General features: G+C 36.9%; 1 protein-coding gene across 1 annotated transcript; it reads left to right on the top strand.

Moving 5' to 3' along the window:
• Positions 1-15,274: 15,274 nt before the first annotated feature.
• Positions 15,275-66,073, top strand: LCA5 (lebercilin LCA5). The gene is made up of 8 exons (XM_036249481.1): positions 15,275-15,315; positions 32,213-32,599; positions 39,399-39,928; positions 54,479-54,616; positions 58,538-58,634; positions 59,305-59,444; positions 61,845-61,977; positions 63,862-66,073. Exons 2-8 carry the CDS (start codon positions 32,401-32,403, stop codon positions 64,704-64,706), a joined length of 2,082 nt encoding a protein of 693 aa, XP_036105374.1. The 5' UTR covers positions 15,275-15,315; positions 32,213-32,400; the 3' UTR covers positions 64,707-66,073.
• The last annotated feature ends 6,016 nt before the right edge of the window (positions 66,074-72,089 follow it).

The raw sequence follows: 72,089 nt of genomic DNA, 5'->3' as shown, positions 1-72,089 counted from the left end.
CACTGAATATTTTTAAGGGATTTTGTTTGATTGTTTATCGTGGTTACTCTCTAGCCTCCAATAATATGTTTTACTGCTATTTCTTGACTTATTAATTTAGACAGTATTCATCAACTTATGAAAGATGAGGAAATTAGGACACAGATATTCCTCCACCTTCCTGATTTTTGTTATATTTGTTTTATTGTTGAAGTTTATAATGTTGATATTGTCACGTGGCTTTAAGTTGCTATTGTGTGCTGTGTTTGTAGACTGAGTTTGGAAATGTAAACTCAGGGGAAAGAGGGGGAAAGGGAAGCAGGAGGACCCGTTGCCTCAGCACTTAGTTGGTTACCCGGTGTTCCGAACTGACTTTTGCTAATGTTGTCTCTGAACTTGGAATATCTCTGCGAATTCTTTGGAAAGGAGTCCTCTTACCTATGAAGTTTTATGCTGTAGTTTTTCATTCCTTTATTTGCTCCTTCAGTCTGATACTATTTAGTTTCTATCTTCCAGAATTTTCCTCAACTGCTATATCCATTCCATAATTCTATCCCATAACGGTATGTTTTTAATCTTTAAACATTTTTTCCATTTAATTTATGGCTTTTCGGTCATTTCATTGGGACTTCAGGAGGCAAGTTAGATACGTGTGTTCAGTTCACCACTTCACAACACTAGGAATACTTTCCCCTATATAGCCATTGTTTGGTTTCAGCCATCTTATTATGAACCTGATATCTTACTGATTGGATTGATTTATTTAGATCTTAATAAAAACAAAGCTATAAGATCACATCAGTATTTATTCAGATGCCAGGAACCTGAAGCTCCTTCTGCTTTGTCTCTGCCTTTGGCTATTGGCCCTTTGTTTCTTCTGTGAGATCAGTGATTTTCAACCGGTGGGCCACAAAAAATGAGAAAACATGCAATACCTGAACACTTAGTCAGGGGCTCTGAGTTCCCATCCTGTGGTGCTTACATCCTAGAAGGCAGGGATACGTCATATCCTGTAGGACTATAGCTGTCAGCTCCACACAACTGGCAACACTTGAAGGACAGAATGAGTAATGCTGCCGGCTTAGTGGACACATCATTAAAGCTCCTGGCTGGCCTGTCAACACCCCACGCTATCTCGTAGTGAACCATGGGACATCAGAATCTCTTTGTCCATAGATCTGTGACTATGTAATAATACTAATACTAATAATCACATTAAAAGAAAAAATTAATATTATAATTCAATTCTTAAAATTTGAGAATACCAGTGTCCTACAATAGAGTAATGGTTAAATAAATTATGACATCTGTAAAATGGAAATATGAGACTATTATAAACGCTATTTATGAAAATGTTTAAGAGAAAATTGTTATTAAGTGAAAACTACAATATAAAATTATATATATAGTTTGGCTCTGTGTAATAAGTGAGCTATTTCAGCTAAGTAGAATATTACTTAAATAGTTTTTTGGTTTTTTACCAATTATTATTTTCCACTGTGCTCTGTTGAATTCCAGATTATCTTGTTTTTGTTTTTTTATCCTCACCGGAGGATATTTTTCCATTTTTTGTACAGATAGAGTGGGAGGGAGAGAGAGGAAGAGAGAGAGAGTGAGAGAAACATCGACGTGAAGGGACACATCGAGTGGCTGCCACCCGCACGACCAACCAGGGCCGGGGACAAACTACAACCGAAGTACATGCCCTTAGCGGGAACCGAACCCGGGTCTCTCCAGACCGCAGGCCGACGCTCTAACCACTGAGCCAAACCAGCCAGGGCCAGATTATCTTGAACAGATTCCATAACACTCTGGTTACTTTCAGGTTTTAAAGTATAGTCTAGTTTTAAAACGTTAATCTCATTTCTGATTCATTGTTTATCCTTCCTCCATGCAGTAGAAGTAGGAGGCAGTGCAGCTGGCCGTGGTGGAGGGGTCAGAGGTGAGGAGGCCTCCCTGGCCTCCCTCTGGTTTAGCATGTTCATGTCTGATGCCAGTGCCCTAGAGGAGGACATGGTCTCCAAGCAGGTGGAGTGTGGTTCCCTTGGGACAGTGCTCAGATTTACTCCTCTGTTGCTGTGAGGAAGAGAGCAGCCTTCCCTCACGTCGACCATCAGTTTATCCTCCCAGCTTCTTCTTTGAGTTGTGGATCTACCACCCAGCAGCCTCCTGGACAGCCCCATCCTCATCTGCTTCTCCTCCAACTCCCCACTCTTCATACAGAATCAGAAAGCCTCAGATGGCCTTGCCATATCCTTTTATGGTCATGGTGAACCAGACTGGGGACAGGAACCTGCATCTTCTTGTAGGTATATTATATCTTTAAGCCTTATTGGAAGTGTCTACTCTCACCTTCAAACATTTTTTGACTAGAAGTGGGCATTTGTCTCTATGGATGCCCCATGAACAGTGGGAAACTCTCCTAAGAACTGTTTCAAATGCTCTTATTCCAACGGCACAAAGTTACAAAGGGGCTGCAGCCCAGCAGGCATCAGTCAAGGAGTGAGATGCCGGTCTCCCCTTCTTCAAGGGACCTTATGAATCTCTCTGAATTATTCTCCCGGATTTCCTCTCCTCACTCTCACTCACTAAGTCTTTCCTTTGTGAGGTGAAGGCAGAGAGAGGCATTTCCTAGGGTGTGGCTGGTAGTGGTAAGGTTGGCTGTATACTTTTTAATAAGCCCTGGTAGAAGGTTTTGAGTACTAATTATTTATGGCCCCTTAGAGAATGATCTCAACTTTGGGCAGTGGCCACAATTCTGGGGCAATAGGAATGATCCCACACCACATTCCACTTAGCAAAAATGGAAAGGGGAAAAGCTAGAGACATTTCAAGTTTAATAATTTTTATCCCACTATTTGTATTGTTTAATTTATATTACCTGGAAAAAATGTCTTCTTAAGTCATCCGACTATTATGGTTTTCCTAAATGTCTTGCATATGCCATGGTGTTAGAGTCTACCTAGATTTTGTTCCCAGTTATAATTTTGCTTGTTACAGACTGGACCGAGACACATGACATTACTGCCCTGTTCTTCCTACCCTGCTACCTGGTCCAGATGCCATGGCCTCAGGCTCACTCTTGTTCTGTCACTAAGAGCAGGCAACGGGCCAGTATGCTCAAGAGAATAAGAAAGAGAGTTCAGTGAGGCCAAACAAGACAAGTGAGCTCATGCTTCCTGCATTTGGACTTCTTCTCTGAGCCAATACAGCCAGATCCCTCCTTGCTGTTTCAGGATCCAACAGTGAGTTGCAGGATTCCTGGTACTCGCCGTTGGCCTGGACTTGCCACAGGTCCTGCTTTGCCTGTCAGTTTTCAGAAAGGACACCGTGTGCATGTCGGCTTCACCAAACTGGAATGCCAGATTCTGACGCATCACTAACTTCTGCCCAGGTCAAGCCACTAAAACTTCTTTCACCAAAGCTCACAACAGCCATAAATAGCAGTATTTTTAAAATCTTGGTAAAATATACATCAGTATACATAAAATTTACCATTTTAACCATCTTAAGTGTAAAACTCAGTGGCATTAAGTACAATCAAAATGTACTTTTTGTCACGTTTTCCCTTGTGCGAAGTGGGTCCTCCTCTTGCTTTACTTAGCCGAATACAAGTTACCTAGATAGCAGCAGTGAGAAGAAAATTTAAATATCTTTTATAATTTCTTTTCCTTGGGAATCATATTTCTAAAATTAGTTTTCCTATTGATTTAACTATCAAGAAAAAAAATTTCAGATGCTGAAATCAAAGAAGATTATTTGAATTTACCAAGGCATTAAAGATTTTTTTTAAAAAGAAAAACCATTTTACTTTCTTTTTAAGAATTCAGTATTTCACTGAACTGAAAGTATTGGGGAGAAAAGTCACCTGAGTAATAAAGCATGCATCATTTGAATAGATTAAAGTTCAAATCACTGCAAAGCAGCTTATTTTTCATCCATCACCATGGATACAGAAGGACAGCTGAAGTGCAAGCATCTGACATCACAAGCATGCCCAAGCAGGCCTGGGAGGAGGGCGCCGCAGCAGCACCACAAAGGACAAGAAGAACAGCAGCGAGGGGCGGGGGAGGGAGCGGCAGAGGGAAAGGGTCATTGTTAAGATGATGAATCAGAAGTTCAGTTGGGAGGATTAAATAGAAGGAGGCACGAGGCCAGTTGAGAAGCTTGGAGACCAGCGGTTGTTTACATCGGCCTTTTAATACCTTCTTAGACAGAAATAGAACCAGAGGGAGACGGAGAGAGAAGGTATACCATCAGATCATTCACTACTCAAATGGCCGTTTTGATAGTTTCTTTTATGTCCTCCTTATTTTATGTTTAGGTTTTTATTTTAACTAATGTCCTAAAGCTTTGACCTGCCTGGCTCACCTAACATTAAAAATCAATTCCCGGAGTAGGTACAGCTTGAAAGAATCAAAGGAACCAGTATCCACAGGACAAAAGAAAGTGGTAAATATTGAGAAAAATTTGCTATTTTAGGTAGTAAGTTCTTCATAAACAGATACAATCTTTAGTTTATTTTAAATTTTGTATTAACTTAAATTTTTGTGTCCTATCAAAGGGCAGTGCATTTATTTTCAGGCTGCTGCATAGTGTAAAAGGCCTGGACTCAGGAACCCTGGGTTCAGAGGTGGCCTGGCCAAGGATTACCAACAGCTCTACAGAGAAAGCCCTGATTTGTAGCATTTGCTGATTTCTGTGATATAACCATTTTCACCATGCCTGATTTCCAGCTGCCAGTGTGATGTCATCTGGCTCGCAGAATTTTTGAAAGTGTAACAATTGACCCTTGTGAGCCAGTACCAGTGAGCTCTTGAATATGAGTGACTGGGTTCTGTGCCAGCTCTGACACCAACTAGTGGTGGGATCTTGAGCACCTCACTGGGCCTCTGTTTCCTCATCAGATTAAGGGTTGGTGCTGGGCTCAATCTTTTGTTGTTAAAATTGTGCATTGGTCTGTCTTAGTGGTTTGAGAGAGGATTCTTCGGGGGCTGATCTGGAAAGGGGTATTTAAGAGATTCTCAGTTCTGAGGGTTCTATCTCCTCACATCCACTTTAACTTTGCAGGGCCATCCTGACTCTTTCAAGAAGTATTTTAGATTTCTATGAAACTAAAAATGTGAGTCAAACACCATTATACTGATGTCCGTGGACAGTACTGGACTTACAATGGTACTTTCTCATTCTTGGTTAAAGCTTAAACTAAACATTGGCTGAGAGAGTCAACCATGCTTGAGTGGAATTGGATCCACAGAGTCCAAGACATTTTTTAAATGAGGAAGATCTTCGAGACAATTTCTTCAAGAGTTTTCAAATATGCCCAAAGGGTGCATCAGAGTCCCCTTAGAATGTGTGTGTGTGCGTGCGCGTATACGCACATGTGCACGCATAAACACATGTGCACACTAAATAGGTTGTAAGCCACTGTATCCCTCCCCTCCCCACTGCCATGCCCCCTTCAACAGAGAAGTAGCTCTTATGTTTTAAACATTGAGCTTCCCTATAAGATTGCATTTGTGAGAAGGCTTTGCTGGGGTCAGGTGGGGAAGTAAGCAAAGACATCTGATTGGTGCCATTTGCTTTGGTAACCAACCAGAAACCAAGCTTGAACCAAGTACACTGCCTTGTCTCACAACCAGTAAGGGGCAGAGTCATATCTGGAATTCAGGTCTCCAGGTTTCCAGACCATTATTTCCCTTTTCAGAAGCTTGGCTACCAGGGGCCACTGCTTCCTCGAATATGCCTCTGGATACACAATCTAACCCCAGATTGTCCAATAGGGTAGCCAAAACTCACACGTGACTACTGAGTACTTGAAATGTGGTTGGTCTGAACTGAGATGTGTTGTAGCTATAAAATGTACACCGAGTTCAAAGTGTTAGTACCAAAAAAAGTGAAATACCTGTATCTCAGTGATAATGTTTAAATATTGGTTACATGTAGAAATAATACTTAAGATATACTATGTTAAACAAAATATATTGTAAAAGTTCACTTTACATTTTAAATCTGTTTAAATATGACTACTAGACAATTTAAAATTAAATATGTGGTTGATAGAATGTTCTCATTAGACAAATCTGATTTAACCTCAGAGTCCGTCTCCTCTCCTATTAAAAGTGGAAAATACCTGTTTTTCCTATTTCTCAGCGTTGTTTCAAAATCCAGTGAGGTAATCTTGTGAAAGTGCTGTGGAAAGTGCTACACAAATATAAGATCACACTCCAGGATGTTTTAATACTTGTCTGGTCGCCTATTGTGTTACTTGCTCCCTGGAAGATGCTAAAATTATTGTGGAGTTTTTCTTTTGCTGATGTTTATATGGTTTCTGTGTATGTGTATTGGGAGGGGTGTAAAATAATAATGTAGGCTACAAACCTAATAATGAGCACATTTATTCAGTCTTCTCATTTATATTCTGTGTGTGCACTGAGTCCATCAACTCATTAGCCTCAGTACTGAGCCATATAGATTGCAGATGCTGCTTACATACAGTAAGGATCTCAGCTTGAGTTATAGACCTCAGGATCCTCCTGGGAAAGAACTTTTCCAAGGGGAAAAGAGTCAAGCACAGCTATCTCAATCGAGAGCTGTCAGAGAAGATAATGTCTGACTGCATGGTGACCATTATTCAAATCCATCCGAGGCCAGCTCCCTCCTGTGTTTGTGTTATAAGGCAAGAGAAGTAAGGACTGCTATAACAAAAAATGTTATAGGGTGTATGTACAAGGGTGGCTTAAACAACAGAAACTTATTTCTCACAGTTCTGGAGGCTGGCAAGTCCGAAATCAAAATGCTGGTAGATCTAGTGTCTGGTAAGAGGGCCCACTTCAGGTTTGCAGATGACTTCTTACTCTATCCTCACATAGCACAGATCAGAGAGCTACCTTTCTGGTGTCTTCTTATAAAGACACTAACCCCATTCATGAGGGCTTTCCCTTCATGACCTAATTACCCTCCAAAAGGCCCCATCTCCTAATTCTGTCACATTAGGCATTAGATTTCAGCATATGAATCTGGGGAGACACAAACATTCAGTCTATAACAGCAAGTAACAGTTCACTGGGACCCATCTAAAGGCGTAATGCACAGGGTGGAGCACAAGTAGGTTTACAGTAGTGAGTACATGAAACACAGAGTTTATTCTTATATTATTATTTATTAATTATTGTATTCTTTTCCATATGCACAACCGTAAACCTACTTTGCCCCACCCTGTATAGAGAAGGGGGTATTTTATCTTCACCTCCAAAATTTGGTTTTAAGATGTTAGTTGAGTCAGGATGCTGCTGGGAAAGCAAAAACAACACTAGGTTTAAGCAGAGGGTATTTAATATAGAGAATTGGTACATAAGTGTTAAAAGGCTGAAAGATCACAAAGGGAACACTGAGATAACCCAGATATTTGTAACTGCAACAAGCAGTTACCCTGCATAGTTCAGTGAACAAAAGAATAAAGGTGGGGTCACAGGAACCTAGGAACTCAGAGAAAAGGCCCCACAGGGCTGGTGTCTACACCTTTAGGGGATAGCTTGAGGAATCGAGTCCTAGGAGCAGCAAAAGACAAGTTGGACTAGAGCCGACTGCTGCTGCTGGAGTGATACTGATAGGAACCAAGGACATTTTTTTCTCACCAACTGCCCCCTTCCAACTTTCCCCTAATAATGTCTCCTTTAGGCAGCACCAAACAGTGAGCCAAATGAGACTTTGGAAAATATAATTTGCCAAGTACTAACCCAGTATCATGTAAAAGCAGCTAGGATCTGAGAAGCAACAGGCATATAATTGGCACTATCCAGTTCAACTTTGGCCCTGATGTAAGTGGTGGTACTAAGTGAATCAGTGACAGCACCAGTGGGAACTGCTGAGAGAAATGGGATAGACTGTTGAGTGTACTGAAGGGAGATGTGTTTGTAAGTATAAGACATTCTCTGGGGAGTCCCAGAAATTATTGCTGGGGAAGTCTTTTGATGGTGGAGGTACTATAAAGCAGAAGGGGTCGGATAACAACATTTGGTTGACGTTACCTGTATTTACAGACTGGGAAACTTAGACTTAAATATATGTGTTTTTCTTTTTTTTTTATCCTCACCCGAGGACATTTTTTTTTTCTTCTATTTTTTTGTTCAGATAGAGTGTGGGAGGGAGAGAGAGAGAGAGAAACATCGACGTGAAAAGGACACGTCGAGTGGTTGCCACCCACACGACCCAACCAGGGCCCGGGACAAACTGCAACCGAGGTACGTGCCCTTAGCGGGAACCGAACCCGGGTCTCTCAGGACCGCAGGCCGACGCTCTAACCGCTGAGCCAAACCGGCCAGGGCAATATATGTGTTTTTCTTAGATGAATTTAAAAAACAAGCATACCAGACTGGTCTATGAACTTACTTGAGTAAAATAACCATTATTATCTATTGGTTTTGTCCAGTATTCCTTCTTCTTAGTAATTTCATTCCAGTTTTTCTTTGGAAAACCACTTCTCTCAGCTCTTCTGGGAGAACATGAAAATTCAGCTGACTTGATCATACCCTTTCCCCCTCCCCACTCCAGGCAAACAGTTGGCCACAGTTCATGTTCAGGTATGAGCAATCCGAGTTAATGCCAGGATTTCTGCTGGACCAATCAGAAAAGAGATCTTTTTCTGATGGGGTTGCTAGGTGAATAGAATATAAGTTTGGAAAGTACATGCAGGAGATAAAGAAAAAACAAAATTCTGATAACATTGAGCACTTGGATCCAACCATATTTGGAACCAGGTCTACTTCTAGATTTTTCTGTTAGACAATATATGTTTTGTTTTTAAAGAAACGAAGCCATTTTTAAAAATTGAGGTGCCGTTCATATACAGAGAAAAAAATACCTTAAGTATAAATTTTTTAGTTATGATAAAGGAAACACTTCTTTTAACTCCTGGATCAGTCAAGATATAGTATATTTACATCACTCTAACAATCCCTTTGATTCCCTTCCAGTCAATTTCTTCTCCTGTCTCCATAGTAGACAGATCTGATTTTCACCAGTAAAGATTGCTTGCCTGTTCTTGAACTAATTACTAATGGAAATATACAGAATATATCCTTTCATGTCTGATTTTATTTTTCCTCAACATCTTGTCTTTGAAATTCTTCCATGTTGATCAGTAGTTAATTCTGTTGATGACCAGCATTGCAATTTAAAGATATATAGTAGTCTCTCCTTATCCCTGGGGGATCTGTTCCAAGACCCCATCCTTAGTGATGGATAGTGCAACACCCTATATATTCTATGTTTTTCCTATACATACTATGAGAAAGTTTAGTTTATAAATTAGGCACAGTAAGAGATTAAGTTATTGTTAATTAACTTAAATTAACAATAATAATAAAATAGAATAATTATAACAATATACTGTAAGAACAATGTGAATGCAGTCTCTCTCAAAATCTTATTATTGTATTCACCCTTCTTCTTGTGGTATGTGTGATGATACAATGCTTACATGATGCGATAAAGTGAGGTGAATGATGTAGGTAGGCATTGGGACCTAATATCGGGCTACTATAAGGGTTACTTGAACAAAAACACTGTGATACCTCAACATTTGATCTAATAACCTAGATGGCTACTAAGTGACTTAATGGGGGTGGGGGGGACGTAGAGGATGCAGTGTCAATATACTGGACAAAGCGATGATAGACGTCCAGGGTGGGTCAGCTTGAGAATTTATCATGCTACTCAGTACGGCACATGATTTAAAATGTATGAATTGTTTATTTCTGGAATTTTGTATCTAATTTGTTTGGACGGTGGACAGCAAAGCTGCAGGTAAGGTGGGAGTACTGTAGTATGTTTTAAGAATTTATTTTCATGTTTATGAAAATATTTGGGTTGTTTTCATATTTGGGTTGTTTCCTACTGTGCCTAGTATGAATAAAGCTGATATAAACACTGTTGATAAAGTATTTTACAAATATATGCTTTAATTTCTCCTGTGTAAATACCTTGGTGTGAGATTGCTAGGTCATATTAGAAATGTATGTTTAACTTCCTCAGATATGCCATCTGCCTTTTCACTGGGATGCCCCATAGATATCTCAAACATAGTCCCCAAACTACTTCTGTCCTTTACGACACAGTTGGCGGTTCTGTACTCACTGTCTTGGTGAAGGATGCCAGGTGTTTCAGCCAGGAATTTGGGGTCAACCTAGGCTCCTTCTTTCTTTCCCTTATTACTCTCCAACACACAGTCCACATACAATCAGCCACGCAGTCCTGAAATGCAAGTAGTACATATCCTTTTTTTTTTTCTCTCCTCACTAAGTTTGCAGTATAACATAGTACGGTCATTTTCAATTTTTTTTTTTTACTTTGAGCCAGAGTAAAAAATAAACATTACATGTATATAAAGATAACTAAAACAAAAGTTTCATAAAATGACACTTATTCTTCCTGTATACAATGTACTCGATATTTTCTGTTCTACTCTATATCCGTCAAAAAAAAAGTGGTCAAAACCATAAATTGATTGTATGATTCATTAATGAGTTATAACCACAGTTTGAAAAACAGGTGGTTGAAAGCTTGTGTCCTGGAGTCAGACAAGGGTTTAAATCCCTACTCTTCTATTTTCTGTCACCTTGGGCAAAGCACGTAGCCTCTTTCAGCTGCAGGCTTTACCTGTGACAAAGAAATAATAATAAAAATAGTACTATATCATAGAGTTATAGCAAGGATTAAAATGAGTATGTAAATCTATAACCCCGGGGCTCAGCTGATATATTAGTTGACGCAGGCCTTCCTCATTTCTTGCTACTGGTCCCCTTCCTGAAAAGGTGTTAGCTGACCTTTCTGCTTCTAATCTCACCCTGCATAATGTCTCTGGGATAATCTTTCTGAAATGCAGATCAAATCATACCAGTCCTCTGTTCAATTCGCCACTACCTATGGCAGTGGGGATTAAATATAAGCTTCTTAAAAAGGCATTTAAACATCTAGCCTTTTGCCTCTTCTCCAGCCACATCTCTGGCCCCCCCTCTCCTAGTGCATCCCACACCTTTCCCCATCACGTGTTCTCTTATGTTTACTAAACCATTGGCCTGCCTCAATAATGCCTGGTTATACAATGATTTGTTTCTATCTTATATATCTTTCTACTTCTGGTTATCTTTCATGTAACATGAATTCTAATTCAAGAGTTACTTTCTCTGGAAAGCATATTTGGGCCACCCAGCTGAGTTGAGTCCTTCCTCCAAGTTCCCTTAGCACCCTCAGAATACCTTTATAGTCACCCTTTTTACACAGTACATGCAATCAGAGAAACTCATCTTTCTTGTTCATTAGACAGTGAGCAGCTGGAAGACAAGAACTTCATTTTTTATCTTTGTGTTCCCCGAGGGCATCTATTAAGTGCTCAATATGGATTTAATGAAAACAAAGGTTTCTAACTTAGACATTTTCCATTGCAATTCTGCTATGCCATTTTCTTGTTTTCACTGGAGAAATAGATGGCTTTTTATTATGCTAGGGCTCCAAAGTAGTAAAAACACTTTTTTCTCTACCTAGCATATTTATTGTTAGTTAAAAATATAGTGACTAATCTTAACAAAATCTCCTGTGAACTATTTTAGCTTGAGAACAGGCAGTTGTCTACTAAGAAAATTGTATTGACATTCTCCCTTTCAAAACTAACAATGTGAATACAAATAGAATTATGGTTTCCTTCAATGCTTTCCTATTGAGATAACATTTGATCGGTAGGTCAACTTACTTAAAGATGTAATTGTGGAGTAACAAAATCTGAAAACGTGTATTAAAAATGTGCTCAAACCAACTTTGGGTTTAGTTCTTTTTATGCAAAAAAAAAAAGCAAAAGTCCTGAAAATTCAAATAAACTCCATGAAATTGAGATACTATTAATGACTTACTAATTGTTAAAGAAGAAAAATATTATTATACATCTCAATAGCTTTATTTCTTTCTCCACTAACATAATAATTAACTTATACATTTCATCAAATTACCAAAAGATTTATCCTTTAAACAGAACAATAATCAAAAGGTATTAGCTTTCTGTACTGCAAAGGCAAATAATAACAATTGGACTAAATTTGTTTTTATAAGAGCAGACCACTTTCTGTGTCTCCAATTCTATTGTTCTTTATATCCAACTCAAGTTTTCCTAAGCCATTCAGTTTCTTTTAAACACACCACATATTAGATACTGTTTAAAAGTTATTATATGCTGACAACATACTATTTACCTGGAATTTACTATTAAATTAAAATTTTTCTAACAATATGGACACCAAGAAGTTAGATTTAAATTTTTGAATTTTGTAATACTTATCACATATCTAGGTAAAATATATAAAATTGTGACATTACTGTTCTTTTATGTTTGGTTGTTTTTTTATTTTTAAGAATGGTATTAAACATCTGAACGTTAGCTAAGGATTATTCTATTGGTAAATTTTTCAAGATATGGTTATTTATAGTATGTTCCTATTCAATTCTAACCATTGTAATCTCTGGATTTTCTACAGTTGGAAAGTCTACTTATTACTTTGCCTATTAATTTTATGAAACTTATAACAAATTGTTCAAACTCTCTAGTTTTCCTATATGGAAAACAGGAATAATTCTATTGGTAAGCATTTCTAGAAAAAGTTTAATGTTATCTATGTCATTGCCAAAAAGCATAAATAAAGGCAATCAAAACTCTGTAGAAAATAATTAGTTAGCAATAAAACAAACCTGGTGATATTACAATATCAATGTAAGTCCAGGGATATTAAAAATAAAACTCCAAAGTGCTTAATGATTATTAGTATGATTTCTGTCATAAATATAATCTTTAAAAACAACAAGGAACCTGATTCCTGTTGAATATAATTTTAAGTGACAGTAATATAAAAATGTGGTTTTATTGGTTTTCCTTTTTTTTTAAAAAAAAAAAAAAGCTGAATCCTATTTAGTATCTAGTGAAATGAAATGGCAAATACTATAATCTTAGAAAATTCTAATTCTACGAAAATAACTATATTAAAAAACTATGCCCTGGCTGGTTGCTCAGTGGTTAGAGTGTCAGCCTGGGGACCAATGAGTCTTGGGTTTGTTCTGGTCATGGGCGGGTACCTTGGTTGCATTCTGGTCCCGGCCCTGGTAGGGGTTATGTGGGAGGCAGCCAGTCGATGTGTCTCTCTCACATTGATGTTTCTCTCTCTCTCTCTCTCTCTTCCTTTCTTTCTCTACTCTAAAATCAATAAAAAAATATTACAAAAAACAAAACAAAACATGTAAAATCATATAAAAACTTGAAACTGTTATCTCATACTTTGCATCACTTTTTAAAAATAGTTTAGTAAACTGGTTTTTACTTCTGTAGGTTTGTAATTCTTTTGGTCTTTGTTTAAGGTCAAATAAGTTGATAATCACTGTTATTCCAAATATGAGAGAGTGAATAAAACATTGAAATATCTTGAAAATGTGTTACATACAATTAGACAGTGTTTTGGAGACTCCATACCTTTTAAATACTTTTCTTGCCTTCCAGCAACTCTATTAACCTGTAGGTGAAACACATTAAAGGCATTAAATTTGAAACCTGGAATTGAGCCGATGTAGGCTTGAATCTTGGCCCTACTACTTACTACTTTAGTATCTTGTGGTAGATTCTTTAACCTCTCTAAAGCTGTTTACTTCGGTATAGTGATGAGTAACAGTATCTGTCATGAGTAAAGACAGAATAAGATTATACTACCTAGCGCATTGTGAGTGAATAAATTAGTTTAATTCTCAACAGTCCTTGAGTATTAACAACCCCCATTTGACTCTGGGGAGACACGTTGTTTGTTCACCTAAATACAGCACATTTCTTGACTCTTTATAGCTACTTCTTTCAAAGTAATCCACTGATGCATTTGTTTAGCTAATTCTAACGGAGTCAATAACCTGTGAGCTATTTTGATGAAGAGCATTAGCAGATTTAAACGAACTGTTGAAAAGTATTTCAGTGCAGTTTTAGGGATGATTTATTTATTTTTCACTAACAAATAATGCTATCTCCTACCGAAACTTGCATTTTAAACGGTGTTATGTAGGTAGACTCATCTGAAAGTTGAAGTAAACTATATTGACAAGATAAAGTAAAAGCTCTGAAATAGTGCAAAGTTGGGAAAACGAGGTCAAGCAAGAAAGGGAATTACCATAATTCATGGTCAGAAGACTGATTAGAACGCATTTATTTGCCTTGATGAATTAGATTTTCTGCAGATGGAGGTAAAAAAAAAAAAAAAACAATTCTGGAGAAATTAAGGATGGCAAGAAAGAGGAATACTGTGTTAATCTTGATAATCAGAAGGTTCAGAAAGGCTTAACGTAATGGTCGCCTTCGCCAAATAGGTGATTTTATCTTCCCTACCTCCTGCAATCAATCAATGCCGTTTATGCACTGTCCTGTTTAAAGGGGAAAAATATGTCATACATCAGCCCTTAATAGGTACTAACACGCACTACAGACGTTTTCTTTAAAAAAAAAAAAAAATGAGTGCAAATGTTTCTAATGTCATTCCACCTCAAACCGGTTCCAAAACCTAAAAATCACTTTCAAGCCAAATTCCCGTGATCTCGAGACAAGAGAATTAATGCACTAACTCCACATCCTCCTGAAAATCGCAATTTCAGGGCGAAGACAGAGAACTAGCCAGGTACATATTTGTTTATCATTTCTTCCGAATTTAAAACTAGTCTATTTCCAAAAGGGATTCGAGACGATTGTTAATGTTTTCAATTGTGCAGTCTCCAATTTCTACAATTCATGAACCCATCCCGTCCCCTCCGCGCGCGTCTTCCTGCTCCCGCCGTCCAAGGCCCAGGACACACTCGCCCTAGCCTCTCACTCAGCACAGTTTAAAGGGCCGCAGGCGCGCTACGCTGAGCTTCAGCGTTAAAGACGCCCCACTCTCGGTCGCCGCTATAGCTAGAGCGGTCAACCAATGGCCGCCTTCTCCTGTACTCATAGTCCCGCCTTCCAGTTCCACCGGAGCCAGCAGAAAGGGCCATCTGGAAACAAAAGCCAATGGGAGAGCAGGGCACACATCATTGGCTGCGGCCCTCCCGCAGTGGAGTCTGGGCCTCCGCCTCCGTTACCCTGGAGCCGAAGTCGCCACGCCGCTGCCACCCAGGAGCTGCGGTCCCCGCCCCTACCCAACCTTGTGTTCAAACTTCCCGCAAGTCGCAACCTCGGCGCCCGCCCTGCTGCCTCCGCAGCTTCCGCAGGGGCCCGGAGCCCACTCTCCGGAGGCCAGACGCCGAGGCCCGAGCGGGGAGTTTGGTCCACAGAGAGAAGACAAGGAGGTGGGACGCCGCGTGGGCTCTGAGGACGGGCCTGGGTGGGAGGAGGGTGGGCTTTGGCGTGGGCGGGGAGACTGAGAGTTGCGGGGTACCAGGTGAGACTGGAGCGTTGCGGCGCTGGCGATGCGGCGTTCGCGAATGGAGCGAGCGAGTGGAGTTGCTGAAGCGGGAAGGATTAGGGATGCGGGAGGATTTGGGGACGCGGGTTGAAGAGACTCCTGGGAAAATAAACGAAGTGCCTGCAGCTGGGAGCGCGCCGGGAGGAGCGGAGGTTGACCGACAGGTGCGGGATTGGGAAATTAGAAGTTGGGGAAGGGTTGGTTTACTTTTTAGGAGATGGAAGAGACGGAAAGAATTGCAGGGGGCTGTAGAGAAGGGGTTTGTGTGTTAACTGAACATCTCCAGAGGCCTGTGGAGACTGAAGATGGGAAGGGAGGGCCAGGGCCAAGAAGGGGAAGGAGGCTGAGAGGCATTTGGTAACTCTGGGATAATAAATAAATGAGAGAATAAGACTGTGCTTACAGTGCAGAGATTCTTCAGAGTTGAAAAGACATTTTTACACTTCTTTCAGGGATGGGATAAGAGGTGGAAAGAGGGTTGACAAAAAGGGTGCCTTGGCTTAGGTGAGTTGGCGTGGGTGCCTACATAGTTGGTGTTTTACGTTGGCGGGACCAGGGGACAGTGTTTAAGAGTGATGAAGAGCACGGGTCTAATTTACTCGTGTATAAACCCCTCCCATTCACTTTGTAGTCTTGGATAAATTACTGACATCAATTAGTAACAAATTACTGGCTAGTAACAAACTGCTAGCATCATTTTTTTTACCCCATTTGGTAATGGAAATAGTAGATATTGTGAAGATTAATTGTATTGAGATGTCCGTACCTATACTCGGGTAAATGAAAAAAAAATTGGGTGGTAATTAATAATACTCTGTTAAATTGTTTTGTTGCTGGAATTTGGTTTGTGTGAGCTACTTGGTGGAGAGCTGCATTGACTGGCGATTTTCTTAATCGTTTTCGTCTTGGACCACCCCTTTGAAAGTCTGAAGAAAGTTTTGGTTCCTATTCCCAGGAAAATAGAGTTGGGTATATTATATATGCTTGTGGCTATCCTTTACCTTCAGATTCCAGTTTAAAACAGATTAGATAGCTCTCTGGGATCAAAAGTCATTTAAATGTTTTTGGAGGGGGGCGGAAGGGGCTACATATATTTGGAAAACAAAACTGAAAAGAGTTATGGTTCTAAAGATCCTTTATTTTCTCTCTTAAGCATGATTAGTGTGTGTGTGTGTGTGTGTGTATATATATAAAATTATTATTATTTTTTTTATCCTCAACCCGAGGACATTTTTGCATTCATCTTCAGATAGAGAGGGAAGAAGAGAGAGAGAGAAACATCGCTGCCTACCACCCACACGACCCCAACCAAGGCCAGGGACAAACTGCAACCAAGGTACATGCCTTTAGTGGGAACCGAACACGAGACTCTCTGGTCTGCGGACCAACGCTACCCTTTCTCCTGGTTCTGCCTATCATTCATCTCCTTAGTGGGATCCTCCTCCCCTACCCATTGTTTAATTATTGTGTTTCCTCATAATCTAGTCATCTGCCTTCTTTTCACTCTGTGTTCTTTTCTTGGCTGAGTTCAACGACAGGCTTTTGGTAGTGTTGGCTCCCACCATCTATATTTTATTATTATTTTGTTAATGGCACTCTCAACTTTTTTTCTCTCTCTGGGAACTCTTGCATTAGATCCAAATGTATGCAGCTAACTTTTGGTATTTCCACATAGCTTTGTCACAGGCATTCTAAACTCAGTCCCTGATAGTGAACCCATCACCTTGACCGAGCCTGTCCTATTGAATGGCACCATAGTTACCCAACTTTGGAAGCCTAAAATTTTGGAGTTTATTTTAGGTTCTGCTGTCTTCTTATACTGCACATATAATCCATGAACATGTCCAGTTTATTTTACTTGATAAACATTTCTGAATCGGTTTTTCACTCTGTCTCTAGTTACCCTGCCTTAGTTCATACCGCTATTGCTTGCCGCTTAATTTCAAGACTGGTCTTCTTTCAGCCCATTTGCCCTCTAATTTTGGGGTTGGAGATGTAGTTTCGTAAATGTCAGATCTGACCATTTCCTTCCTACGGAAAATCCTTTGTTTCCAACCAACTTCTTAGTATGACATAAAGATCCTTCTTGTAATAGTTTCTTCCACTTGTTATTACTTTACCACAATTTCTCAGCAGTAATTCTAAACCAGCACTGTCCAATAGAAATATAATATGAACCATGTACATACTTTAACAATTTTTTTAGTTGCCACTCAAGAAGATATGAACAGGTAAAATTAATTTAATATATTTTATCTAACCCAAAATATCCAAAGTGGTATTTCAACATATAACAAATATAAAAGAGATTATTAGAGTGATATTTTATGTTCTTATTTATGTACTGAGTTTTCAATATCCCAGGTGTATTTTACATTTACAGCATTTCTCAATTCTGACTAGCTACATTTCAAGTGCTCAGTAGCCACTATATTGGACAGCACAGTTATAAACTATTTGCAGCTTAGTTATGTACCATGGCATGTGTCTGGAAGGAAACTAATGCCTTTTCTCACATGACTTGGCAAACAGCTAGTCATCCACCATTTGCAAGTACTATCAGAAGGGCTACTGTGCCTATGGAACTTGTTGCAGATACAGGAGGCCCTCTGCTGCAGCTGGTGGTGCTGTGGGCTCCATGCCCCTCAGTGTGCCTCCCGGGGCTTCCATAATCCTCACCCTCCTTCAGACCTCACTGCATCTATTGCGAAAACTAACCTAACTTACATGAGCCTGGGAAATGTGAGAAGAGAACATTGGTACTTAGAGACCGAAATCTCTCTGGCATGGCTGAAGAAAAGGCTTGCCCAGGTGTGGTGAGTAATCAAGGAGGCAATGACCCCCAGAGTAGCCCAGAAATGAAGCCAAATTTCCATCTAGATGTAATCAGGAGTGGCCTTGATCACTTAGAAGCCAGCAGCCTTATGCCTTTTACTTTTACACATGCTGAAATAAGGTCTTCCCTCACCAACTAACCTCACCTACCATCCCAGCTCCCTAAAACACAAACATACTACCCGAATCATACTTGTACGTAATCTCTGCTAGTACCTAAAGATTCAATTTAGACATTATTGCCTCTGGAAACCTTTCCGAACTCCCTTCTGTCCTCTAACCTTAATTATGAGTTTATTTAGCTTCCTTTACTTCCTTTTATCATTAGTACTTAAACTCTTTTGTTACCTTTTGCTTCTTGGCTGGGAGTTTCTTAATGGTAGGGGATCACTTGTGTCTTACTTAATTTTGTATCTCCAGCTCTATCCATAGTTCATTGCCTGACACTTAGTAGGTGTTCAGTAAACACCTTATGAATGAATATTCTGTGATGTTTTCATTTGACTGACTAAACTTTAGGAATAGGTACTATAGTTAAGGTGCTTTAATTTTACCCATTGTTTAAGAGAAGCTGATTATGCCTTAAATTTTACGTCTCACATTTACTGTTATCTGATTGAGAGTCTAGGAAACCATACTTAAAATCTAAGCATAGTTTGACTTTTAAGCAAGAGCAGGTGTTATGTAAATAAATGTAGGATAAGGAAATGCTTTAGGAATATCCTGGGACATATAAGTAGAGGAATGGAAAATTTTAGTTGGTTTTATTTGTTTATAATTATTTTTCTCCTTTGTAGGAGGAAAGGAATTGCAGTTTTAATGCAGCAATATTGTTTTTACCTTTATCTTCTCTTTGGTTATTTTTCTTTGGGGGGGGTCTCCTTATTTATATTTTTCTCTTTTACTTTTATTTTTATTATACTCATCTAGTTGCCTGTTGTGTGAGCTCTTTTGCTGGCAGCAGAGGTAGCCCGGCAGCAATGTTATATCTAAAAAAACTGAACACAGGGAAATGACAGGAATAGTTACAGTATTTGATTTTATACAGTTTTCCCCCCTCAAAACTAACAACGTTTCTCTCTTTTTTTTTATTGTTGACTCTATTAAAAATGTCCCCCATTTCCCCCCTTTACCCCTTTCTACCCTGTCCTCCCTAGACCTTCACCATTTCATTGTCTGTGTCCATGGGTTATGCATATATATTCTTTAGTTCTCGTCCCATCCTCCCTACCCTACTCCCCTCTGAGATCTGTTTGTTCTATTTATCCATGTCTCTGGTCCTATTTTGTTCATCAATTTATTTTGTTCTTTAGATTCCATATATAAGTGAGATCATGTGATATTTGACTTTCTCTGACTGCCTTATTTTACTTAGCATAATCTCTAGGTCCATCCATGCTGTCAAAAAGGGTAAGAGTTCCTTATTTTTTACAGCCCTTTATATGTACCACAGTTTTTTTATCCACTCATCTACTGATGGGCACTTGGCCTGTTTCCAGATCTTGGCTATTGTAAATAATGCTGCTATGAACATTGGGGTGCATATATTCTTTTTGATTGATATTTTGGAATTCTTAGGATATATTCCCAGAAATGGGATCACTGGGTCAAAGGCAGTTCCATTTTTAATTTTTTAAGGAAACTTCATATTGTTTTTTACAATGGCTGCACCTGTCTGCATTCCCACCAAGTAAATCAACAAGCAACAGTGCTGGAGAGCATGTAGAGAAAATGGGAACCCCAACAACTTTTCTTAAAGTCACATAAATCAGAGGATCATTGTGATATTCCAAATATACTGGACTCTAAAATAGTTTAGATTTACATTCTGAGTCATTTGAAACTATATAAAGAAGGCGTTCTGGTACTGAAGGACCTTAATCTTTTTTCTGACCTGTTTTGTGTGACCTATACTATTTGAGACCTTTTTTTAGGAAGAAAGTTTTGGAATGAAAATTGTCAAGTGCTAGATTTGATAAGTTTTCTAGCATTGCCATGATAGCACTCTTGGCCATATTTAGAAAATAAACAATTCTTAGAAATTGAAATTGGGCAATACTTACAGTTTCTTTCTTTTTCTTTTTTCTTTTTTGCTTTTATCTAGTTACCCCTGTACAGGTAGGGGAAACAGATGAACTACTGTTAACTGATTCATTTCCATTCACAAAGAATTAGTTTAGATTAGTTGGAGAACTATACATGGACTATAAATCTTCAATATTTTATTAATCTACATAACGTTTAAGAAAAAAATTTTATTTAGTTAACATATTGTGATTAGTTTATATTAGTCAAATAGAGATTATTGTTGTAACTACAAGTGAACGTTATTTTGTCTGAAGCCCTGTTAGGTCATCTCGGTTATTTAAAATTAACCCAGTAATAATATTCCAACTTTACTATAGTAATGGTTCTGAGCAAAACTTCTTGATTTGCTAACTTTTCTCTTAGGAATTTTAGAGACTTAAGTAAGCCCTATTCAATTATTTGAAAGAGGAAAGATTAAACATTTCCTTTAAAATGGAAAGGCAAATTTTATACAATGAAACTATTAATATTCTATTTGAAATAGCATTACAGAATAATCATTTATTCCTCAAAAAATTAATACATGGTGTTGTGGTTACCATGGTGAACTAGACAGAAAAGATTTCTGTTCTCATGGGTCTTATATTTAATGGGAGAGACAATAAATGTAAGATTATTTCCAATAGTAAGGTCTATGAACAAAAGAGAAAGACCCATCTTTGTGAAATTCTAAGGAAAGGTCTTTCTAGGCAGAGTGTGCAGCAAGTACAAAGTCTGTGAGTTGGCAATAAGTCTGGCATCTTTGAAGCACACACACATAAAACGACCACTTTGTCTGAAAATGCAGATGAAGGGAAGAGTTGCATGAGATAAGGATGTAGTAGTAGGCAAGAATGGCTAGATCTTATATGAGTTATCAGGTTTTGTTAAGGAATGTGATGGCTGTAGGAAGCCATTGAAGGGTATTAAACAGGAGAGCAATGCCAGTTGATCTTTGTGTCAAATAGCTTTTTCTGACTGGGGAAGCAAAGATGAAAGCATAATATCAATTTGGAGACTATTGCAGAAGTTCAAGTGAGAAAAAAATGGTGACTTGGACTAGGTTAGTAGCAGTGGAGATGGTAAGTAAAAATAAAATTTGGAATATTTTTGGAGGTAAAACCATCTGGTTTTACAAATGTTTGGATGTGGGATGTGAACTTAAGAAGGAATCCAGAATGATACTTAGATTTGTGACACCAGTAATTTAGTAGATGGAGGTGCCATTTAATAAGATCAGAAAAATAGGAAAGAGTGGGGATAGAAGGGAGATAGATCATGATTTTGGTTTTGGACATGTGAGTCCAAATGAAATGATTTTTAGATGGAGTTGTCAGATAGGAAGGTGGGGATATATATATCTGGATGTCAGGGTAAAAGAAGTCTGAACAACATAACCTAAGGAGAGAATATAGATAAAGAATACCACTGAGTGGAGCCTTGTGTTTTCCAACATTTAGAGATCAGGAATAGGAGGCAGATTTAACAAAGATTGAGAGGAGACAGCCATTGAGGTAGTAAACGAGGAAAGCAGATGGCCATGGGAGCTGCTAAGAAAAGAGTGTTTTAGGAAGGGAGGAATGATGAGTTTTGTGAAATGCTATAAGGTCAGGTACGAATAAGACAGAAAAGTAGCTATTGGTTTGAGTGAAGATGAACATCATGGTCTATTTTGACCAAAGCTATTTCAGTGGGGATGAACATTTGAATAGTGTGGATTCAGAAGAAAATAAATAGAGATATTCTAAATTATAAATTATTCTTAAAATTTTTTATTGGAAAATTAGAATAGAGAAATTGGGACATGAAGTCAAGCAGCAGCTTTACTGATGGAAATGATCCTGTAGAGAGGACACAATTGCAGGAGCACAATTTTTGAGATGGAGGAAAGGTGTGGGCAAGAAGACAGGTGAAATGTTTATCTTTATAAAGGAGCAGAAATGCTTCTTCAGTTTTAGCAAGGAGAGGGCAGTAGGATGGGATAGATGCAGATGGAGGTGGCTTCGCAACTGAGATAGTTCTCATCTGATTGTTGATAATGAAATATTGAATAGGTCACTCAGTTAAGATTCGGAAAACTTGTAGTCCATTTCAAGTTTTACTAACTTAGCTCTGAGACCTTAGATAAATTGTGATCTTTGGTAAGTCACTTTGTTTTTGTGGGCCTTCATCTATGTAAAGAAAGGAGTGATTCCCCAGGGTTCCTTCCAGTGCTAAGTTGTTATATAATCTCATTAAGCTACTGTGCTTTGTTTTTGTTTATACTTTGTAAGAAGAATTAATAGTTACTGTTCGAATAGTTGCCTTACCTCATCCTTATTTCTTTCTTCTTTTGGTCTAATATTTCATGTCTTTTTTTTTAAACTTACTTTTGTTTGCTTATTTATTTGTTTAAACTGTTTTTCTGACATCATTGTCAGCCAGGCAACAATGTTTTTATAAAGACTAAGAACCAAGTTTTTAAAAGTGACTTTTCACAAGTGTCTAAGTTTCTATTCTCTAGTAAGGCTTAGGTCTTTAGGTTGCTATATTTTCTAAAGAATACTTGTTTGTTGTCATTTAGAATTGTAACAGAGTAAGAGATGATACAAGTGTATGTAAGTTAGAAATACCTGCCTTATTTTTAAATAAATCCTAAATAATCAGAAATTTGGCAAAGGCAAGAAAGTATTCTCTAACGTTCATGGAGTTATTCTTTTTTTTTTTTTAATCCTCACCTGAGGACATTTTTCCATTTTTTGTTCAGATAGAGTCGGGGGCGGGGGGGGGAGGGGAGAGAAACATCGACATGAAAGGGACACATCGAGTGGCTGCCACCCGCATGACCAACCAGGGCCGGGGACAAACTGCAACATAGGTACGTGCCCTTAGCAGGAACCGAACCCGGGTCTCTCTGGACCGCAGGTCGACGCTCTAACCACTGAGCCAAACCGGCCAGGGCAAGGAGTTATTCTTGAATGTGTTATCACTATTAAGAACGTGTTCTCATGTAATTAGCATGTAATATTTTTAGAAAATGTATAATGGATACATATATCATTATTGTGACTATTGTTCTTAATTGTTTCTCTTTAATGGAAGAGCTAAACCCTGCCCTAAAAGAACTCATAGTGTATTCTTGCTCATCTCAGTTTCCTCATTGTCTAAAATGGCATCTGTATCACCAGTAATTTTTTGTTGAACTAATAGGTACATAAATAGTAGTTTCATGGACTTTGGAAAAGTGATTGCTGATATCATGTTGTCAGTAAAAGGGTGACAATAATTTTTAGAAGTAATTGGCTTTAAAATGACATATTTGCTGTTAATGTTGTAGATCTGACCATATGCATTTGTTTCCTCTCTTTGGCAACAACGTTAAAATAATTTTAAAGGAAAACAGAACAAACCTATAGCATTGAAGGAATGATAGAGTACTCTCAGTAGATGAGCAATTGCAACACATTTCTAAAAGAGATGAAGAGTAATGATAGATGAAACAGATTAGAACAGAGAAAACTGACCTAAAATATTAAAGAGGGAACTGCAGCAAAAAGAGATTCTGATATATCCAACAGAATATCAAACAGAATCTCAGAGAATCTTGGGATTTAAAGTCTGAGAAAAAAGATGACTGAAAATGGGAAGGAAGAATAATTGAAATGTCTACTGGTTAAATAAGACACACTCTCTTTTTCTTTTTGCACTATTTTCAAAGAGAGTTACTCAATTTATCTTCTAAACCAAGTTTCTGTTTTTTTTTGTTTTGTTTTGTTTTCTAATTTGTGCAAACATCTTAATTTCTAAGAACTCTTTCTTGTTCCAATTTTTAAAAATGGAAATAGTTTACCTTCTTTCCCACCCAAACCCATGTACAGTGACAGTCAGTGTAATATTCCCTGTTCTACACCCCTCTTTCTCCTTCCCATCGTAAATAAAGAGGTAACTTCTTCTGGAAATAAAAACAAATATGACACTAAAAGAGAAGAAGAGTTGCCCTGGTGGACATTTGTGTCTGGAGATAATCCCTCTTCATTCTAGCTTTTAGGGAGTCCTCTTACATAATGGCTGATTCTCTGCTGTTCATCCTAAAGCAAAGCGTGCCTGTCAGGAAACCATACTCACATGTATGTGGTGTCCATTCATTCTTCCTTTTTCTTCTTAAGTGTCAATGAGCAACCAAAACTTACCTCCAAAGAAATAAAAACAGCAGTACATAAATAAAATGCCTTAGACAAACAGAAAGTGTCACCATGTCAAACAGATAATTCCTGGATTAGAAGAGACCTTAAACAAAATGTCTATTTAGTGTTTTCAGATAAATGAAAGTATATTGCCTCTGTAAAACAAAACCAGAATAATTATTTTTAAAAATCGAAACGAGTTATTGGAATTTAAGATGTTTGCACAAATTCCAAAACAAAACAACAATAAAAACTTGGTTTAGAAGATAAATTAAGTAAATCTCTTCTAAAACAGTACAAAAAGAAAAAGAGAGTGTGTCTGTTATTTAACCAATAGAAGTTTTAAAAAGAGTAAACAGAGTCAGTTATCCAAAAGGCAACATAACATTTCTGGTACTTAAAGATGCAAGTTTTCATATTAAAGGAAGAGGGAGAGAAAGGGGGCAACACAGTCAGTGAAAAAGACCCCCACATAGACACATCACAGTGAAATTTCAGTATAAAAGGAGGGAAAATCCTAAAAACTCCTAGAGAGGAAAAAAGATAACTTACAAAGGAATGAGAAACAGATGAGCATAACTACAGTGTAAACACCACAAGGGCAGGCATTTTTTTGTTGTCATTACTGTTATATAGTAAGAGCTCAAAAAAAAAAAAAATGCTGATTAAAAGAATGAATATCACATCTCACCAAGTACCTCTGAGGGTTTAGGAAAGTAGAACAGTGAGTGTTTCCAAAGTTCTGAGAGAAAATGATTCAACTTAGAATTCAGAACCTCTGAAAACTATCAAGTATGAGGACAAAATAAAAATATTCTCAGGAATTCAAGGACTCAGAATATTTACCTCCTAAGCCATATACCCTTTCTGGAGAAGCTACTTGAGGGTATGGACTAGTAAAATGGTAATGAAAACCAATAAAGACGATGGCATAGGCTACTAGAATTGGTGGTAACTCACGAATGCAATAAAAGTAATTCTACAATCACAGCAGTGCAATAGGTCTAGAAAGTAATTGATTTAAGTTAGTACAGGTAATCACTGCACGAAAAATATCTTTAAGAAGAAGAATGGAATGGAAAATCCTGCATAACCAACATGTAGTTGCATATTATAACTGTTTAAAATGAAGTGTCAATTAAATCCTCATCTTTCATAGTCTAAAATTGCTAATTCAAGAAATATATAAGCATAAAGTAGAAGCCATTAAAATAGTTGTCCCAAGGATCAGGACTTAGATACTGGGGCAGTGGATATTTCTTTTTTTTAAAAAAACTATATGCATACATTTGGGGTGGGAAGAGTGCTGATGCATGAGATGAGTGGCAGGTAATGTTTTGTGGATTCTTACCTTTTGCAATGAAAAGTTAGGTGGCACCTCTGCTTAGATGATTGAGCTACTTCTGCTATGTGCATATAAATCAAATAATCCTCACCTATTCCATATAATCAACTTTTAATTATGTTATTGGAATTAAAACTGAAAGACTTTGACAAGGAGCATGAATCAGAATTCACTGAGCATCTTGTATATTTGAATTGTAAATATAATTATTGATATTTACTGAGTGCTTATTGTATGACAGTGATTGAATTAACCCATTGAATCATTACAACAATTCTCTAAAGAAGTTACTGTTATTCCTATTTTATAGATGACAAAATTGAAATTCAAATTTAGACTGAGAAGTTAGGTTACTTCTCCAGATTTACACAGCCAATAAGTGATGGAGTCACTTAATTGCTCTAGTACATCATCCTTTTTTTCTAGATAATTTTTATTTATTTTATTTATTTACTTATTTATTTTTATTTTTTATCCTCACCTGAGAACATTTTTGCATTTATCTTCAGCGTGGGAGAGAGGGAGGAAGAGAGAGAGAGAGAAACATCAATGTGAGAGGGACACATAAAGTGGCTGCCACTCACACAACCCTAACCGGGGCCAGGGACAAACCGCAACCAAGGTACATGCCCTTAGTGGGAACCAAAACCGGGTCTCTCTGATCCGTGAACCAATGCTGTAACTGCTTAGCCAAACCGGCCAGGGCACTAGACATTTTTTTTTCATCCTCACCCAAAGACATTTTTTCATTTTTTGTTCAGATAATGTGGGAGGAAGAGAGAGAGAGAGAGAAACATCGACATGAAAGAGATACATCGAGTGGTCGCCACCTGCACAACCCAACCAGGGCTGCGGACAAACTGCAACTGAGATAGGTGTCCTTAGCGGGAACCGAACCCAGGCTGGACTGCAGGCTAACGCTCTATCCGCTGAGCCAAACCGGCCAGGGCCCTAGAACATTTTTAAATGTGTAAATATTGCTTTCATGACTGCAGGCCAATTTATGTATTTTTAAAATATTAGTGTTTGTCGGAATTGCTGATTTGAGATCCAGTAAACTAATTGTTAGAAAGAATAGATTGACTGCCAGGCACTACATATACCAGAAAGTAAAATCAAAGTTTGTTTGTTTGCTTACTTTAAAAATATATTTTTTACTAAGGAAAATTTCAAACAAATACAGAAGTAGAATTGTTACAGTAGTAACAATTATTACTGTTACAGTAGTGAAGCCACATGTCTCTGTCATCTAGTTTACACAGCTATTAACTCATGGCCAATATTATTTAATCTCTACCTTTACCTACTTCCCGCTGGGTTACTTTGAAGCAAACCCAAGACATTATTTAATTTTATCTATAAATATCTCAATATAAATCTCTAAAAGATAAGGATTCTATAAAAATTAAGCACAATATTATTATCTCACCTAAGGAATAGTAATTCCTTAATATCATTAAATGTCCATTCATTGTTAAAGTGTTCTCTATTATCTTAGTTTTCTTTTCTATAATTTGTTTGCATCAGGATTGAAATAAGGTTCATAGATTATAATTGCTTGTTTCCCTTTCGTAATATATAGATATATAGATAACCCTTTCTTAATATATAGATAATCCTCCCCAGCTCTTCTTTTTCTGCTTGCATTTAAAAAAAAACAAAAAATCAGTTTTTCTTAATAGAATTTGCCACAATCTGGATTTTGCTTTCTTGTATTTTTACAAATGTAAATTGTGATTTACATTTAGGGATTTTATCAGAATCAGATTTAATTTTTCTTGTAGGGAAGAACAGATTAGAGGTATCATTGTGTCCTACCTGGAGTCACACAGTGTCTGTTTATTTCTATTTTGTGTTGTTAGCAGCTATTAGTGATCACCGTGTAGCTTCATTATTTCATTAGTGGCTACAAAGTGGCAATATTTTAATTTTGTCATGCTGATATTTTCTTTTTCATTTATTAACTAGAATAATTCTATAAAGAAATACTTCCCATTAAGCTGTTACTATTTTATTTTGAGATACAGCTTGTAACGATATAGCCAAATACATGTTTGATTTTTTTTTTTCTCTTTATTATATCAATTGTCAGGTGAATAAGTTGGTTTATTAGCATCTTCCAAAAGTGACTAATAAGTTTTTAAAGTTGTATATGACTTCATGGGTTTAAACATATCTGATGTGTTTTAAGCCTTTATAGATAAAATTCCTATTGATGATGAAATTGTTCCATCTTTTGCTAGTATGAGCTCCTTAAAGTTGGCTCCTGAGCCCTTTTGACACTCCATCTACCTTGCTGATAGCTACCTTGCTTTCTAGTATAACCGCATTTCTAGATTTGCAGATTCATCTTATATGTTTCCTCCCTCAGATGTTGAATGAGATATTTTACTGGAGCATTAGTTTCTTTTAGTGGGAAATAGTATTTAGACACTACACCGGGGTGCTAGGGATGTTTGTTTCTTGTTTTAAATGGACAGAGCTGGGGAATAGTTTTTCTTAATATTTATTAATACTTATACTCCAATTCAAATTTTGGACTACAGAGTTTTAAAAACCCATATTAGTTTATATTTGTTTGTTTGAAACAAAACTGCTTTTTTTTTGTTGTTGGTGGGATATATTTAGCTAGGGATATAAAGTCAAATAATTGTGTTTTAAAGTCATTTGAACTGTTAATCTGTGTGGTTCTGTCACAAACTGTAGATCTAGTTGGATTGATTTATTTCATTTTCCTTTATAGGAATTGTTTTTAAAAAATCTAATTTCTAAAAATTATAGTTTCCATGTTTAAGTTTACAAAAGTTATAGACAAAGAAGTCTAGCTCCTGTCCCTGCCCCTAAACTCTGCTTCCTCTCTTTCCCTAACGCTATTTGTTTAATCAACTCACCAACAGTAAATGTGACTTTTAAATTTTAAGTTAATTAAAATTCAACTAAATTAAAAATTAGTTCCTCAGTCTCACTTGCCACATGTTATATGCTGAATAGTTACATGAGGCCAGCTGTTTATATTGGACAGCAGAGATTTTTTTTTTTTTTCCCACTGTCATTGGACATTTATTTCAAATTCAACATATTCAGCTATTTTGGTGGTTTCTTCCAGTTGGAAACAGGAAACTATTCAGTCTGTTCAGATAGTTAGAAATATCTTCTGGATTCTTTTCAGAAAGGAGTTTTGCTCCTACTGAGATGTGATTTGCTTTGTTTTAGATATTACTTCTGGTTCATTTACATGAAGGTTTCCTGGCTGAATGTTAATTTGTTGTCATGTTTCAATTAATAGAGCAGAAGTAGCCCTGGCCGGTTTGGCTCCGCGGTTAGAGCATCAGCCTGTGGTCCAGAGACCCAGGTTCGGTTGCCGCTAAGGGCATGTACTTTGGTTGCACTCTGTCCTTGGCCCTGGTTGGGTCGTGCAGGTGGCATGGACAGCAGAGATTATAGAACATTTCCATTCTTGCTAAATGTTCTGTTGCACAGCTCTGCCCTAGAGCCCCCTCCCTCTTTAAAATTAGGTGTTTAGTTTATTCTTCTATTGTTAAAAATATAAAAAATTAGGTGTACATATTTATAACCCTCTTTCTTTCATAAATGATAATATACATGCTTTTCTCCATCTTTTTTTTTTTTTTATCCTCACTGGAGGACATTTTTGCATTTATCTTCAGATAGAGCGAGAGGAAGAGAGGGAAGAAGAGAGAGAGAGAAAAAAAACATCCATGTGAGCCCTGGCCAGTTTGGCTCAGTGGTTAGAGTGTCGGCCTGCGGTCCGGAGAGACCCGGGTTGGGTTCCCGCTAAGGGCACGTACCTCGGTTGCAGTTTGTCCCCAGCCCTGGTTGGTCGTGCGGGTGGCAGCCACTCAATGGGTCCCTTCACATCGATGTTTCTCACTCTCTCTCCCTTCCTCTCTCTCCCTCCCACTCTATCTGTACAAAAAATGGAAAAAATATCCTCGGGTGAGGATAAAAAAAAACACAAAAAATACAACAAAACAAAAAATCCATGCGAGAGAGACACATTGAGTGGTTGCCACTCACACAACCCCAACCGGGTCTGGGGACAAACTGCAACCGAGATATATGCCGTTAGCGGGAACCAAACCCAGGTCTCTCAGGTCCAGGGGCCGATGCTCCAACCACTGAGCCAAACCGGCCAGGGCTTTTCTCCATCTTATTTTTCTTAATATATCCTGAAGATCACTCCGGACTGCACAGAATATACAGAGATAGTCCTAATTCCTTTAATAGCTTCATAATACTGTACTTTAGGATGTTTAGTTGTATGTAGCCAGTTCATTATTGGTGGTCATTTTGATTGGTTTAGTCCCTAACCATTATGGTAGTGTTGCAGTGATAGTAGTAGTGCTATCTAGTGTATGTCTTTTTTCATGTATTACTAGAACCACTATTTTTTTTTAAATACATTTTTATTGATTTTAGAGAGAGAGAAAGGGAGAGAGAAAGAGAAACATCAATGAAAGAGAAACATGGATTGGCTGCCTCATGTACCCCTCTTGCTAGGGATTGAGCCCAAAACCCCAGGCATGTGCCCTAACCAGAAATCAAAACAGTGACCTCTTGGTGCATGGAATGATGCTCAACCAACTAAGCCACACTGGCTGGGCAGAACCACTATACTTTTAACACCAATTTCATTAGTGGGATTTTTGTTTCTTCTAATTATTAAAAAAAATTCTAATTATAAAAATCATTCAATTTCATTTTATTAAAAAATAAAAATATTTTAAGAGAGAGATAAAATCATCTAAAATTTAGGTTGTCCAGACAGACAATATTTTGGTGTATATGCCCTTTACTTTGCAGATTTTTTTCAGTTCCTGAGTTTAGATCAAATGCTCAGTATGCTCAGTATTTTTCCAATTAATATGTGTAGTTGAGATTCTATTGTATATATCCATTTGAATTTTTCTTTACCATAATAGTATAAACATTTTCCTTGTTAACATAAATTTTTTGTAACCATTTCTAACAGCTGCAAGATATGTTGTATTGATTTTTACAATATTGTTCTTAATTAGGTTGCTGCTGCTGCTGCTGCTGCTGCTGCTGCTACTGCTACTTTTTAATTTTTATTCACACCCAAGGATATATGTTTTTATTGATTTGAGAGAGAAAAACATCAGTATGAGAGAGAAACATCAATGGGTTGCCTCCTGTCCTGTTCATTCCCCAACTGAGAATCGATTTCGCAACCTTTTGGTGCATGATGACGCTCCAACTGACTGAAAAATCCAGCCAGGGTCTCCCTCCTCCCTGCCCTTTTTATAAATGTACTTAATTAAACACTTGCATGTAATTTCCCCCCTAATTTTAGTGTTATTTTCTAGATATCCAGGAATATAATTATTGGATCAAGAGTTAAAAGCATAATTAAAGTTTTAATTCATGCCAGCATTTTTTCCAAATATGTGTGGGTCTTTTCTTGATAGCCATTTTGGCACCATGGAGTGTTGTTTTGAAAAATCTTTGATAATTTGATAGGTTTAAAAATCGTGTTTGAGGTTGACTATTCTGATGTGCCTATCATTTGTATTGCCTGCTGTGGGTCTTAACATATATTTGCCCATTTAACTTTAGGCCTCCTCTATTTTTTTTTTTTTTTTTGTTCAGGTAGAGTAGGAGGGGGAGAGAGGAACAGAGAGAGAGAGAAACATCGACGTGAAGGGACACATCAAGTGGCTGCCACCCGCACGACCAACCAGGGCCGGGGACAAACTGCAACCGAGGTACATGCCCTTAGCGGGAACCGAACCCGGGTCTCTCGGGACCGCAGGCCGACACTCTAACCGCTGAGCCAAACCGGCCAGGGCCTCCTCTATTTTTTTAATGAGGTGGTATGAGGTATTCATTTATGTGTTAAGGATGGTAACCATTTTTCTTTCATGCTGCAAACATTTTTCATCAAGTTTTAATCCAATTAACATTTGCATCCTTTAGTTTTACATTTTTATATAGTCAATCTTAGATAGTTTTCCTTGTTCTTATTAAGTCTTGTGCTTTACCATTCCACCTCCTCCAAAAAAGGAACAAAATGGTTATTTGATATTCACCTGTTAAAAATCAGCATTTGTATTTATTATAAATCTTAATATTCAAGGGGGTCAAATACAGTTAACATTTATTCAGAAGCTTTATATGTCAGGCACTTTACATGTTCTGTGGCTTGGCTAAGACATTTTTTTCTCCAAATACTGTACATAACTGTGTGAAAATATAGATGAATTAAATTATAGCCTCTTTAAAATTGTAGGTAGTATATTATTTTGCTTTTAGTATCTTTCATTGTAATTAACTGTAGAAATCTATATTGTGACATATGATGAGTTTCCCTCCCCCTTCCTTAATTGTAGGGGAAAAAGTGTTTCTTCTGATTGCTAATGTGAATTATGGACTACAGACACATAGAGAAAACAAGTAACACAGACATGAATATTTTCACCAGGATCTAAAGACCAAAAAATGCTCTTCAGGCTTGTCATGGATTTTTCTGGAAAAAAGAATCTCTGAAATTATGTGAATAGAGACTTTTTTCAGAACCATGGGGGAAAGAGAAAGAAGTCCCGATACTGACGAAGAAAGTAAGGCAGACAAACACCATTACTGTCATAGTTCATCTGATTTTGGAATTACACCACAGTCTTCTGGCCGGTCATCGCTGGTTAATCCCTCCTCACCTATGAGTATTAAGAAAAAAAATCCTAAAAGACAAATTTCAGATAGCCAAGTGCATCACCAAGGTAAGCAGACCTTCCAGTAGACCTAGAAGACTCATTTTGAGGGCTTAAGGAAAGTTTGTATGAATGAAACTCTTCTATTAGTATGTATATTAATGTATGCATGGAAATGGGCTGATTTTCATTTTGAATAGAGTATATTTTTATAAATTTCTATAAATGTTGCTTATGGCACTCTATATTATTAGCCTTTGTTATATTCAGTCATACTGTATACAGGAAAAAACCATAAATAAGGCTCCTTGTTTTTTTTCTTTTTTTTTTTTTCCCCTCACCCGAGGACATTTTCCCATTTTTTGTACAGACAGAGTGGGAGGGAGAGAGAGGAAGAGAGAGAGAGGGAAACACCGATGTGAAAGGGACACATCGAGTGGCTGCCACCCGCACGACCAACCAGGGCCGGGGACAAACTGCAACCGAGGCACATGCCCTTAGCGGGAACCGAACCCGGTCTCTCCGGACCGCAGGCGGACGCTCCAACCGCTGAGCCAAACCGGCCAGGGCTCCTTGTTTTTTTTCATCCTAAATAAATGCTTATCTTGGAGTTTTGGGGGTACTATAAAGGCAAAAAGATCAACATATTTGTACCTTTCTTTGTCTTCATTTTTAAAAAGTAGTGAAAGGCATTGATATAAAGTGGTTAAGGGGCCCTTTGTTTAGACTGAACAAATTCCTTTCCCTAGGTAATGCCGTGCTTACTGCGAAAGTTCAAATTAAACCTAGAAATATAATTTGGGTCTTGAGATCACCAGTTTGTTTTCTATTAAACTATGTTATAATGGAAACAAGAATAATTAGAAATAATTTTTCTTATTAAAGTGTTACTAGTCTGGAACTGGTACTAATAAACATTTGACTAGGTAATATTCTAGAAATTTTTCTTCTTCTAAATAAATCTCTGGTCAAGAAAACCCCAATATGTACTTAGTAACAAAATATGGAAGGACTACAAGTACACCATAGAAAATGAGCTAAGTTAAATGAGGTGGTTGTATATAGTATGTGTCGATAGATGCAGCACAGCTGTAACAACAGTAGCTTAGAATGCTGAGGGTTGAGATGGCAAGGCGAGGAGTGGAGAAACTAATCTGAAAAGGAAAACAGGGGCCAGGTCCTGAAACATCTTGAATCCTATGCTAATATATTGATTGTTTCTGTGGGGGGATAGTTAGCCATTGAAAAGATTTAAGCAGGGGTACAATTAAAATTGCCTATATAAGTGTTTACTTTGAAAAATAATATTTGCTTTTCAAAAATCTACAAGAATATATGTTCCTTTTGAAAACAACGAAAGGACCCCTGATCTAGCTTCCCAGGGATGTTCATACTTTTTAACAATCGGATGCTCACCCTTCCTCCCTCCCTCCTTTCTTTCCCTTCTTCCCTCCCGTCCTTCCTTCCCTTCTTCCCTTTTTTTTCCTTTTTCAGTACAATGCTGTAGGATTTTGGTCTCTTCCTCCAACTGTCTTAGTGTGAGCCTCTTGTTTTGATTTTGTGGTTGAGAGCATAATCTGATATTAAATAACTTTTGCTCTACATAATTAAGAACAAACAGACCTTAGGGTTGAACCTTGGAAAGTGTGTCTTTATTCCCAAGAAATAATTTACATACCTAGGGAGTTATTAGTAGGAATACTTTGGTTTTTCACTCTTTCCCAAGAGCAGTTTTGGAGGTTACCCGATTAAGAAGTCAGAACTTCTTAAGCCTTATCTCATTTTAAAAAAAATTTTGCATGAGTCCCCCTTCTTTTTTTTAAAATTATTTAATTTATTTTTGTTACATATGTTTCTCCTTTTCCCCCCACTGATTGCCCCCTCCCCCTCCTTCCCCAACGGGGGGGGGGGGGAGAAACATTAATCACATCGAGGGGCCGCCACCCACATAACCCCAACTGGGGCCGGGGACAAACTGCAACCGAGGTATGTGCCCTTAGCGGGAACCAAACCCAGGCCTCTCTGGACCGCAGGCCAACACTGTAACTGCTGAGCGAAACATGCCAGGGCCACATTTGAGAAGATAATTGAGAAGAAGCTGTGAAAAGCAGTTCTAGCTGTGAAAAACAGTTCTAACATCTTCTGTAAAAATTTCAGTTATTGTCTTCACTCTGACTTGTATAGTCTTCTGCTTTGTATTGTCTTCTGAAATAAAATCTATGGTAATTTTGGAGCTTAGATCAAGCAACAGGACTAAAGTTATATCTTTTCTTAAACACTAAGTTAATGTCCCTTGGTTTAAGTTACCATCACCAGTATAAACTAAACTAAGGAAAGAACAAATATGATTAAATAGCATCTTGAACACTTGAATTCGTGGATTTGCAATGTTTGATAGCAATTCTTTCTCCTTTTTATTTCAGCATATCATTATTTTAAAAATTGTGCTCTATTAGAAGTTATATATATAATGATAAAAATTTAACAATGGTTTAGGTTATGCATGTTTCTATATTACACATTTATTTGTTTCTTGTTTTATCAGTAAAATAAACACTGAGTTTTTGGTAGATACATAGTTTATCTTTACTACATGTTTTTTAAATGTCATATTTTATTTTTAACTCCTGAAGGAAGAAAAGAAAGCATTATTTTCTCACTCTCTCTTTGGTGGTGACTTAAGGAGCAGATGAAGAATGATATCCATGGTAGTCAGTCATATTCTTACTCTTATTAACACTACATTTCATCTTGACAGTTTTAAAAATGAAAATAAAAAAATAGATGAAAGCTGGTAAATATTTTTGAGTTCAGGCTAAGCATACTTTTATTAATCAGTTTGTAATCATACAAATAGAATATGCTAAAAGTAAATGTTCAGATTATTAGGATGTCAAAAAGCTGGTTGTGGAAACCCTTTCTGTCTGACTAAACACTTGAGATAAAATTTTAGTAGAAAATTTTTATCCTTATTCTTAAATAGGCTTCAACTTTGAAATAAAACAAGTTTCTATTTATAGGGAATCTTGTTTGCTGAGCAGTCTAACTTTGTACATAAAAATCAGAAATTTGGAGTGATTAACATTCATCTTCATGTATAATCACTTTTATGTATAAAATTTCTGTCCTTTCAAGAGCTGAATACATATTCCATAATGGCATATAAATACCAAAACTCTGTTAACTCGGTATGTTGGATAAAAAAGAAAATTGAAATGATGAACTCCAATTTAAAGTTGGAGCATTATTCAAACACAATTACATCTATAAAACATTTTGATAGAGTCAATTTAGAGTGGATATTAAAGCCATGACATTTGTTTAGGCCTGGAAATAGTCTCTTTTTGCAACTCCAAGTTCTGCAACTGATGAATGTGTGACAAATATGTATCAGAGGACATTTTTCCCAATATTATATTATTGCTGAAGAGGAGGTAATAAATTGTCTTATTTCAAAATAAAAATAAATAAATAAAGTTGGAGCATTGCTGTCCACTGGAAATGTAATGCAAGCCATACATATAATTTTACATTGTCTAATAACCCACATTAAAAAAAAACAGACAAACTTAATTTTAATAATATATTTTATTTAATCCAACATATCCAAAATACCATTTTAAATATAGTTAATATAAAACATTGTGTGTGAAATATTCTTCATTCTTTTTGAAGGCAGAAGTCTTTGAATTCCAGGGTACATGTCCCAACTATGGCATATCTCAGTTTGTACCATCCATACTTCAAATATCTCAGTAGCTGCATGTGGCTAGTGACAAAATACTGGATAGTAAGTTTCGAAATTACAAGTAGGTTTTCCCTCATTTCTTTTTATCACTTCCTTTGATGTATTCAAGCATTATTAGAGCTGGAATCCCAAATCAGTATACATTCAAAACACCTTCTTTACAATTTTCTGTCTTTTTAATGAAACTTATGTTAAATTGTAAATGCTACTTGTTAATCTTTGCTTGTTTACATAGTGGAATCAGGGCTGATGCGATGGATAGGGAAAGGTTGGATTTTCTATTTTCTTTTTTCTACTCTGGAATGCATTTCCTTCTTCAAAAAAATACAGTCACGTTGGAGATTAAAGTTCATTATTCTTAACTGTGGCAGATATCCAGAAGCCTCTTTTAAAGGGCAAGTGTTCTGTATATGGAGGTGTGTGTTTAATGAACTTTTAATAAAAATAATAACATTCCAGGTTTTTGTGAAATGGTATCTAATATGTACACTTTAAAGATTTCATATGCTTATAGTTTTAAGATGTAGTGTTTAGTTTTTATCTTGTTCTCAAATTGTCACATGTTTTTGATATGAACATCACACAAAAGAAAGCCCCTGAGGAAGCATTAGAATCAATCACATCAGTACTACTGAAGTGTTTTTCATTTTCAATCACTAATAAATGGGATTATGTTCTTATTACCTGTAGAGATTATTTGTGAAGGACTTTCTTTTACAAGCATATTCATTTAATCTTCAAAACAGCATAATTATGTCAGTGGTATTATCCTCATTCTATGGGCAGGGAAAATAGACCTGGAAAAGTTTAGGTCAATTGACCAAGGAGTTATTAAGTGATACATCTTAGTCCCAAACCCAAATCTTCTCACTATACAACAGGTCGTCATCCTGTTTCACCAAATAAAGAAAAATAGTTCTAATTAATTAAGAGAAAATGTACATTTCCATATTTCAACTATCTTGGCACAAGTGGCTTGAATATCACAATGTTATTTCCAGTGTTTATTAGGCACCATGCTAATGCTAATGCCCATGTTCAGATTTCTGATTTACCATCTTACTATGAAGTTACAAATGAGAAATCTTGATACTGCCATCTCTTAAAGCAATATAAATCAATGCCTTATAAACTGTTGTTATATCATTTGGATGGATCAGAATATTTTTACCTTTCTTTAGGTAAACCTTTCTTAATAAAAACATTATATTAAGAGCTCTAGCCCTGGCCGGTTTAGCTCAGCGATTAAAGCATTGGCTCGCAGACTGGAGAGACCTGGGTTTGGTTCCTGCTGAGGGCACATATGTTGGTTGCAGTTTGTCCTCGGCCCCGGTTGGGGTTGTGTGTGTGGCAGCCACTTGATGTGTCTCTCTCACATTGATGTTTCTCTCTCTTCCTCCTTTTCTCCCTCCCGCTCTATCTGAAGATAAACACAAAAATGTCCTCGGGTGAGGATAAAATAAAAAGCTCTAAATAAAAATCTGATACTTAAATATTGTAAAATTATATACAGACACAAACACATACATATACATATATACATAATTATATATGTATGTATATATTGGTGGGCTGGCCCTTGTCCACTGTTTAGTCATTGTGTAGCAAAAAGGGAAACTGGTCCAAACACACTGGTGTCACTGAACAAACACTGGAAATTTACAAGTAGGTTCTGTTTTCCCATATTTCAAATAATCTGATTGCTTCCTTTTTTGATCCTCTCAAATAACATTCTCCCAGGACATTTAAACTTCTGAAGGGATCTAGAGATAATCAGTACAGTTGTCCCTCGTTTATCGCAGTTAATTCATTCCAGACTCTAGAGGTTGCACATGGTGTTGAAGGATTCCTAGGGTGCTTGAATACATGGGCCTACAGTTCATACGTATAGTAATTTTAACTGTAATTGTAACACAGGGGTGTATAATTGATTCAGACAACTGAGTCCGTGCTGTATAATTTTCACTGTCTCGATCAGCTTTTTAATGAATATATTTGAAAAAACCGCGATAGAGTGAAGCCGTGCAAGTCGAAGTGAGAAGTGGTGAGGGACGACTCTATTTCCAGAGCTCAAGGCCAGCTCTTCCTTGGATCACCACATGGGTTTGTGCTGCTCCACACTCAATGGCCCTAATCAGTTTTTTAATTGAAAACTGCTTCTCTACCTTTCCAAATGTAAACTCATATAGAATTAGTTTGAGCAGAACTTACCCTTTCTATAGTGACTCCATATACTCCCAAAGCCTCCGATTCTTGATGTTGAGAGGAAGGCTGTATATTTATTATCTCATTTATGAAGGGAAATTCCAAAAGTGTTCCTGGTTTTTGAACCCAGAGAGCACCTATCTAGCATTAAATTTCCAGTGAAGAAGCAAGACATCTGCCTGGTGACCAGTTCTTCCCTTCCAGTTGCCTCTCTAGCAGCTCTCTCCTCCGTGTATCTTTCGAAGTGGGCTTCGTTTCACCCCAGGAAAGGTCCACAGCAGCTCTGAGGGGTGCCTGACACCCAGAGCGGGGAGGGAAGCAGCATGTTTTGGGAGGTGGTTTGGAGTAGGGTGGTGGGTGGGCACTGACATAGCACTTCTCAGTGCAAAGCCTGGCCCTACCACTTCAGTGTTGTGATGTTGGTGAATTATTTCTTTGTCTTGTACCTTGGTTTCTTTTATCTGGTGTCAAAGCCTCAGCTCTTTTCACTCTACTACACTACTCTTTGGCAAGGGAGTCATGGATATGTTGTAGGAAATTACTTCTTACTCCAGTGCTGCTGCATGTAGTTCCTTGGGCCTATACATAGGCATAAAACACATGAGATAGCAGCCAAAGTAGCAACATTTTTGTGTGCTCAGAGCTCAGTGACAGGAGATGGCCAGGCATCTATCTCCTCAGGGATCTGCGGAGGAGGAAGAGGAGCTGGTGTGGGAGATGGAGGAGCTGTGCTCCAAGAATGACTATCTCAAGGTGAGCAGCCGGCTCTGCTGCAGCTGTCCTGAGGTGACCTTGGAGGGTCTGTAAAATTATATTTTAAGGGACAAAATAAATAATGTTATGGATCCACTTGTTAGAATGAAAAATAATAATACATTTGGTATAGCTTTCACTTTACTACTGTTTCTTTTTTAGCCCCTAGGAAACCAAGTCCTAAGGGTCCACCAAACAGAAAGGGAGTCCGAGTAGGATTTCGCTCCCAGAGCCTCAATAGGGAGCCACCTCGGAAAGACATTGATCTTGTTACAAAACGGGTTCTTTCTGCAAGACTGCTAAAAATCAATGAATTACAGAATGAAGTAACTGAACTCCAGGTCAAGTTAGCTGAGCTGCTAAAAGAAAATAAGGCTTTGAAAAGGCTTCAATACAGACAGGAGAAAGCCCTGACTAAGTTTGAAGATACAGAAAATGAAATCTCACAACTTATTGCTCGTCATAACAATGAGATTACAGCACTCAAAGAACGCTTAAGAAAATCTCAAGAGAGAGAACGGGCAACTGAGAAAAGGGTGAAAGATACAGAAGATGAACTATATAGGACAAAATTTTCCTTGCAGAAACTGAAAAAGATCTCTGAAGCTAGACACCTACCTGAACGAGATGATTTGGCAAAGAAACTAGTTGCAGCAGAATTAAAATTAGATGACACTGAGAGAAGAATTAAGGTAAAATTTCTACAGCTTCTAATTGTGCTTTTTTGTATTATTTTTCATTGGGCATTTAATGTGCTCTATTAAGATTGCTGATTGCAGTTCATTTGTTTGGAAATGACAGTTTTTTTAGTATTAACTTTCTCAGTAAGAGATTAGGACATATTTGACATTGTATATTTAAGAGAAAGATGCAAAAGATTAAGGGCCACATGTTAATGGGTGAATGTTTAAATTCTGTGGATCATTGTCATTTTGGGGAAATACACCGTTCGATTATCTGATTATTTTTCTAAATTGAAAACACTATAATAGCTATAGTGTATAAAAATGACATTTTGGGACCATTATATACGAAATGCCACATGAACAAGACTTTCTGTTTATACTCCCTTGAACATTTCTCCTTTTTTTTTTTTTTTTTTTTTTAATCCTCATCTGAGGACATTTTTCCATTTTTTGCACAGACAGAGTGGGAGGGAGAGAGAGGAAGAGAGAGAGAGGGAAACATCGATGCGAAGGGACACATCGAGTGGCTGCCACCCGCACGACCAACCAGGGCCGGGGACAAACTGCAACCGAGGTACATGCCCTTAGCGGGAACCGAACCCCGGCCTCTCCGGACCGCAGGCGGACGCTCTAACCGCTGAGCCAAACCGGCCAGGGCCCTTGAACATTTCTGAAAGACATCTTTTGGGCAGGTGTGTCCCTATTCCCTAAAATGCAAACTGATATGAGAGGTAGGTCTAGAACTATTGAGTTACTAGTCTGAGGATATAGCAAATCTTTAAAAAAAATTTTTTTTTTCTTGAAATGAGAGAGGAAAAGGGGTATTACCCTTTAGATATTACCTGCTATAAATATGTATCAATCAGAAGGCCTGAGTTAGGGCTTAGAATTGCTAAGAATTGGCATGTAGTTTGGAAAGCAAAGGTAAGGGAAAAGTATGGGAATAATGCCCCCTGAGAGTGCACTCTGAGCAAGGGTAAGTCAGAACTATAAATAAATTAGCTTTTCACAATGTATTTATTAGGTGTTTTTAATACATAGTTGAGAAGGTTTTTTAAATGTAAGTTTTTGTCAAATGCCTTTTCTGCATCTATTGATATGATCATATGATTTTTAAACTTTATTTTGTTTATGTGGTATATAGCATTAATTAATTTGAGGATGTTGAACCAACCTTGCATCCCAGAAGTAAATCTCACTTGATCTAGGTGTATGATCTTTTTAATGTATTGCTGAATTTGGTTTGCTAATATTTTGTTGAGGATATTTGCATCTATGTTAATCAGAGATATTGTCTATCATTTTCTTTTTTCTCAGTGAGGTCTTGGTTTTGGTATTAAGGTAATGCTGGCCTCATACAGTGAGTTTAGGAGCCTTCCCTCTTCTGCAATATTTTGGAATATTTTGAGAAGTATAGGTATTACTTTTTCTTTGAATCTTTGGTAAAAATTCTCCTGTGAAGCTTCTGGTCAGGGCTTTTGTTTGTTGGGAATTTTACTGATTTGATTTTGATAGTAGTTATCAGTCTGTTCAGATTCTCTATTTCTTCCTGATTCAGCCTTGGAACAATGTATATTTCTAGGAATTTATCCATTTCATGCAGGTTGTAAAATTTGTTGGCAGATCATTGTTTCCTACTATTTCTTTTTTTTTTTTAACACTTTTTTTTCTTTATTGATTTTACAGAGAGAGGAGGTGAGTGGGAGAGAGAGAGAGAGAGAAAACATCAATTGACTACTTCCCGCATGCTCCTTTCTGGGGATCGGGCCCACAACCTGGGCATGTGTCCTGACCAGGAATCGAACTGGCGACCTCTTGGTGCATGGGTCGACACTCAACCACAGAGCCACACTGGCTGGATCCTATTATTTCTTTAGTCTTTTGTATTCCAGGATGTCAGTTGTCACTTCTCCTATTTTATTTCTTATTTTTATTTATTTGGATCTGCTCTCATTTTTCTCTTGATTAATCTAGATAAAGGTTTGTTAATGTTGTTTATCTTTTGGAAGAACCAGTGCTTCATTGTCTTGATTTTTTTTTTTTTTTTAAGTCTCTTTTGTTATTTCCAGTCTGATCTTTATTATTTCCTTCCACTACTCACTTTGGGCGATGTTTGGTCTTCTTTTTCTAATTTCTTTAGGTATAAGATTAGATTGTTTATTTGAGACTTTTCTTGTTTCTTGAGGTAGATGTGTATTGCTGTATATTTCCCTCTTAAAACTATTTTAGCTGTATCCTATACATTTTAGGTAATTATGGTTGTTTTTTTTTGTTTGTTTGTTTTTTATCTTCACCTGAGGATATTTTTCCATTTTTTGTACAGATAGAGTGGGAGGGAGAGAGAGAAAGGGAGAGAGAGAGAAACATCGACGTGAAGAGACACATCGAGTGGCTGCCACCCGCACAACCAACTAGGGCCGGGGACAAACTTGCAACCGAGGTACGCGCCCTTAGCGGGAACCGAACCCGGGTCTCTCTGGACCGCAGGCCGACGCTCTAACCGCTGAGCCAAACTGGCCAGGGCGGCCATTATGTTTTAATTTTCATTTGTCTCAAGGTGTATTTTTATTTCTTCCTTGATCTCATTATCAACCCATTCCTTGTTTAGTAGCATGTTATTCAGCCTCCACATGTTTGTGTGTTTCTCAGTTTTCTCATTGTACTTGATTTTTAGTTTCATATCATTGTCATCAGAGAAAATGTTTGATATAATTTAAATCTTCTTAAATATTGACACTTGTTTTGTGGCCTATGTGGTATATCCTGAAAAATGTTCCATGTGCACTTGAAAAGAATGTGTATTCTGCTGCTTTGGGATGAAATGTTTAAAAATATCAATTAAGCCCTGGCTGGTTTGGCTCAGCAGTTAGAGCGTTGGCCTGCGGTCCAGAGAGACCCGGGTTCGTTTCCCGCTAAGGGCATGTACCTCGGTTGCAGTTTGTCCCCGGTCCTGGTCGGTCGTTTGGGTGGCAGCCACTCGATGTATTCCTTTCACATTGATGTTTCTCTCTCTCTGTTCCTCTCTCTCCCTCCCGCTCTACCTGAACAAAAGATGAAAAAATGTCCTTGGGTGAGTATAAAAAAAAAAAATCAATTAAGCCCGACCATTGTGACTCAGTGGTTGACCATCGACCCATGCACCAAGAGGTAGCCAGTTCGATTCCTGGTCAGGTCACATGCCCAGGTTGTAGGCCCAATCTCCAGTGAGGGTATGCAGGAGGTGGCCAATTGATGTTCTCTCTCATCGATGTTTCTCTCTCTCTTTCCCTCTACCTTCCCCTCTCTCTAAAAGTAATAAAGAAAAAAAATTAAATCCATATGGTCGAATGTGTCATTAAAGAAGACTTTTTTGTTGTTTTTCTGTCCAGATAATCCATCCAGTGATGTCAATGGGATGTTAATAAATTCCCCTACCATAAGTGTGTTATTGGCAGTCTCCTTTAATGTCTGTCAATATTTGCTTTATATATTTAAGTGCTCCTACTTTTGGGTGTGTAGATGTTTACAAGAGTTATGTCCTCTTGTTAGATTGCTCCCTTTATCATTATGAAATGCTTTTTTGTCTCTTTTAACAGTCCTTGTTTTAAAGTATATTTTGTCTGATACAAGTATTGCTACCCCAGCTTTTTTCATTTTCGTTTACATAAAATGTTTATTTCCATCCCTTTATTTTCAGTTTCTGTGTGTCCTTTAATCTGAAGTGGGTCTCTGGGGTCTTGTTTTTTTTATTCATTCAGCCACCCTGTGTCTTTTGATTGGACCATTTAATCCTTTTACATTTAAAGTGATTTGTGATAGGTATGTACTTTTGCCATTTTATTAATTGTTTTCTGGTTGTTTTTGTAGTTCTTCTCTGTTCCTTTCTTATTCTCTTGCTCTCTTCTCCTGTATGTTGATGACTTTCTGCAGTGTTGTGTTTGGATTCTGTCACTTTATCTATTGTATATGTCTTATAAATTTTGGTGTGGTTACCATGTGTGTCATATATACCAAGCTATGTTTGTATCAGTCTATTTTAAGTTGATGATTGCTTAAGTTCCAACACATTCTAAAATTACTACATATTTTACTCACCTCCTTCACATTTGTGTGTTTGTCATTATTTTTGTACTACTTTTTGTGCATGTTCCTTAATTTATTATTGTAATTACACATGATCTCCCTACTTTGCCTCTTAACCTTTGTACTAGCTTTATAGTTGGTTAATCTGCTGCTTACTAAGTGTTTGTCAGTGAGAATTTTTTTCTTTTCTATACTTTCTTATATTTTTTATCTTTCATTTCTACTTAAAGAAGTTTCATTAACATTTCTTATAATACTGCTTTAGTGATAATGATCTCCTTTATCTTTTTCTTGTCTGGGAAACTATCTTCCATTCTATTCTAAATCATAACCTTGCTGGATAGAGTCATCTTGATTGAAGATCAGAAGGTATGGGAACAAAGTTCCTGTTGAAAAATTTGCTTATAGTCTTATGGGAGCTCCCATGTATATAACTAACTGCTCTTTTTTTGCTACTTTTAATCTCACTTTGGCATTTTACTTACATGTTTCACATGGGCCTTTTTGGGCCCATCTTGTTTCAGACTCTCAGAAGTTCTTGGAGTTTTATGTCTGTTTTCTTAGCCAGGTTAGGGAAGTGTTGATCATTACTTCTTTAAATAGGTTTCAATCCCTTGCTCTCTGTCTCTCTTTTCCTTCTGGTTACCCCTGTAATGCAAATGTTGGTACACTTGATGTTGTCCCAGAGGTTCCTCAAACTGTCCTCATTTTTTTCGATTATTTTTTCTTTTTGCTGTTTTGATTGGGTGTTTTCTGCTTCCATGTTACAGAATGGTGATTCAGTCCTGTGCTTCATCTAATCTGCTGTTGATTCCCTCCCATATATTCTCATTTTAGTTAATGAAGTCTTCATTTCTGACTGGTTCTTCTCTTTGTTGAAGTTCTTACTGAGTTCATCTATACTTCCCCTACGTTAATTGAGCATCCTTATAACCAGTGTTTTGTACTCTATATTGCTTTTCTTCTTCTTCTTTTTTTTTTTTCTGTCCTCATCTGAGGACATTTTTGCACTTTTCTTCATATACAGTGGGAGGGAGAGAGGGAGGAAGAGAGAGAAACATCGACATGAGAGAGACACATCAAGTGGTTGCCAACCAGGACCGGGGACAAACTGCAACCGAGGTACGTGCCATTGACGGGAACCAAATCAGGGACCCTCTGGTCCATGGGCCGACACTCTAACTGCTGAGCTAGACCAGCCAGGGTGCTTTTTTTCTTTTCATTTAGTTCTTTTACTGGAGTTTTGACCTGTTCTTTCATTTGGGACATGTTTCTTTATCTCCTCATTTTGGCTCCTTCCTTTTGTTTGTGTCTGCTGTATTTCCTAGATCTTTATTTTTTCCTTCCTTGTGCTACTTTGGGATTCACTTTTCTCTTATTTTGATTTCAGTTTCATGCTACTTTGGTCAGAAATGATAGTTGGTATGATTTCAATCTTAAATTTTCTTAGATTTGTTTTATGCCCAATTATATGATCTATCCTAGAGAATGGTTCATGTATACTTGAGAAGAATGTATATTCTGCTGCTGTTGAATGGAATGTTCTTTTATATCTTTTTAGTCCAGTTCTGAAATGTGGTTCAATTCCAACATTCACTTATTGATTTTCTGCCTGGCTAGTCTATTCATTGCTGATAGTGAGGTATTAAAGTCCCCTAGTATTATTGTATAGTCTTTTTCTCTGTAAGATTCATTAGTGTTTGCTTAATATATTTCATTGCTTGTGTGTTTGGATCATATATATTTATAAATGATTGTTATATCTTCTTGATCATTATATAATGATCTTCTTTGCCTCTTGTTACCCTTTTTGGCTTGAAGTCTATTTTGTGTGATATAAGAATGACTATGCCGACCATCTTTTGATTTCCGTTTGCTTGTAATATTATATTCCATCCTTTCACTTCGAGGCATTATGTGTCTTTAAAGCTAAAATAAGTTTTCTGTTGGCAGCATATAGTAGGGTCTTGTTTTTTACCCATCCACCCACTCTGTACCATTTGATTGGTGAATTCAATACATGTATATTTAAGTTCATTATTGATATGTAAGAATTTACTACCACCATTTTATCTTTTGCCTTCTGGTTATTTTGTCTTTTCATTGTTTTTGCGTATTTTGTTTCTGTCTATTTCTGACTACCTTTGTAAGTTTAGTGGTTTTCCATGGTGATTTGCTCAGTTTTCCCCACTCCTTTTTTTTATGTTTTACTAAATATTTGCTTTGCAGTTATGGTAAGTTTACATAAAACATCCCCAAAATAAAATAGTCCTTTTTTGTTGATAGCAACTTATTTTTATGCATTTGTAAATGTTCTATCTTTCTGTCCTCCCCCTCTTATATTTTTAATGTCACAAATTATCTTTTTATGCTGTGATTTTGTTACCAAGTTGTAGTAGCTGTAGTTATTTTTAATGTTCTTTTCCTTTAACCTTTATGGTATAATAGAGTTTTCTAATTCTGACAGTCTGTCATCTTAATCAGAGTTTTGTATACTTGAAGAACTTCTTTTAACATTTCTTCTAAGGCAGGTCTAGTGGTAGTGAACCCCCTAAGCTTTTGTTTGGAAAAGCCTTATTTCTCCTTCATAGCTAAAGGGTAACTTTGCTAGATAGCATATTCTTGGTTGGCAATTTTAGTCTTTCAATATCTTGAATATGTCCTTCACTCTTTCCTAGGCTGTAGAGCTGCTGCTGAGCAGTTGGCTAATAGGCTAGTGTGCGTTCTCATGCAGGTTACTGGGGAGTTTTCTCCCACTCAGTTGCCTTTAAAATACTTTGTCATTGACTTTTGACAGTTTTAGTATAATGTGACTTGGAGAAGGTCTTTTTGTGTTGAGGTAATATGGCTTCATGAACTTTTATTAGCTTCATGAACTTGGCTGTATAGTTCCTTTCGCAGGTTTGGGCGTTTATCAGCTATTATATCTTTAAATAACTCTCTGCTCCATTTTCTCTCTCTTCTTCTACTGGTTTATCCATTAATCTTATGTTGGCTTTATAAACGCAGTTTGACAGTTCTTATAGGGTTTCTTCACTCTTAAAAAATCTTAGTTCTCTTTCCTGTTCCACATGAATCATTTCTAAATTCCTATCCTCAAGCTTACTTATTCTTTTGTCCATCTGGTTTGTTCTATTTCTTGAGCTTTGTAATTCATTCTTCATATCTTTTATTGAGTTCTTTGCCCCAGAATTTCTGTTTGGTTCTTTTATTATTTCAGTATCTTCGGTAAAGTAGTCCTTTAAAAAAATTTTTGAATCTTTTTATTTTATTTATTTTTATTAATTTTGTTAGATGTTTCTTCTTTTTTCCTCATTGATACATTCCTCCCCATCCCCACCCACCACGTCCCCAGCTTTGTTATCCATGTTTATTTGTTATACGTACATGCGTGTAAGTTCTGTGGTTTATCTCTTCCTTCCCCCCTACCTCCTCTTCTGAGGATTTTCAGTCTGTACCCTCCTTCCACGTCTCTGGGTCTACCTTGTTCCTCAGACTGTTATGTTCATTATATTCCGTATATAAGTGAGATCCTCTGATACTTTTCTTTCTCTATTTGGTTTGTTTCACTTAGGATAATACTCTCCAGGTCCTTCCATGTCATCTCAAAGGATAAGGGAGCTTTCTTTCTTACAGCTGCATAGTACTCCACTGTGTATATGTACCACAGCTTTTTTATCCATTAGTCTTCTGATGGACATTTGGATCTTTTCCAGATCTTAGCTATTGTAAATAGTGCTGCTATGACCATGGGGGTACATATGTTCTTTCTGATAGGTGTTTCAGGCCTCTTAGGGTATATTCCTAGAAGTGGGATCACTGGGTCAAATGGCAATTCAATTTTTAATGTTTTGAGGTAACACCATAGTATTTTCCATAGTGGCTGCACCAGTCTGCATTCCCACCAGCGGTGTACTAGAGTCCCCTTTTCTCCACACCCTCGCCAACACTTGTTGTTTGATGATTTGTTGATGGCGGCCATTCTGACGGGTGTGAGGTGATACCTGATTGTTTTAATTTGCATCTCTCTGATGATTAGTAATGTTGAGCATTTCTTCATATGTCTCTTAGCCATTTGTATGCCCTGTTTGGAGAGGTATCTATTTAGTTCCTCTGCCCATTTTTTAATTGGTTTCTTTGTCTTCCTTTTGTTCAGTTGTATGAGCACTCTATATAATTCAGAAATTAACCCCATATCTGATGTATCATTGGCAATTATGCTCTCTCATACAGTGGGTTGCTTTTCCATTTTGGTGTTTTTTCTCTTGCAGAAGCTTTTTAGTTTGATGTAGTCCCATGTGTTCATTTTTTTTCTTTGTTTCTGTTGCCTTAGGTGATGTATCAGTGAAAATTCTGCTGCATATGATGTCTGAAATTTTGTTGCCTGCATTATCTTCCAGGATTTTTATGGATTCACGAGTCACATTTAAGTCTTTAATCCATTTTGAGTTTATTCTGGTGTAAGTTGATGGCCTAGTTTCATTTTTTTGCATGGGGCTGTCCAATTTTCTCCACACTGTTTATTAAAGAGGCTGTCTTTACTCCACTGTATGCTGTTGCCACCTTTGTCAAATATTAATTGACATTAATGTCTTTGGTCAATTTCCAGGTTCTCTGTTCTGTTACACTGATCTATATGCCTGTTCTTGTGCCGGTACCAGGCTGTTCTGATTACAGTAGCTTTGTAGTATAACCTGATATTCGGTATTGTGATCCCACCTACTTTGTCCTTCTTTTTTAAGATTGCTGTGGTTATTCGGGGACTTTTTTGGTTCCATATAAACTTTTGGAGTATTTATTGTAGATCTGTGAAATATGTCATTGGTATTTTGATGGGGATTGCATTGTATCTATAGATTGCTTTGGGTAGTATGGACATTTTAATGATGTTAGTTCTTTTAATCCATGAACAAGGTATGTGCTTCCACTTTTTGATATCTTCCTGTATTTTTTTTTTTTCAATGTCCTGTAGTTTTCTGCAAATAAATCCTTTACTTTTTTGGTTAAGTTTATTCCTAGGTATCTTAATTTTTTTTGCTGCGATGGTAAATGGGATTGTTTTTTTAGTTTCTCTTTCTGTGACTTCATCATTGGTGTATAAGAATGCCATCAATTTCTTGACGTTAATTTGTATCCTGTTACTTTGCTAAATTCATTTATTAAGTCTAGTAGATCTTTGATGGAGTCTTTAGGATTTTTATGGGTAATATTATGTAATCTGCAAATAATGACAGTTTCATTTTTTCCTTTCCAATTTGGATCCCTTTCATGTTTTCTTCTTGTCTGATTGCTGTGGCTAAGACTTCCAGTACTATGTTAAATAAGAGTGGCGAAAGTGGGCATGCATGTCTTGTCCTTGTTCTGAAGGGAAATGCTTTTACTTTTTCCCATTGAGTATGATTTTGGCTGTAGGTTTTTCATATATGACATTTATTATGTCGAGATATGATCCCTCTGTTCCCACATAGCTGAGCGTTTTAATCAGAAATGGGTGCTGCATTTTGTCAAATGTTTTTTCAGTGTCCACTCATATGATCATGTGTTTTTTATCTTTCATTTTGTTTATGTGGTGTATTACATTTATTGATTTGCAAATATTGTACCAGCCTTGCATCCCTGGGATGAATCCCACTTGGTCGTGGTGAATAATTTTTTTGATGTATTGGTGGATCCGATTTGCTAGTATTTTGTTTAGGATTTTGGCATCTATGTTCATCAGGGATATTGACCTGTAGTTTTCTTTCTTTGTAGTGTCTTTTTCTGGATTTGGAATTAGAATTACAGTATGCTGGCCTCATAAAACAAGTTTGGAAGTCTTCTTTGTTCTTGACTTTTTGGAATAGTTTGAAGAGAATGGGTGTTAGTTCTTCTTTAAACGTTCGGTAAAACTCTCCTGTGAAGCCTTTTGGGCCTGGGCTTTTGTTTGCTGGGAGAGTCTTGATTACATCTTCAATTTCCTTAGTTGTTATTAGTCTGTTTAAATTTTCTCTCTCTTCTCAGTTTAGGTTTGGGAGACTGTGTGTTTCTAGAAATTTGTCTATTTCACTTAGCTTGTCTAATTTGTTCCCATGTAATTGTTCATAGTATTTATTACCGATCCTCTATAATTCTGTGGTGTCAGTTGTTACTTCTCCTCTTTCATTTCTGATTTTGTGTATTTGGGTTCTCTCTCTTTGTTTCTAGGTGTGTCTAGCTAAGGGTCCACCAATCTTGTTTATCTTTTCAAAGAACCAGCTCTTTGTTTCATTGAACCTTTGAATTGTTTTTTTGGTCTCCATGTCGTTTATTTCTGCTCTGATCTTTACTATTTCCTTCCTTCTACTTACTCTGGGGTTTTCTTTTTGTTTGCTTTCTAGTTCTTTAGGTTGTGAGGTTAGATAGTCTATTAGAAATTTTTCTTGTTTCTTGAGGTAGGCCTGTAGTGCTATGAACTTCTTGCTCAGAACTGCTTTTGCTGCATCCCATAGATTTTGTGCTGTTGTGTGTTCATTTTCATTGGTTTCCAGGAAGTTTTAAATTTCTTCTTTGATATCCATGGTAACCTATTGATTGTTCAATAACATGCTATTTAGCCTCCGTGTTTTCAAATGTCTATGCATGTTCTTGTTGCAATTGGTTTCTAGTTTCATGCCATTGTGTTCTGAGAAGATGCTTGATATGATTTCAATCTTCTTGAACTTTTAGAGACTTAGTTCGTGCCTTAACATGTGGTCTATCTTTGAGAATGTCCCATGTGTACTTGAGAAGAATGTGATTTCTGCAGTTTTGGGGTAATTCTCTGTAGATGTTTATTAAATCCATTTGATTTAGTGCTTCATTTAGAGTCTCTGTTTCCTTGTTAATTTTTTGTCTATAGGATCTATCCAGTGATGTCAGCGGGGTGTTGAAGTCTCCAGCTATGATTGTATTGCTGTTGATTCTCCTTTGAAGTCCTCCAGAAGATTTTTAATATATGTTGGTGCTCCTATAATGGGTGCATATATGTTTACCAAGGTTATATCTTCCTGTTGGATAGATCCTTTCAATATTATGTAGTGGCCTTCTTTGTCTCTAATTATGGCCTTCATTTTGAAATCTGTTTTATCAGATATGTGTATTGGTACCCCAGCTTTTTTTTGCTTTTCATTTATTTGAAAGATTTTTTTTCCATCCCTTCACTTTCAGCCTATGTGAGTCTTTTGTTGTGTGGTGAGTGTCCTGTAAACAACATATATGTGAGTCATGCTTTCTTATCCAATCAACTACTCTGTCTTTTTATTGGAGCATTCAATCCATTTACATTTAAGGTAATTATTGATATGTATTTATTGCCATTTTTGTTCATTGTGGTTATATTTTTCTTCCTTTTTCTTCTGCTAATTATAGCTGTCCTTTTAGTATTTCTTGCAGTGCTGGTTTGGTGCTAATATATTCCCTTAGCCTTTTTTTGTGTGTGGAAATCTCTTTAATTGACCTTCTATTTTGGTTCGTGCCCCTAGCAGGAACCAAACCGGGGACTCTCTGGTCCGCAGGCCGAAGCTCCAACTGCTAAGCCAAACTGACCAGGGCTGACCTTCTATTTTGAATGATAGCCTTGCTGGATAGAGTACTCTTGGATTCAGATCCTTGTTTTTCATGACCTTGATTACTTCATGCCATTCCCTTCTGGGCTGTAGTGTTTCTGTTGAGAAGTCAGCTGAGAGCCTTATTGGGGTTCCTTTGTAGGTAACCTGTTGCTTATCTCTTGCTGCCTTTAAGATTCTCTCTTTGTCTTTAATTTTTGGCATTTTAATTACTATGTGTCTTGGTGTGGGCCTGTTTGGGTTCTTAATTGGGTTCTCTGTGCTTCTTGAACTTGAATACCTTCTTCCTTCACCAAATTAGGGAAGTTTTTTGTCATTATTTCTTCAAATACATTTGAAGAAATTCTCTAACCCTTGCTCATTTTCTTCTTCTTCAGGGACTCCTATGATGTTAATGTTATTACGGTTCCAGTTGTCTCACAGTTTCTTAAGCTGTTTTTCTGTTTTTTTAATTGCTTTTTTTTCCTTTTGGTTTTTTGATTGGTGATATTTTTCTACTCTGTCTTCTAATTCACTGATCCGGTCCTCAGCTTCCTCTATTCTGCTGTTCAGTCCTTCCATTGAGTTCTTTATTTCTGCTATGTCATTCTTAATTTTTCTTGGTGGTTTTTCATTTTCAATTGATTGATTTTCAATGTTTTTATTATTTTTACTCATGGTGTTGATGTCCTTACTCATGCTGTTGAACTTTCTTAAGATCATGGCTCTGAGCTCTACCTCGGATAACTTGCTTAACTGCATTTCATTTATCTCATCTTTGGTAGAGGTCTCGTTCTTTCAGTTGAGATTTGTTTCTTTGTTTCACCATTTTGGCTATGTTGGTGGATTTTGGAGCCTGCTAAATTTTCCCTGTGGAAAAGGTGTTCTGCTGTTTGTGGCTCCCTCTACTGGGTTTGGATGAGCCTGGGTGGGTCCACGTTAAACACCACTGTCAAGTCACTTTCCTGGGTAGATTTGGAAGCCCAGGAAAGGTTCAGTTATCCTCTAGCTTTTTGCCTGGAGGGTATTAGTCTCAGTTATTTGAAAAGTCTTGGGTTCTCAGTGGAATGAAAAACTACCTCAGGTGTTCATTGTAAGAGGATTTCCTGAGGGTGGGGCAGATGCTGGTTGTTATTGAGCTTCAATTTGCATTTTTTTGGCCCAGGTGGGGGGCGTTAAATCTCCGAGGTAAGGGCTGCTGCTTCTCCCCAGATCTTGGGGAAGGAGTAAGATGGCCACTGTCCTGTGTGGCCACAACTCAGCAAAAGCTTGAGCACCCTCCAAATCCTGAGTGTCCCCACACAGTGCCAGTCCAGTCTGCCCTCCCTGTGCCAGAGCCCAAGGTAAGTAGCTGTAGCTCATTAAGTTTTCTGTACCGGCCCTCTGTGTTGTGGAGCTCGCTTGGGATTTTAACCCCAAGGGTGCTGCTCACAGGTAAGACCGCTGCTGTCTGTGGGCTCCCAGCCCCCTTTTCGTGCCTCTACAGACCCACCAGGCTCAATTCAATATCCCTGGATATATGGTCTTCTCAAGCTGCTTTTCTGTTGCTTTTTCCCGATGATTGGTCTTTATTTTAGTTGTAATTCAAGTTTGGTCCTGGGAGATCGTCTTTTTAGCTTCCACTTATTCCGCTGCCATTTTGGAATCTCCAAAGTACTCTTCCTTCTACCTATTAATTTTATCCTGAGGTCACTGTATTGCCTTTCTGAATTTTCTTGTAGCTCATTGGATTTCTTCTTAAGAAGTATTTCGAGTTCTTTTCAGTGAGATCACAGTATTCCATATTTTGAGGTTTGGTCACTAGAACATTGTCACTTTCTTTTTGTAATATTATTACAATTTTTCATTGTGTTTGTTGAACAGTCTCTCTGCTGCTGCATTTGAAGTAGTGAACACCTTTGTTCATTTTGATTCTAATAGTTCAACAGGTTCATAATTAGGAGCCTTTCTTTTGTAAAAACAAACAAAAAGAAAAAGCTACAGGGGAGGTATTTGTGGCTTTAGGTGTGCCCATGTAGGGGGATCCTCCATTGGGGGAATCACAGAGATCTGTAGGTGGATCTTTTGCCAGTGTCCCATGGCATACAGAAGGAAACACATTCCTTCATCTCTGTCTGTCTGCCTTCTTCCCTTTTCTTTTCTTCCACCTAGTGACTGTGGTCCTTTCTCAGAGAGAGCAATGGTTTTTTCCAGCTGCATCATACACAGCAGGGCAGACCTTCCATTCACTATCTTCACCCTTCACCTCCTCTGCCAGAAAGGTCATGCTGGCCTGGCTCTGCAGCCTTCCCTGAGACCCAGTGCACACACTTTTGGGTGTACAGATGGATGGATCTCTTGAGTATCCTGGTGTGCTGTGCAGAAGGCACTTTTGTTCCATTATAGATGTCCAATTACTTGTAAGTCAAAGGGGAGAGAAAAAAGGAATAACTCATGCCACCATGATGCTGATATTATCTAAAATAAAATATTTTAACATAAATTCTTTTATAAACTTCATGGAACATGTTGAAGACCGTGGAAATGACTATTATTTTTATTTAGAAATATTCTCCAAGGCAATTTCTGCACCTTGAATAGTGCTATGTAATTGTACACAGCTGTCTTCATGTCTATTTGCCCAAATAATGATTCTCAAAAGCCTCTGTTTGTCATCACATCCTTTAGCTGTCTTTTTGCTCCCAACTTAAATGACTATTCATGTACCTTTCAGACAAATGCTTAAGAAATTATTTGTAAATCATTGTGAAAAACAAAGAAAGGAATAATAGCTAAGTATTAAATTGTTGGTCAGTCTTTTTCAGTTTATTTTGTTTTCTAAACATTAATCTTAGCCTGGTTTGTATGTCTTGCATAGTACTACTAAAAAAAGGCACTTTGATACTAAGTGCAATGTTTTACTGTTGAATTATTTTTTAACTATTATTATTGTGTGTTTATACACACATCATAGGAACTATCGAAAAACCTTGAACTAAGTAGTAACAGTTTCCAACGACAACTGATTGCTGAAAGGAAAAGGGCATATGACGCTCATGATGAAAATAAAGTTCTTCAAAAGGAGCTACAACAACTATATCACAAATTAAAGGTAAGCACTTTATTTATTTATTGTTGCTGAAAGTATTACAAGATGTCCCCTTTTTCCCCATTGATGCCTTCCTCCCCGCTCCCACCTCCCTCCTGCTTTCCCCAACTTATGTCTGTGACCATTGGTTGTGCGTATATGCATGTATGTTCTTTGGTTTATCTCTTCCCACCCTTCCCATCCCCATCCCTCTGAAGTTTGTTAGTCTGTTCCCTACTTCCATGGCTCTGGATCTGTTTTGGTCAACAGCTTAATTTGTTCATTATATTCCATAAATCAGTAAGATCATGTGGTACTTGTCTTTCTCTGACTCTTATTTTGCTTAGCATAATACTCTCCAGGTCCCTCCAGGTCCTCTCAAAGGGTAATAGATCCTTCTTACAGCTGCATAGTATTACATTGTGTAAATGAACCACAGTTTTTTTATCCACTCATCTACTGATGGGCACTTGGGCTGTTTCCAGATCTTAGCTATTATAAATAGCGCTGCTATGAACATAGGGGTGCATATATTTTTCCTGATTTGTTTTTCACGCTTAGGATATATTCCAAGAAGTAGGATCACTGCGTCAAATGGCAGTTCCATTTTTAATTTTTTGAGGAAGCATCATATTGTTTTCCACAGTGGCTGCATCAGTCTGCATTCCCACCAGCAATGTCCTGGAGTCCCCTTTTTCCACATCCTCACTAGCACTTCTTTGAGGATTTATTGATGGCCACTGTTCTGGCAGGTGTGAGGTGATATGTCATAGTCTTTTTGATTTGCATTTCTCTGATGATTAGAGATGTTGAACATTTTTTCATATGTCTCCTGGCCATTTCTATGTCCTGCTTAGAGAAGTGTCTGTTCAGGTCCTCTGTCCAATTTTTAATTGGATTGTTTGTCTTCCTTTTGTTGTTGTATGAGTACTCTATATATTTTGGATATTAACCCCTTATCCAATGTATCGTCGGCAAATGTGTTCTCCCAGAGAGTGGGTTTCCTTTTCATTTTGATGCTGGTTTCTTTTGCTGTATAGAAGCTTTTAAGTTTGATGTAGTCCCATTTATTAATTTTTTCCATTGTTTCTCTTGCCCTAGACAATGTTATCAGTGAAAATTCCGCTATATATGATGTTTGAGATTTTTCTGCCTACATTTTCACCTAGGGTTTTTATGGTTTCACAAGTGACATTTAAGTCCTTTTCCATTTTGAGTTTATTCTTGTGTATAGTGTAAGTTGGTAGTCTAGTTTAATTTTTTTTTGCCTGTAGCTGTCCAATTTCCCAACACTATTTATTGAAGAGACTATCTTTTCTTCATTGTATACTCTTTGCCAGATATTAATTGTGCATACTGTCTTGGGTCGATTTATGGGTTCTCTGTTCTGTTCCATTGATGTATAATGCCTGTTCTTGCGCCAGTACCAAGCTGTTTTGATTATGATGGCTTTGTAGTATAACTTAATATCTGGTATTGTAATCTCTTCCATTTTGTTCTTCTTTTTCAGGATTGCTGTGGCTATTCAGGGGCTTTTATGGTTCTATATAAACTTTTGGAGTATTTGTTCTAGATTTATGAAATATGCTGTTGATACTTTAATAGGGATTGCATTGAATCTATAGATTGCTTTGAGTAGTATGAACATTTTAATAATATTGATTCTTTTAACCTATGAACATGGTATATGTCTTTTACCTCCTTGGTTAAGTTTATTCCTAGGTATTTTATTTTTTGTTGTTGCAATGGTCAATGGGATTTTTTTTTTAGTTTCCCTTTCTGAATGTTCATTATTAGTGTATAAAGTATCATCATTTTCTGGATGTTAATTTTGTATCCTGCTACTTTGCTAAATTCATTTATTAAATCTACTAGCTTTTTGATGGAGTCTTTAGGGTTTTCTATGTACAATATCATGTCATCCATGAATAATGACAGTTTTACTTCCTCCTTTCCAATTTGGATCCCTTTTATTTTTTCTTTTGGTCTAATTGCTGTGGCTATGGCTTCCAGTACTATGTTACATAAGAGTGGCGAAAGCGGGCATCCCTGTCTTTTTTCTGTTCTTAAGGGAAATGCTTTTAGTTTTTGCCCATTGAGTATGATGTTGGCTGTAGGTTTTTTATATGTGGCCTTTATTTTATTTATTTATTTTTCCTCAGAGAGAGAGGAAGGGAGAAGGAAAGAAAGATAGAAACATTGATGAGAGAGAACATCAGTTGGCCACCTCCTGCATACCTTCACTGGAGATTGGGCCCACAACCTGGGCATGTGCCCTGACTGGGAATCGAACCACTGACCTCTTGGTGCATGGGTCAACGCTCATCCAGTGAACCACACCAGCCCGGCTGGCCTTCATTATGTTGTGATATGATCCCTTTATTTCCACTTTGCTGAGTATCCTTATCAGAAAGGGGTGCTGGATTTTGTCAAATGCTTTTTTAGTATCTATTGATATGATTATTTGGTTTTTATCTTTCATATTGTTTATGTGGTGTATCACATTTATTGATTTGCAAATTTGTACCATCCGTGCATCACTGGGGTGAATCCCACCCGGTCTTGGGGAATGATATATTGCTGGATCCGATTTGCTAAAATTTTGTTGAGGATTTGGCATATAGATTACTTTTTTGGTAGTGTCTTTATCTGGTTTTAGAATTAGGATTATGCTAGCTTCATAAAAAGCTTGGAAGTCTTTCTTCCTCTTGAATTTTTTGGAATTTAATTTGAGGAGAATGGGTGTTAGTTCTTCTTTGAACGTTTGGTAAAACTTCCCTGTGAGGTCATCCAGACCCAGGCTTTTGTTGCTGGGAGTTTATTGATTACAGCTTCATTTTCCTCAGTTGTTGTTGGTCTGTTTAAGTTTTTTGACTCTTCCCGGTTCAGTTTTGGGAGACTGTGTGATTCTAGAAATTTGTCCATTTCGCCTAGGTTGTCCAATTTTTTGGTGTATAATTGTTCATAGTATTTTCTAACAATCTAAGCACTTTATTTTAAATAGCATTATTTCTCCCTATAATATATATTTGATGAAAACTGAATATTTTACAACACTGATACCTTTCATATTTCTAAGTGGTACTATATCATTTAAAAAATTTCAGTATCATCTTTGGCACTAATAAAGAAAAGGTTTATTAATATAATCACTATGACACGTGTCAAAAATGAAACATTGAATACACTAATAGGAATGATATAACTGAAATAAGTTATAAAATCCTGGAAGAAAATGATGGGAACTAGAGTTCTTCTGTCACATGGTTGAATAATCTTGTGTTCTTCCTCAGATAATCCCATGCTTAATAATTTTTTATTTTTAGTTATTTTAAATAATGCCCTTCATTTTCACAGTATTTAGAGGAAGCATTTAAATTAGTATATTTTGTTAAAATAGGTGTTCTTTTCATTCTTCCCTGAACTCACTGATGGGTGGAAATTTTGTGTAAAATTTAGTGTTCATACCTTATCTTGCATAAAATTTTTACTTTGTTAATCAAATTATCAGAGAAGAGTGTAGTCCCAAAATGGTTAAGAACACCTGTATTTTTTTTTAAAGGTCTAATTTTTTAACTCATTAATAATTGATAACTCACATTTGAGAGATGCTAACTAAATTCTTTGTCTCTGTTGCTAAGCCTGGAAGACAGTTTAGGACAATAATAGCTCTATAAGGTAGGAGTGGGTAGAAAATGAATTATGCCTATTTTCTCTCTTTTTTCAACTGCCAATATATATTGGACTGTGTAGGGAGAATCATTGTCACTACCTAACTATTAAAATAATTGTCTCCAGGACATTTAGGTTAGGGTAGAGCAAAGGGAAACTGAACTATATAGGTATTCCAATTTGGTAAGTAAAATACTATTTGACAAGGTGAGTATTTTTGTTTTGTTTTGAACTGAGACTCTGTGTCCTTAATTGTATTGGATTTGTTTTCAGGAAAAGGAGAGAGAATTGGATATAAAAAACATTTATTCTAATCGTCTACCAAAGTCTTCTCCAAAGAAAGAAAAAGAACATATATCAAGAAAAAATGGTATAGTAGCTATTACTAATAACAAAACAAATTCTGAAATAGAAGGAAAGGGGAAAGAACTTTATTGAAATAAATTTAAGTTTCCTTTAAACTACTGACTAGTTTAATATTTAATATTAAATAATTTTCAGTAATTCAACTTTCTCAAGTTTTTTCTGAGTTCACAAGTTATATTTTGCATAATTTATTAAAATTTTTCTTTAAGCATGCCCCAAACTAGAGTGTAATGAACCTTTACTTACAAATCACCTAGCTTTTAACAGTTATACATTTTTACTAATTTCATCTTTTTTTTACTTTTTTCCAGAGTATTTACAGTAAATCCAGCTATTTCATTTCACTCATAAATACTTTGGTATTGTTATACAAATATGTTTATCTTTTGTTTAAACAAAAGTACTGTATAATTTTCCTCTTCTATAAATTACAAAAAGTTAAAAACAAACTTTGTAAAAGCTTAATGAAATTTACCTGTCAGAATTGTCCTCAAATTATGTAATGGCCAATAAATCCTAGAAACTGAAATATGAATGTGAGTAGTCATGGAGCTGAGCAAAACATACATTATCTCATTTAGATGGTGAATATATATGCCACCTGAATTCCATATATCTTAGCAATGTTTAATATGATTAGAAAAACTCTTTTATAATTTTCATGGTGTTTCAAGCTGCATGCCAGAGTGATTTTGCATACCACTGTACAAAAGGAGTACAAACCAGTGAAGACTTCAAGCTACAAGACTTTCCTATTATACCACAAACAGTCATGTGTTATGAAAACAAATGGGAACCTGAACGTCTTTCTTTGGTGAGTTTAGCAATATGATTATGTACCAAGCTCTGAGTTTGAAGTTATTCCTATAACATCAAACATTTAACAATTTCAGCAATGACACTAATGCTACATATGTCAATGTGCAGCTAGCCTTTCAAAGAGAGTGACAGATAACATCTGTATATTTTTATTAAATTCCACTGGATTGACTCTTCACATTGCATTTCAGATGCTTCAAAAAGGTTGATTGTACCTTTTGGGTTGGAGATAGAAGGGAAGAAAAATTTACTTTACAAGTATCTTACCTTGTGCTGAAATAGTGTAAAAATCCTCCTTGCTTTTATGTTTAAAAGCAAATAATAGTACCTTTCAAATGATTTGTTAGAATTTGACTACATTTTGGGGGCCTTCTTTGTTAGAGACTTTTACAAGTGAGCCGAAAGCTGAGCAAAATAATTGCAGTGAAACCTGACTTGGTAAAGTTTCAATTAGAGTGGCATTCCATGAGCCTTCATTAATAGGACTTATGTTCTGAATACTGGAAGGTCCTTTTCTCTAAGAGGTTTTTCTCTTTAGTGTTTAGTTTAAAATCCAAAGGAAATGTGTACCAGAGCACCATCATATTTTATATAGTCCATGTTTTTGTGCCTTGTAAGTTTCCCCTTGACCCTGAGATCTCTTCTTATATAATACAGAAAGGATGGACTGATTTGGTTCTTGTGTGTATTCTAGTTTTTTTGTTTTGTTTTACAATTTAGACAAATTAGCTCCATCTGCTGTGTTTCTTCCTGTATTTATACTATCATTGATACTGGAGATCATGTTAATTTTCCTTTTTGAAAGGGTAAAATGTGGAATAGCAAAGTAATTCTTAACTTTACAATAGTGTTTTTTTAAGTTTCAGCAGGAGGAACAGCAACTGGATATAGTGAAAAGAGAACCTTGGAATTAACATTCCATTTTAGTTAAATTCTAGTTCTAACATTTTAGTTGTGTGACTTCTTGGAGCTTCAGTTTCCTAATTTATAAAATGGGGGTGCATTGCCCTTTAGGGTCTTGGTAATAACTAATCACAAAGTTTGTGAAGTTCTTAAGATGGATTCTTCCACTATAAAGAGCCTTAGCAAATGGGAACTTTGTTAAAGTACAGGCCAAGTTGCTTTTAAAAAGAGACCCAGAATACAATGGCTCAAGCAAAATACAAATTTGTTTTTCTTGTAATAGACTGAAGGTCAGCAGGTAGTCCAGAATAAGTTGACAGTTTTGTTCCATGGTAGTCATCCTTTATCTTATTACTCTTCCATCTTGAAGAGTGTGGTCTTCTTTTCTATTGTTGGAACTGGCTCATTACCCCTATGAAAAGGAGGAATGAGGAAGTGAAGGGCAAGCAGCTTTTATAAATATGATCAGACATTGTATACATACTTCCACTCATACCCTATTGATCCTGCCTAGCTGCAAGGGAGTCTAGTCAATGTAGTCTCCAGTTGAGCAGCCCTGTGCTCTGCTAAAACTCAAGGTATTTTGTAACTAAAAGGAAGATGGAGCCCTGGCCAGTTTGGCTCAGCGGTTAGAGCGTTGACCTGCGGTCCGGAGAGACCCGGGTTCGGTTCCCGCTAAGGGCACGTACTTCGGTTGCAGTTTGTCCCCAGCCCTGGTTGGTCGTGCGGGTGGCAGCCACTCGATGTGTCCCTTCACATCGATGTTTCTCTCTCTCTCTCCCTTCCTCTCTCTCCCTCCCACTCTATCTGTACAGAAAATGGAAAAATATCCTCGGGTGAGGATAAAAAATAAATAAAAGGAAGATGGATACCAAGGGACAATGCTCTACTCTACAAGGTTACTAAAAATAGATATTTTAAGAAAAATTACACACATGAAAGTGACCATAAGAAACAAGGAACTGAAGTTTATATTTTCATTTGATTTGAATGTTGCAAAATTTATTAATCAAAGGCTTTGGGCCTAAAGGTATAGGTGAGACTCAAATCCTAGTATAAACTCGAAAGATTCAGTGTAATTGTCTCTGCCTTTGTTATAATTCAACACCATCTCAGTAGGCCTTTATACATTTACTGCTTAACTGAATTAATCAGATTTTGTTGTGAAATGTACAAAGCAAGGATACTTCTGAAACTTGTCTCTTCAGAATTCTATGTAGGGTATTGACTTTAATTCTAGTATATGGGTTTTGGTTTTGATATAGGTTATAAATACTTCTTTAAAATTTTAACTAAAGTAAGAAATAAAGCTGTGTCCTTTTGAAGTGTCTTTCAAAGGTTAACTTCTCACTCACTGATTTATTAATTGAAAATTTGCTTTAATTTCTCATCTATTTGATATCATGCTTAATGGGAGATAAATGTATATTTAAGTAGCTCCTTTTCCTTTTTCTTCATGTAAACTTGAATTTTTCTTTTAAACATGTAATAGGACCTGATATCTCAAGAGAGAGATGAATATGAAGAAGCAGAGATTCTAAACCCAGTTGTGGAAAGAGAAGAAAATTTTGTTAAAGATCAAGGAATCCATGTTGTAAAACAAGAGGTTGAGAAGCTGGAGGATGGTAAGAGTTTGTTTAAACACTGATGAGTTAACATCCTCGAATATCTTCCAGCTGAAGAATGAATTGGATATACAGAACAAGATAAGAGTGGAAGGGGCTGTTCTCTGAGGAATCACAAACATTTGAATGAAGTTACTAAGGAAAGAAAAAAATTAAAACCGTATTACAGTTGCTATTTGGGGTTAGGGAATAAGGACAAAGTTACTTTCAGAAAATTCAGACAAACGGGAAAAAATTCTTTGTGTATTAACTAAAGGTTGGTGACGCTATAATTGAAATACAACCTTCTTTATTGGCTTGACCTTAAATTTCTCTAGTGTGTAGACAAGCCCAAGCATTAAAATAAATTAATACATTGTGAGGTCCTGAATATATTGCTATAACTTTTTTTAATATGTAAAGTAAATTTTTAAACATGTTCAACCATTAGTGTGGAAATTTAGTGAACCAACTCACATGATTTCAGATACTGGAAATGAAGTTCAGGAATAAATTCATTTCCATCTGTCTTAAAGCTGTCTAATCTTTTAATGTATTGCATTAGTTATATAGTAGCTGTTTTACAGAGAACCCCCCCCCAAAGTTAATGGAACATAAAATCTGACTAATTGTTACTTAACTAAGTGTATGTATGTATTTAAAACAATTTAACAGTTGAATAGAAGCTATATTTACACCACTGTTGGCTAATGTACAAAGGGAGGTGCTTTCACATGTTAAACTATAGAATAGAAAATTAGGTGTTATGTTTAATTCTGTCTAGGAACCAAGAAAAGGAGTAAATTATTACGATCACTTTTCCTGGAGTTTATATGGAATGATCTCTGACATCAGTGAGAATGGATACCATTTACTAAAACTACCAAATGCATATTGTTCTTACATATGTTAATATTTTTAATTTTGGAAATCTCAAAATTATAGCAAAGCAGAAATAATAGCCAAAGAACTATTTAAGATTAAGTTGTATACCCCATGCTTATACCCTAAAATACTTTTATGTATATTTCACCAAAATAAGGGCATTCCCTTAATGTCATATCATTCCAGTGTCATTTTCAATAAATTTAACTTTGATACAACCTGTTTGTCTAATCTGCTGTCTATATTAGTTTAGTCCTTTATAGCATTTTCTTATGTGGAATAGCTTCTTAGCCTTTTAAAATATTTTGTGAGATATTACTGATGAATATAGACATAGAATGTTCCTCATTTGAGGTTTATTTAAAGCTTTCTCTTAATTAGATTCAGGTAAGGCATCATCTGTCAGAATACTACATAAGTGATGTGTGTGTCTCAGGGTAGGACATCCAGAGGTTCAATTTAAGTTTAAAAGTCTTTTCTCCAACCATCCCACCATCCCCATTCAGTGTGCAGCACTGTATCAGGTATAAAAAAATAGAGCATTCTTCCCTACCCCTAAATTGAAGAACAAAATTTTAAAATGTGAATCTTAAATGCAATATACATTAAATATATTCTTTTTGAATCCCAGATTATCAAGTATTGAAATGAAATTTATGGTGTCCATTTTCACTGTAGTAATAATACCCAAATTAAATAGACTATTGTTTTGTAAAAGATGAGAATTGAAGCTTTCTGTTTAAAAATATTAACTGTTGAGAAAAACAGTACCACCTGATCTCATTTATGGAATATCATGAACAAAATAAGCTGACGATCAAAATAGATCCAGAGACTTGGAAGTAGGGAACAGACTGACAACCCTCAGAGGATAGGGCGGTGGGGGTGGGTTGGGAAGAGATAAACCAAAGAACTTATATGCATAACCAGTGGACTCAGGGGGGAGACATCTGTAAATACTTGCAGTAATAAGATAAAAAATAAAAATATTGACAAATTTTAAAATTTGATTTTATACAGAATGGGAAAGAGAAGAACTTGTTAAAAAGCAAAGAGAAAAGACATCCGTGCTGCAGAGAGAAGAAAAGCCAGCATTAGAAACTGGAAGGTACCAAATTCAAAATATTGATAAATTGGAAGAAACGGAAGAAGAAAGGCTGAAGAGAGAACTGCTACTGGCTAAACTGAATGAAATCAGCAGAGAAGCTCAGGATCCCCAGAAGATAAAATGTCTGCCTCTGCCGTTGCTTCCTGGTTTGGAATCTAAACTGCACTCCCCAGAGAGAAGCCCCAAAACATACATGTTCTCTGAGTCCTCAGAGAGATTATTTAATGGGCATCGTCCGCAAGACATCAGTCTTTTAACTTCAAAAAGAGATGGTCGGAATCCAGGAAGTATCAGAAGCCCAGTCTCTCCAAATGATCTTGTATTTGGCAGCTACGTGCCTTCATTTGCAAAAACATCAGGGAAGTCCAACCTACTTAGCCAAAAAAGTGGCCTTTTGGATTTCCAAAGAAACAGTATGGAGAAACTTAGTAGAGACGGTGTAGATTTAACTACAAGGAAAGAGAGAAAAGCTAACCTGATGGAACAGCTGTTCGGTGCCAGTGGCAGCAGCACTGTTTCCTCCAAAAGCAGTGACCGGAACTCCCTGGCTGCCAGCAAGGGAGACTTCGACCCTCTGAGTTTTCTCCCTGGGGACAAAAGCAGCAGGGGGAGAGAACATGACGAAGATGACTACTTCCTCAGTGAAGGAAGAAGTTTTAATCCAAATAGACCCAGATTAAAAAATGCAAACAATAAGCCAGCAGTAAAAGCAGTTGATTCTGTAGAAGATGAAATTGAAGAAGTAGCACTGAGATGACTGACTAGCGTATGCATTTTTCCAATTGTAAATATTAAAATATTTTAATACAGTGTATATTACAAACACTTAGACTCTTAATATAGAAAGTCCTTATTAAGGAATGATTTTAGTAGACAACTACAGTGTCATACCACATAGACAGTTTGCCAAGAACAAAGGAGGCACTTTTGAATGAAACCAAAAATAGAGCTATATCTTACTTAGTTTTGACTTTATTTACAAATAGGTTTTACCTCTTAAGCTCCATGGGAAGTTTCACTCCATTGGAGTTCTTATTCATTTTCTATTTTTAATCCCTATTTATTAATTTGTATTTAGCTCAGTGAGGATATGACCAAAATATGTTCATTATTGAAGGTAAATTAAGGGTGAGAGACACTGTTGGGAGGTATAACTCCCAGGTGGTGGAGAACAGGTGCTACTTTGGAGCCCAGTCTTTAATGTATAGGGGTGGAGGTTCTTTTCTTACATGGCAGGGCTGAGCTACTTTTAAGTGGAAGCAACCATAACATTGGAATTCCCTTTTCCGTTGAAAGAAACCGAAGTCAAGAGCTGCTCATTTCCCAATTACAAGTCTTGTTAAATCACTCACCTACAACTGTGCTAACATAGTAGGTTGAATTCAGAAGACGTTTGTTTGCATGGACAATTCTGACATGGCTTCCAGCATAATCAGTAATCCTAGTTCTCTTACACTATTTGTATTTGAGATTTCATTCCAACATAGAAGGATTTTCAACTCAATTATGTTTCCAAAGTAATATAACTTGGAAATTTTAATATATACTATTAAGATTTGAATTTACTGTCAAACCAAAGAGACAATATTAGTGTGATACTATTTGTACTTACAGGATTTATTTTAGAGCAAATTTGTTTAAAGGCGTTTTAGAAATGGGATTTTTTGCCTTGCAGTGTAGGGTGAATGTGTTTCTGTTGAAATGCATTTGCACTAGTCTTTTGCTCTTTGTAGCTCACTTCATCTGCAAAGGACTTAATGACCATGGATTATGCTGGGTATGATTGGTCTTTAAGAAGTAGTAATACATTACCAACCAAGTAGAGTTTTCTGTTAACACTTAAAATGAAGAGGGGTAGAAATGGTGTCAGGGGAAGAATAAAAATGTAGATTGGCACTTACTCTAAAGTGAGCTGGTTTTGTTATTTTTTCACTCAGTATGATTTCTAATGCCAAGCATACACATGAATGAAGGTACAAGTGTTACTGTTTTATCTTGAGTACTTGTAAATGCCTATTATTTAATATAATTTCATAACTATTTGATAAGACTTTACCTGGTTAGGTCTCTAATTAAAAGATGTATCAGCTATCTTTTAAATTGTGTTCCTGTCATTTATTGGGAATCAAAGTGCTAAACTGTATTTTTTAAATGTCTTAATAGACTTTTTATGTCTGATATAAATAAGCATTTAGTGTGTTGCAAATTATTCTAATATATGTAAACCACAGTATTGTAATGTTAATTTTGTTCATAGCTGCTAGGTGTTCTGCCAAATGTATTCTAATATTTAGGTGGTTTTGTCTTACAAGCTTTTTAAAAAGCCTTTTGGTAAAGTTTTATATTCAGGTCATTTTAATTACTCTCAGGTCATTTTAATTATTCTCTTACTTTTCTCTACCTAATATTTTTTAGGCTTTTTAACCAGATGCAACAAGACAGAATTATTAAATTTAAACCTAAAATTAAGTTATAGTCTTAGAAGCATTAAAATTGGAGATTAAAATGTACAGAACAGGTTTTTCTTTATGAATAAACCTTAGAGAGTAAATCATATTTTTTCTAAATGTCAAGTTTGTTATTTGTACTCAGAATTCTTACTAATAAAAGTTAAAAACACACTATGACTCTTTGTTTGAATGATACCTTAGGTCACTTAGGAAATGTATAGTGGAAATAGGACCTGCAGGGTTAATTTTTATTTCGTTATTCACCTTTTTTTTCTGTCCAGTATTTTTAGCTGAATTTGCCCTAAATCAGGTTAGACAGTATGCTAGTATTATCAGATAATTATAGTTTTAATTAATCCTTTCACCCTTACTGGCATCATAATGACATATATTGCTCGTAATATAAAAATGGTGGTGGGGGTAAGGAGAATTAAATTGAATCATAAACTTATTATATGGCTCACTCTCCGTTTTTTTTTTAATCTCTCTATCTCACATTCAGACACACAAAACTTCCAGTGTCCCTTGTTGGGTGTTGAGTATCTGCCTGATGAAAAGGGGATGGGAAATTTGTATTATGGTAACAATATGGACCTTTTAGGATTCAAGTTACCATAAATTGTCAAAAAAGGATCTGCCTTTAAAGCTTTTTGCTATCTATACAATAAATACCCCTTTCACAAGAAAGCCTATTACATCATTTGAAAGTGCTCTCCTTTCCGTAAAGAGCATGCATTCGTCAATTATGAGTGCTTCCTGGGTGTGTTGCACTGTATTAGATGCCAGGAGAGGAGAACAGACCTGCCCACTCTCCCTAGGTGTCTTTGGGTTCCGAAGCTTTTACTGGTCTTTTAACATACACCTTAAGGTGGTTTTGAGAAGTAAATGAACAACTTAGGTCGATGGTTGGCTGGGTGTCTGGTATATTATAAGCATTCAGTAAACAGTTATATCTAATATCTAAGTTTGTTTTAGGACATATTTAAAAAATAGAGCATAGGCCAACTTCTGATCAAGATGGCAGAGTAGGTAAATGCTGTCCTGCCTCCTCCCATGACCACATAAAAAGTACAACTAAATTATACAACAACCATCATTGCAAACCACCTGAAGACTAGCTGAAGTCCTATAACTAAGATTATAAAAAAGTCATGAGAGTAGTAGAAGGGGCAGAGACACAGAATAAGCAGGCTCCACACCCATAGTGTGGTAATTAAGAAACAGGAGGGATATCTCAGCTGCAGATGGACCTACCGATGAGCAAGTGTTCCTAGCCCCATACTTGTATCCCCAGGGAACCAGTGCCGGAAAGAGGAATCCTCATAACATTAGGCTATGAAAACCTGTGGGGATTGCATCCAAGTAAGACAAATGGCTGCTGGAGCCCCAGGCATTCCCCTTGAAGGCCTACATACAGATTTACTCCCAGCCTCACTTACTCTGGGCTTCAGTATAGGGGTGGCAGCTTGAACAGCAGGGATCTATAGGGAGGAACTGAATTGAGTAGCTTCAGGGCTAAAAGGACAGGGTTCAGGGCAGCTCTTGCTGGGGTCACGTGCTGGCAGGTACCATTGCTTCTTTGCTGAGCTCACACACACACACCCTCCACCACTCAACCAGCAGGTGTAGGTGGGTGCCAAATCTGAGCTCTCCATTAAGCTAGCTAACACCACCCCACCCTGGCGATTACTTGAGACCCTGCCAAACCACTTCCAGAAACTTTCATATAAGTGGCCTGCCTTGGCTCTTACCGTAGACGTTCCTAAAATCAAAGGTTCACAAGCCCTAAATAAGCAGCTGCTGACTATGGCGTGTTCTTGTACCTCTTGCTAAACAGTCCCAAGACTTGCACAAGGGGTGACCAGCCTTAACTTGCATTGTAACACCTATCAGGTGGCTCCAACCTGGCATTAGCTGTAGCTAGTGTTAACCCAGGTACATATAGTTTCAACTAAGAAGCTATCAACCCTGCACAAGAAGTGGCTCACCTAAACTCACATTGTGGTGCATACCAAAGGTCCCACATATGGTGCTGTGGCAGCTGGCTTCATTTCGCAACATAGCCTCTTACTAGTGCCTCCAAGCCCAGCCCAAGAGACAATCAACCACAGATAACTTTGTAGCTCCTACTAAGCAGTCTCAATCCAGGAACACATAGCAGCTGAACTTGGCCTGCACCAGAGCCCCTCTCAAGAGGTTCCAGAACCAACACACCAAGTGGATGGTTTCAGATCACAGCAGAGCACTGCTCAACTCCACAAATGACACATTGAAAGGGCAGACTCCACTAGCACCATAGCCCTACTGAAATGATTCCTGCTCTGTGGGGTAAGCCCACACACAACAGCTTGTCTAGTATAGTCATAATCAGTCAGCTTGATATTCAATCCCACCCACTGATGTGTCAACAGCAGTCAAGGCTCAGCTAGAGTAGGAGGACAAAAACAATACCTGAGGAATACTCCTGGAGCACCCGGCTCAAGTGAACAAGGAGACTGTACTACTGAGCCTGATAGGACACCTACTATTTAAGGTTACTCTGCAAAGACTGGGAGATGTAGCATATCTACCTAATACATAGAAACAAACACAGGTGGCAGCCAAATGAGAAAGAAATGCCCCAAATGAAAGAAAAGGAAAAACTCAAAGAAAAAAACTAAAGGAAATGGTGACAGCAATCTACCAGACACAGAGTTCAAAACACTGGTTATAAATATGCATATAATGAACTTAGGAAAAGAATAGATGAATTCAGTGAGAACCTGAACAAACAAACTATAAAAAAGAACCAGTCAGAATTGAAGAACACAAGAACTGAAATGAAGAATACATTCGAGAGAATGAACAGCAGATTAGAGAAGTATAGGCTCAAATCAGCTATCTGGAAGACAATGTAAAGGAAAACACCCAGATGAACAGCAAAAAAAAAAAAAAAAAAAAAAAATGAAAAAAAATGAGTATAGTTTAAGGGGCATCTGGGACTACATCAAGCATACCAATATTTGTATCATAGGGGTACCAGAAGAAGAGAGAGAGCAATGAATTGAAAACATATTTGAAAAAATAATGACTGAAAACTTCTCTAACCTGGTGAAAGAAATATACATAAAAGTCCAGGAAGTGAATCAAACAAGGAGAACCCAAAGAGATCCACACCGAAACACATTGTAATTAAAATGTCAAAGGTTAGTCCAGTTGGTGTGGCTTAGCAGTTGAGCATTGACCCATGCACCAAAAGGTCACCAGTTTGATTCCTGGTCAGGACACTGCCCAGGTTGTGGGCCCAGTTCCCAGTGGGGGGCATGCAGAAGGCAGCCAATCGATGTTCTCTCTCATTGATGTTTCTATCTCTTTCTCCCTCTCACTTCCTTTCTTTCAAAATCAATAAAAAGGGGAAAAAATAATAAATAAAATGTCAAAGGTTAAAGACAAAAAGAATATTAAAAGTAGCAAGAGAAAAGCAGTTAGTTATATACAAGGGAGCTCCCATAAGACTCTCAGCATATTTTTCAACACAAACTTTGCAGGCAGAAGGGAGTGGCATGAAATAGTAAAAGTGATGAAAAGCAAAGACCTACAACCAAGTTACTCTACCAGCCGACTATTATTTAGAATTGAAGGAGAGAAAATTTCCCAGACAAGGAAAGCTAAAGGAGTTCTTGACCATTAAGCTAGTGTTAGAAATGTTAAAGGGACTTCTTTAACTAGAAAAGATTAAAAATATGAATAAGAAAATATAGGAAAGAAAAATATTCTCACTAACAAGGCCAAACACTTAGCAGCAGATTAACCAACTATAAAGCTAGTACAAAGGTTAAGAGGCAAAGTAGGAAGAGCATGTATAATTACAACAATAAAGGACACACACAAAAGATGTTAAAAAATAATAAATGTGGAGGAGGTGAGTAAAATATGTATTGATTTCAGAATTTGTTAGAACTAAAGCAACTATCAATTTAAAATACACTGATATAGATATAACTTGGTATTTACAAAGAACATGGTAACCACAAACCAAAATCTACAAGAGATATACAAGAAATAAAAGGAAAGAATTCAAACACAACACTGCAGAAAGTTATTAACATACAAGGGAAGAGAGCAAAAGAATAAGTAAGGAACAGAGGAGAACTACAAAAACAATTGATAAATGGCAAAAGTACATACCTATCACAAATCATTTTAAATGTAAATGGATTAAATGTTCCAATCAAAAGGCCCAGGTGGCTGAATGGATCAAAAACCAAGACCCACACTTACACTGCCTACAAGACACCCACTTCAGATTGAAAGATATACAGACTGAAAATAAAGAGATGGACACTGATATTTTATGCAATGGAAATAAAAAAAGCTGAGGTAACAATACTTATATCAGACAAAATAACTTTAAAACAAGGGCTGTTAAAACAGATAAGGTGAAGGGCATTTAATAATGAAAAATGGAGAAATCCAACAAGAGGATATAACTCTTATAAATATCTACACACCCAATGTAGGAGCACCTAAATATAGTCATAATAGGGGGACTTTAATACTCCCTTGACATCAATGGGTAGATCATCCAGACAGAAATCAGCAAGGGAAAGTGGTCTTAAATGACACAGACCATATGGATTTAATTGATATATTTAGGACATTTTACCCAAAAGCAACAGAATATACATTCTTTTCAAATGCACATTTTCCAGGATAGACCATGTTAGGCCATAAAACAAGTCTTAATTTTTAAGATTATAATTATACCAAGCATCTTCTTTGATCAAAATGGTATGAAACTAGAAATCAATTGCAAGCAGAAAACTGAAAAGCACACAAAGACATGGAGGCTAAATAACATGCTACTAAACAATAAATGGGTTAACAATGAGATCAAAGAAGAAATCAAAAGGTACCTTGAGACAAATGAAAATAAATACATAAAGACCAAAAATCTATGTGACATGGTCAAGTTCTAAGAGGGAAATTTATATCAATACATGCCTATCTCAACAAACAAGAAAAATCTCAAATTAACTTTACACTTAAAGGAACTTGATAAAGAAGAACAACACAACCCAAAATAAGTAGAAGAGAGAAAAGAATAAAGATCAGAGTGAAAATAAATTAAACAGGATGTAAAGAAACAGAAAATATCTATAAAACCAAGTGCTGGTCTTTCAAAAGATAAACAAAATTGATAAAATTTTAGCTAGGTTCATCCAGAAAAAAATATATATATAGAGAAAGGGCCAAATAAAATCAGAAATGAAAAAGTGTGGATTTCCTGAGGCCTTGCCCCACCCAATTTTCAGGCTCACCCAAGCTGTTTCCAGTGGCTTTAGCATAGGGTTGGCCTGTTTTGGCTCCTGCATAAGATTTCTCTAAATTCTCTCAAACAAGCAGCATCTGGCCACAATGAGGCCCATACCTCTAGCTAAGTGACCCCAGGCCCAGTACTAGAAGCAGCCAGCCTTGGTTCACAGTTTGGCTTTTTCTGGGCACCTCCAAGCCCAGCACAAGAAATAGTCATCAGCAGATTGTGTTGGAAGTTATGCCTGGTAGAATGCAGGCAGTGGCTGACCTTGCCCCAGAGCTAGCACACCCAGTGTACAACTTCAGACCACATCAAAACACCACCACCCAACCAACTCCACAATCAAGGAAGGGACTTAGGGGGTACCAGAGCACTGCTGAAGTAAGTCTTGCTC

This window comes from Molossus molossus, unplaced genomic scaffold (assembly GCF_014108415.1).
Source record: "Molossus molossus isolate mMolMol1 unplaced genomic scaffold, mMolMol1.p scaffold_m16_p_8, whole genome shotgun sequence".
NCBI lineage: Eukaryota > Metazoa > Chordata > Mammalia > Chiroptera > Molossidae > Molossus > Molossus molossus.
Note: the sequence above shows the minus strand (reverse complement) of the source record. Positions and strands in the feature narration are given on the sequence as shown.

Coding starts and splice junctions, on each gene's coding strand:
- LCA5 (XM_036249481.1), top strand. CDS start 32,401: ATGGGGGAAAGAGAAAGAAGTCCCGATACTGACGAAGAAAGTAAGGCA. Junction 54,617..58,537: donor AACTATATCACAAATTAAAG/GTAAGCACTTTA, acceptor ATTTGTTTTCAG/GAAAAGGAGAGAGAATTGGA. Junction 61,978..63,861: donor GGTTGAGAAGCTGGAGGATG/GTAAGAGTTTGT, acceptor GATTTTATACAG/AATGGGAAAGAGAAGAACTT.